We start from the raw sequence: 69,395 nt of genomic DNA, 5'->3' as shown, positions 1-69,395 counted from the left end.
TCAGGGGTGGGGGTGAGGAAGGTGGGGCTGAAATTTCCAATCCTCTAATCCTGAGTTGGTCTTTCTGGTGATGAGCCCCCATAGTGCCCCTCCTCCCCCTCCACTCCCCCCACCCCCGCTCCCCCCCAGCCATCAGTCATCTCCTTAACATACAAAAAGACAGTTTTATCACTCTGGAGATTCCAAAGATCTTGGAAGGTCTGAAGTCTGGAACCGGGACTAAGGTCAAAGATTGTAACAGAAGATATTCCTATCACCCCATCACTCCGTTTTACAAGGATTTAGGGGCTCTATGCCAGAATCCAGGGACGAGGACCAAATATATTTTTCTTACATCATCAAAATCACAGTCACCTCGGGGCACCTGGGTGGCTCAGTCAGTTAAGCGTCCAGCTTCCGCTCAGGTCACGATCTCACCGCTTGTGAGTTCGAGCCCCGCGTCGGGCTCTGTGCTGACAGCTCAGCCTGGAGCCTGCTTCAGATTCTGTGTCTCCCTCTCTCTCTGCTCCTACCCAGCTCGTGCTCTGTCTCTCTCTCTCAAAAATAAATAAACATTAAAAAAAATTTTTTTTAAATCATAGTCACCTCCATTGTGTGGTGGTCTGGTCTGCCCTGCAGCGGTGATCTCCAGTCTCCACTCTGCTCTGTGTCCCGGGGAGTCTTCCTGTCCCTGGTGGTTGCCTGGGGCAGGTGGGGAGACCCTGGGGCAGGTGGGGAGACCACACTGGAGTGGAGGTGGAGGTATTTGCTGCCCTCCCACCTCCTGGCTTGGAGTCACCTGGTTCCGGCCTCTCAGGACAGCCCTTTCCAAAGCACTGAAGGCCATTCCCACCCCTCACGTGTCCAGGTTGCCGACCAGCCCCAGCCCCAGCCCCCACCCAGATACTCCGTCCCTCGGGTTTTTCTACACCTCCCACTTTGGTAAAGAGCCCCTTTACGGAAAGTCTCATCATCTAATTTGAGAATGCCAGCTGGATCCTGCCAAGGTGCCGTAAAAATGAAACAGCACAAAAGAGAGGACTTCATCCCACCTTGTCCTCCAGTCCTTGGGTTCCCCGCCCCCCAGAAACAACCAGTGTTCCCAGGCTCCTTTGTCTCCATCCACCCAGAAACAGAATCACTGGCTTTTGGTTTATTTGTCCTGGATCATCAATGACTCGCAAAGCGTGAGGCCCACCGAGGCATGTGAATGGATGTGACTCCAATGCCAGACCCCGGGACACCTGCTTGAGTTTGATGGAGCGGTTCCTTCATGTCCCTTCTCCTCACAGGGGCTCCATTTTCAGTGGGTGGAGTCCAGAAGCTACGGCTTTCTGGAATTGCCCATGTCCTGTATTGAGGCTGTGACTAATTGACTTTTGTCCGTCAGCGATGCCAGGGCATCGGCACTTCCTGGTCCCCCGAATTCAGGTGCATGGGGGCCAATCTGGGAAAACCTGTAGGGCGAGGACTCTCGCCTGCACCTGCTTCCCACCCCTCAGCTGCTTTTTGGACTTGCTCAGCTGATTGGTCGACTTTTCTCCAAAGCAGCCAAGGGCCAATGTTCGTGACTCCCGAAGGACACGGTAGTTTCATCACCCTGAGGCCATTTCATCCTGGGGCTCAGAGCCAGGCTTCCTGGGCTCCAATTTCAGCTGTCACTTCTAGCTGGGAGACCTTGGGCAAGTTGCTTAACCTCTCTGGGCCTGTCTCCTCATCTGTGAAAGGGGGAGAATAATACAACCTATTTCACAGGGTTATTGTGAGGGTTGAAGGAGCCGATAAAGTAAAGCACTAAACGTGAGGCTTGGCACATGGTACATATTAGCTATTTTTGCTGGGACGAAAACCAACAGGTCAACGCCTGCTTGTCGTATAGATTAGTTCACTGAATTTATCTTATTGAATTATCCCACCCACCCTGGGAGGCCCACATCATGCCTACTTTGCAGGTAAGGAAACTGAGGCTCGACCTGCTTCTGGGACTTGTTCAGCCACACAGCTGGTACATAGAAGAGCTTTGCAACAGTTTACTCTGCAGCCAGGACCTTTGCCTTGCCCTGGGGCGGCCGAGCGAAGTCCTGGCTAATGTATTCATTTGCTTGCTCTGATTCCTGTCTTTGTATTCTAGTAAGTGTCCCTGGGCTTCGGCTTTGCTCCTAAGGGGGGCAGAAGCCACATCTGAGACACCCGGGCGGCTGTGTGAGGCAGTTTCTTCTCCAACTTGCTTGATCCTGAGAAAATGGCCCAAGGTCTCGTTCAGAGAAGAGATTCTCTGTCATTTCTGCCAGAGTCCGATTCAGGAACAGTGCGGGCGGGGCCCTGGAACCCGGACCTCTTTTACTCTGGGACTGGGGAGTTCATAGGAGATTTTTTTTTTTTTTTTGGCAATTTTTGCTGCGTAGAAGTAGAGTACCCTCTGCTGTCAATGAGGAGGATGACATCGAAACAGACGAAGGCGCTCTGAACAGGGCTCCCCCACACCCCCTCTTCCACTGGTGTTTTCCGGCCTCACCTCTTTGTTCTACCCCGAAGGGCCCCTATGTGCCCATATCAGAACCGGGCAGGGGCAAGGGGGGTAAAAAGGTCAGGGTTCTCCTGCTTTCGCAGAGTTTACAATCTAATTTCACTGACAAGGTATCTTCAGAAAATCCTAGGAAACAGGTTCAGAAATCGTACTGGACTCCATCCCACGGGTACTGCCTGGGCATGTGCTGTGTATAGACCCCAGGAGTGTAGAATCAGAATGTATGAGCTCTGGGTGCCCAGTTGTAGACATACCGTGGGCTTTGCCACCAGGTGGGGATCCAGAGCCGAACACCTGAGATGGGGAACAAAACCCTGGGTGCCACCATAGCCTGGGGAGCCTGGCTCTTTGGCAAGGGGGTGGGGGGGTAGGTAGGAGTTACCAATCAAATAAAAATAACTTTATATTAGGGCGTCTGGTTGGCTCAGTTGGTAGAACATGCAACTCTTGATCTCAGGAGGTCCTGAGTTCAAGCCACATGTTGGGTGTAGATAATACTTTTAAAAAATTGTATTATTTTGGGGCACCTGGGTGGCTCAGTCGGTTAAGCGTCTAACTTCAGCTCCGGTCATGATCTCGAGGTCCTTGAGTTCGAGCCCCGCGTCGGGCTCTGTGCTGACAGCTCGGAGCCTGCAGCCTGCTTCGGATTCTGTGTCTCCCTCTCTCTCTGCCCCTCCCCCACTCGCGCTCTGGCTCTCAAAAAAAAATGGATAAACATTAAAAGAAATTTTAAAACATTTATTATTTTAAAAATGTTTATTTGTTTTTGAGAGAGAGAGAGAGACAGAGAGAGAGCAGGGGAGGGGCAGCGAGAGAGGGAGACAGAATCCCAAGCAGGCTCCGTGCTGTCAGTGCAGAGCCTGATGTGGGGCTTGAACTCACGAACCAGGAGATCATGACCTGAGCTGAAACCAAGAGTTGGACGCTTAACCGACGGAGCCACCCAGGCGCCCCCCAACAACATTCTTTTTGATATAAAAAGTAAATATTCATGTTAAACTATTCAAATCATACAGAAAAGAATAAGCAAGAGAGTAAAAATTACCTGAAATCCCACTATCTAGAGATAACTGCAGATATATCTTTGGAGACCATCTTCCCATAACCGCTCACCGTGGTTTATACCGACACACGTCCACACACCAAATCACTTCATTTTACATGTGGTGTCTTTTTTTTTTAAGTTTATTTATTTATTTATTTATTTAAGGGCTTACCTATTTGGGCCACACTCCGGATCTACTAAAAATCAAACCCTTTGAATGTGCAGTCAGGAACCTGTATTTCTAACCCTCAGTCCGGGGTATCCTGGTCCTGCTCCAGGGAGGTAGGGAAGGCTGGCTAGCGAAGGCTTCTGTTGCTAATGGCAATAGGAGGGGTCAGAAGGAGGATCTTCAGGACAGGTTAACAGGTGGAGGTGTCCAGGTAGAGGAAACAGCTTGTGCAAGAGCGTAGATGTGAGAGTTGCAGATGTGCTCCGGAAGTGGCCGATAGTGTGGCTGGAGTTGAGGTAAGGACGGCCTTGAATGCCAGAATCAGGGCTTAGCAGTCAAAGGGGATGGGTGACAGGGCCTCTTATGGGAAGAACTTCTGCAAAAGAAGAGAAAGCCTGGCCAAGGGGAGGGGGGCACTCGTGTTCATAACCATGTGACAACACTCTTTCGGTGGGGGGTGTGCTTACAACGTGCCCGTCACAGTGCCTCCTGTGTATTATCTCATTAATCTTCCTGCTAACTCACAGGGCAGATGGTATTTTCACCTCCACGTCAGCGAAGAGGAAACCGAGGCACAGAGATGTTAAGCAAGTGGCCCAAGGTCACACAGCTGGTAAGTGGCAGAGCCAGGCTCAAACCCAGGCAGCCACGAGTGGAGTCCGTGCTCTTGACCACTGTTTTATTCCTTGGCAACTTAGTCTCTTTATCTGCAAAATCAGCTCGAAAGTGTCAAGGCCGAGAGGCAGAATCGCCCAGAACCACCGCCAAAGTAACAGTAACAGGGGTTTGGTGAGAGCAAACTGCCTCAAAAAAAGGAGGTAGCGGGGCACCTGGGTGGCTCGGTCGGTTGAGTGTCTGACTTCAGCTCAGGTCATGATCTCAGGGTTCGTGAGTTCGAGCCCCTCATTGGGCTCACTGCTGACAGCATGGAGCCTGCTTTGGATCTTCTGTCCCCCTCTCTCTCTGCTCCTCCCCCGGCTCATGCTCTCGTGAGTGCACATGCTCTCTTTTTCTCTCTCTCTCTCAAAAGAAAAAAAAAAAGGTAGCATGGAATAGTGGTTAGAGCTTGGACTCCGGCATTCGGGGGACTTGGATTCAAATCCTGGCTCTGCTATGCACCAGCTGGACAGGTTACATATCTTCCTAGAGCCCTGGTTTCCTCAGCTGTAAAATGGGATAGACGTCCGTACCTCCTGAGGCTGTTGAGGTGTTAAAGGAGAAAGTGGACGAACATTGCATACGCCAGCCACTGTTCAATAAGGGCTAAAGGGTAGAGGGGCTGGGAGGAAGAAGAGTCTGAGTCTGAATAGAGGGGGACCCTGAGATGGGGGTGGTAACTGATTTCCAAGAGAGCGCGGAGATTGGCTGAAAGGGCACCCCTCTTGTGCTGTCTCTGATGGCCAAGGGGGAAGCCTTATGCTTTCTCTGAACTTTGGCCTTGCAAATCGCTGCTCGCCGAGTGGGGCAGAATGGCGATAAAGCTCACAGCTACTGAGCTGAGTGTACTGAGTACCTACCGCGTCCACGTCGCTCGGTTATTAGGTGGGCAGGTCTCAGACTGCGCGCAGGTGCCCCAGGGGACCGCAGACCCTTTCAGAGGCTTTTTGAGAGGTCCACAGCGACACCTGCCGGACACCTTGAAAACTGCTAGCTCTAGGTAGTTCGCATTTTCAATGCCGGAGCTTCATTCCTTCGGATGATGTTGCAACTCGGTAGAGCTGGGTTGATGGCAGTTTCGATAAAAAACAAGTATAATGCGAAAATTACTGTGGAGCAGGAAATTAGGATGGTAATGACCAATCTAATTCCAAGGGTTGAGTTGTTGAGAGTCCAACAAGCTCTCATTCCATTAGGGTGTACTCAGGATTATTCAGGAAGTAACTAAAATATTACTCTTTCTTTCAGCTTTTGTGTATTTTGCAAGTGGCTACTAAGTTGTTAGAACATGCAGATTTAAGAGTTGTTTTGACTTTAGGGGCGCCTGGGTGGCTCAGTCAATCAGGCGTCCTACTTGGGCTCAGGTCACGATCTCACGGTTGGTGGGTTCGAGCCCCACATCAGGCTCTGTGCTGACAGCTCAGAGCCTGCAGCCGCTTCAGATTCGGTGTCTCCCTCTCTCTCTGCCCCTCCCCTGCTTGTGCTCTGCCTCTCTCTCTCCACAATAAATAAACATTAAACAAAATTTTTAAAAAAGGGTCGTTTTGACCTAATACTTACTAAACGTAACGGCTAGGTTTGATTTTGGTTTTGATGTTTTGTTTTGTTTCGCACGGGTGGGAGTAGTAGGTGCCCTGAAAAAATTTCTGAGACCCCGGGGGTGCCTCAAACCAAGAAAGTTTGGGATCTCTGCATTGCGCGCTTTACGAAAAGTCATCTTAAGCAACCCTAGGAGACCCATACCTCGTCTAGAAAGGCTAAGGTGGCCTGAGGCCAGCCAGGGGTGGGGGGTCGGAGTGCGGTCAGTGACAAAGTAGGTCCTGTGTCATTCTCTAGAAGGCGAACAGCTCCTCAATTTAGCTTTATCTCCCGATTGTGGGGAAGGGCAGCCCTTTCTGCTCGTTGTTCCTTCGTCCCTGTGGAAAAGCAGGGTCAGGTTCATGACGTTTCCCTTCTTATTCACACCAGGGAGCCCTACTCAGGGGACCCAGGACAGCAGCCTCTGTGGGTACTGGGACCGGAAGCTCCCTGGAGGCTCTGCTACCCCATCCCCCCCCCCCCCCCCCGCCCCCAACCCACCTTCAGTTCAGAGTCCCAGGCTCAGCCGCCAGGCTGCGCAGCACACAGCAGTTAGAATTCAAAAGTGGTTCGAAGAATCCAGGCCCCGCCCTCCCGGTCCCTCCTGGGTGAAAGGTCACCACGGGGAGCTGCAGGTGGCCTCCCGGCAGGGGATAGCGGCCAGGAAAACCATGAGATCATGAAGGGGCAGCACACAGCATCCTGCCCTTCAGCTTGGACTTGAGAACCCGGCCCCGCCCCCGCAGCGAGCTGCCCGCTCCCCAGAACAACCTGCATCGGAGGAGAAGCCCTGGAGGAAAGGCGGGGTCCCACTTTCCCAAGGGGCAACTGCCAGCCTCATCCTGCGCAGGCGGGCTGTTGGCTCTGGGGGACTCTGAACCAGTCACTTAACCCCTCTGAGCCCGTTCCCCCCCTGCAGATGGGAACAGCAGCACCTACTAGGCGGAGTTGTTCTAAGAACTGAATGCATTATTAAAGCCTCTGCTTAGCGCAGAGCTAAGTATGCATGGTCCTTGCGCAGTGAAATTTAGCTAGCGATTCACTCTCAACAAATATTTATTGAGCACCTACCGTGTGTATGTACATTCTAAGCACTGGGAATACAGCAGGGCACAAGCCAGGCAAAAAACGCCTTGCCCTCAGGGTGCGTACCTCCTAGTAGAGTGAGACGACCATTAATAACAAACAGAATGGGTAAGTCAATTATAGAGCAGCTCCGTCCAATAGAAATATAGCGTGAACCATGTATGAAATCAAAATTTTTCCAGAAGTACCATTACAAACGTAAAAATAAACAGGTGAAATTCATTTTTCTAATGTTTAATTAAAAAAATTTTTAGGGGCGCCTGGGTGGCTCAGTCGGGTAAGCGTCCGACTCCCGCTCAGATCACGATCTCATGGTTCATGGGTTCGAGCCCCTGCGTCGGGTTCTGTGCTGACAGCTCTGAGCCTAGAGCCTGCTCCGGATTCTGTCTCCCTCTCTCGCTGTCCCTCCCCTGCTCATGCTCTCTGTCTCTCAAAAATAAACTAAAAGAAAAATTAAGAAAAAGAAATAAAAAAATATTTAAATTGTGTTTAAAAAAAATTGAAATCTCACCCAATATATCCAAAATAGTATCATTTCCACCAGAGGCATTAGCCACATTTCCAGGACTCAGTAGCCACGGTTACGAAGGGTGTTAAAAGATGACTGGAAAGATGAAGACATAGTTCAGGGCAAGGGGGACAGGAGCCCCAGGCAAGGGGGCAGATGACGGACAGAGAAGGTGAATTCCCGCGGACAGAGAGCTCTGTTTCAGCGGTCAACCAGCTCCCGTTCCTCTGTGCTGTCCCGGCCTGGCCCGCAGGAGGGTTTTCTGGCCAATGACTTGTCCTCCCCTCCTCTGCCCCCAAGCATGACCCTAGTTCTGCAGAGCCCTGAAAGATGCACCACCCTGCTCTTTCCAGGAAATGGCGTGCACCCCTTTTTCTGGGAGCTTGGGGCCACCCCAGGGGGACAAACTGCAGGAATTTTGTCAAGGATCTTGACCTGAACTGGGAAGAGGCTGGGGGTGGTGTGGTGTGTGAGGGACGAGTTCTTGTCCAGGGCTGGGATTAGCGGGAGGCCAGTGAGGACTGCAGCCCGTCTTTATTTAAGATTGTGATATTTTAGGGGAGGCCGAGTGGCTAAGTCAGTTAAGCCTCGGACTCCTGATTTCGGTCAGGTCACGAATCTTGCCTGTTTGCGAGTTCGAGCCCTGCGTTGGGCTCTGCGCTGACAGTGCGGAGCCTGCTTGGAATTCTCTCTCTCCCTCTCTCTGCCCCTCTCCTGCGCTCTCTCTTTCTCTCTCTCTCTCTGTCTCTCAAAATAAATAAATAAACTTAAAAAAACCAAACAAACCAGGGCTCAATTCAGGGGCACCTGGCTGGCTCACTTGGTAGAGCGAGTGACTCTTGATCTCCGAGTTGTGAGCTCGAGCCCCACGTTGGGTGTAGAGATTACTTAAATGAATAAATTTAAAACACTTAAAAAATAAAGTGCTCCATTCCGTGGTTTTTAGTATTTTCACCGTTGTGTGACACTGCCTAATCAATTTTAGAACATTTTCATCATCCCCCAAGAAACCCCGGCACCCATTAAGCAGTCACTCTCCCCCCCCCCCCCCCTCCCCCGCCCAGTCCCCCATCCCCACCCCCTGGCAACCACTAATCTACTTTCCGCGGGCATGGATTTGCCTGTGCTGGACGTTTCCGATCAGTGGAATCCTATGCGACCTCTTGTGACCGGCTTTTTTCATTTAGCGTAATACCTTCAAGTCTCAGCATGTCACTCACTCCTTTTTATGGCCGAATAATATACCATTGCATGGATACACCACATTTTACCTGTCCATTTGTCCATCAATCGATGTTTATGTTTCTTCCCCTTTTTGGTTATTGTGGACCATGAACTATGAACATTCACAGGCAAGTTTTTGTGTGGACACGTTTTGAATTCTTTGGGGGCCTGCATTACTTTTGATTTTTAATACATTGCATATTTTTATGTACTTTAGTACACCGAATATTTTTACATATGATTACTGGAGTTTTTGAAGACCCCTTAAAATTTATACTTGAGTCAAGTGCCTGACTGGCCTCCCCTTGCTCCCACCTTGCAAGTCCTGTCCCTTGCTAGCTGTGTGACTTTGGGCAAGTTGTTTAACCTCTCGGTGCCTTGGTTTCCTCGTCTGTAAAATGGGGATGATCCCTGTACCTACTGACAACGATTAGGGGGATACAATGAGGCAATATACACAGGGGGCCTGGTGTTGGGCCTGCACAGGTGGGTCTCAAAATGGATGTGACCTAGCCTTGACCTTCAGGAGAGCCGGCCCGCCTGCCTAGAACCCCTTGCTGCTTCAGTTCCCAAGGGAAACCCGCTATTTTTCCCTCTCTTGTCTCGGCCTGAACCCCCTACAAAGTCCTCGGGGCGGGACCGAAGCTGTTCGCCAGAAGGCCTCGGTGGCCCCCAGCCCCTTCCGTCCCAGCTGCCCTGCCCCCTGCCACGGCCTCCCCCACCTTCCCCGCTGCCCATTCCCGTTGAAGGCCTCGGCTCCCCCGTCCCTCTGTGCTGCCGTGAGGCCTGCACTTTGCAGGGCTGAAGTCCAAAGTTCAGTCCCTTCGCTAAGCACACGGATAAATATGAACCTTGGAGAACTTCCCCAGCTCCAATGTAAACAGAGCGGGCAGGGGCCCTGATTCACTGGCCGCTGGGGCCAGAGTTGGGGGTTGGGGGTGCCCACAGGGCTTGGTTAGTGGGGTTTGGGGGGGCAGTAGGCGCAAAGGGCCTGGTTCGTGACTGCCTGCCGATCGGCCAGCCAGTAGACAGCCCACTCGGTGGGGGAGGCGGCCGGTGTGGTGGCCCCAGGCCGCGTGGCCCGGTGGTGGTGGTGGAGCCATGGTGTCTAAACTGAGCCAGCTGCAGACGGAGCTTCTGGCGGCCCTGCTCGAGTCAGGCCTGAGCAAAGAGGCGCTGATCCAGGCCTTGGGGGAGCCGGGGCCCTACCTGCTGGCCGGAGATGGCCCCCCCGGACAAGGGGGAGTCCCGCGGCGGTGGCGGTCGGGCGGAGCTGGCCGAGCTGCCCAATGGGCTGGGGGAGGCAAGGGGCTCCGAGGACGAGACGGACGACGATGGGGAAGACTTCACGCCGCCCATCCTCAAAGAGCTGGAGAACCTCAGCCCCGAGGAGGCGGCCCACCAGAAGGCCGTGGTGGAGACCCTGCTGCAGTAAGGACCCCTTGGCCGTCCCCGGCGTTCAAAGAGCCCAGGGAGGCCCACCCTCGGCTCTCAACTAGCCCTTCGTCTGGGAGCTATGGCTCTTAGCCTGGCTGTGAGGAAGGGGGACAGGGCCCCCGAGAGCTCAGGGCGTCCTTGCTCAGAGGCTGGAGCCTCCCAGCCCCTGAGCTGGCCCTCGGCAAGGTCCCCAGTTCCCGTGAGTCAGGGCTTTCCACCCAGTGCTTGAGAAGGAAGGGCATGCTCCAGGGGAGCTCTGAGCCGGGGGGGGGGGGGGGGGGGGCGGGGGGGGGGGGGGGGGGGGTGGAAAGCAGGAAAGCCCATAATTCAAGTGCCTGGAGAACCAGAGGGTGGTGGGAATTTTTAGCCACCAGGGCCATTTCTACTTCCCAAACCCTAACTTCCTGCTACGCACTCAGATCGCAGGCTCCAGGGTCAGGAAGCACAGTTAGCGAGAGGGGGTGCCGAGGTTAGAGGCTCCCTTAGCCACCCAGGGACTCAAGCATTAAGTCAGGAAAGCCCAGGTCTTACCTGAGCGAGATGGAACCTCGGAGCAGGACCTGGTTCCCCTTTCCTGCACAGTGTTAGTTAGGCCCCCACAACTCACCAGCAGGCACCATTAGAGGTCTCCCTGTGTACCCCCATCCACTGGCTGGCTCCCCATCTCCCAGAGAACTGGGTGGGTCTGAGCCCGATGCCTCCCCTCTCCTCAGCAGTGCTGACCTGGTTACTAATTACCCACGAGCTTTATTATTTCTCTTTTGTTTTATAAATTTATAAACGGTAAAAGGCTCTGATAAGGCCTGTGATCATTAACTTGTAAAGATGGCCTGGGGAGACCTGGGCCAACCAACCTCCCACCAAGCAGGGGTGGGGGGAGGGGGCCCAGGGGCTACAGGGACTTCCTCCCCAAAGGCTCCTACGCTCTAATCCTAACAGCCAGGCACTGTGCTGCAGTTTTACACGCAGATGTTCAGATAATGTTGAGATGAACCCTGGAAGGAAGCTAGGCATAACTCTGCTTCACAGATAAGGAAACCGAGGCCCAGAGAGGGAAGGTAGCTTGACTAAGGCCACCCAGCTGAGACTCCACAGCCACTCTGTTTGGTGCTTTCAATTGCCAGGACGAGGCAACCAGAGGGAGAGTCCCAAAGACGCTCTCTAGGGGACCATCTCTTTTTCTGTCCAAGGTCCTGATCCCAGCTTGGGGTGGGGGAGCCCTCAGGGTCTGCCTGGCCTTGTGAGGGCCTGGGCAGGGGGCAGGGAGCAGCTTGGGCCCCCTGACTTGGCAGGAAGAAGAGGGCAAAGGGCCCTGCTGAGCTGCAGGGGAGGGGCAAAGAGTCAGGCATTGCCAGACCCAGGGCGAGGGCCACCGGGACAGGGTGGGGCTGGGCCAGACCTGCTCAGGGCCCCAGATGGGACTGGGGGCTTTGGGGTGGGAGTGGGGGCAGGAGGTGCCAAGGGCCTTTCTTACCTGGCTGGGTGGGGCCTGTTGATCAGCAGCCCCTTTAGTGGAATGGTGGGTGGGGGGGAGGCTCGATCCACAGCACTTGAGGGGGGAGCAGAGGTCAAAGTGCTCCTTGGGACCAACAGAGATCCTGGAAGCTGTGAGAGAGAGAGAGAAGAGCCACTGAGGAAGAGAGAGGGCATGGGGGGGGGGGGCGGGGGTGAGATGCAGAGGCCTGGAGAAGCACAGGATAGCGGAGGAGCCAGGAGGGCAGAGGGGCTCACACCCAGCTGGGAGAAGGGGCTGGGGAGAGAGCGAGATGCCCCAAGCTGAGAGGAGGCTGGAGTGCTTCCCTGCCTGCCCCGATTGGGTTTTCTTTAATGCTAACAGCATGCTATTTACTTTCCATTTAAATTTGAGATGTTGCTATAAATTATCAACCAGCTCCTTGTTCCTGCGGAGTTTATAACTAACTACCTGGGTTACTTATTGTTCAGGTAACAAAAGGGATCTGAAAACGCCCCGAGGGGAAAAAGTGGGGCCTCTACCCTCAGGGCACAGGAGGGAGTGGGGTGGGCACCCGTGAGGAAGGCCTGGACAGTGGGGGTGGGGGAGGTTGAGGCCGGAAGGGATGGTGCACAGGCCAGGTTTCCAGGGGAAGCCATGTCTTTGGAGAAGACAGTGTGTGGAAAGAGGCAGGGCGGGTCCTAGGTGAGCAAGTGGTGATTGGGAACCTGAGCTCTTCCCTCAGACTTCCACCTTAGTTCACCGTGTGACCTTGGGCAAGTCTCTTCTCCTGCCTCAGTTTCCCTAGCTGGCCAATGAATAAAATTCAAATTCTCTGTCCTGGTTCCCTGACCTCTTCTTGAGGGACCTTCTCTCCCTCCCTCCCTTTCCTCCAGTTATGTTGAATGTGCTGATTCCTACCTCAGGGCCTTTGCATGTACAGTTCCTTCTGCGGACACTTCTTTCTAGATCTTCCCATGACCGATTCCCTCTTCTCCTTTTGTTCAAATGTCACCTCCTCAGGGAGGCCCTCCTTGACTCCCTATCTAAAGGCAGGACCCACTACAATCATGCTGTCTTCCACCACCTTCTGTTACTAGCCTTTGTCCCTTAACTTTATTTATGATGATCTATTTTTGTGTGTTCTCTATCTCCTGTCATGAAAATAGAAACTTTTCAAAGCTTCTGTGTGGCCTGGTTTACCACCCTGATATCTAGCCCAGTGGCTAACACAGAGCAAGAATGAATGGGTGGCTAGGGTTCCCTGAAGCCCTGGGGACATCTGTTAAGGTAAAGGGAGGAACCTGTACCCAGGGCTCCTTCCCGGGTCCCCTCCTGGCTCCTCCCTGTTCCTGAGCAGCTCAAACCACAACCTGAGGGTCTCTGATCCTCTCCATCAGGCAGCACCAGGGCATCGAGACCCAGGAAGACAGTGGTTAGGGTGGGACAGTCTGACATCTCTGACTGAGGCCAACCTGCGTGGGTTCAAATCCCAAATCAACCCCACCCTAACCTGGGCAGGTGATTTCATGCCTCTGAGCCCTAGTTTCGTCCGCAAGGCAGAGATGACAATAACACTTACCCACGGGGCAGTAAACGGCTATTATGAGTAATAGTCCCATTTTACAGACGAGCAAACTTAAGGCTCAGAGCGGCAAAACGACTTGCCCAAGGTAATTTACAAAGTACTAAGGCTGGGACTGGGACCCCAGGTCCTCCTAATCCCTGTGCTCTGCACAGCACCCTTGAGGTTGTATGCCCTTCCTTGATAAGCTTATTTCCTTTTTATCCTCCCGAGTTCTTCTTGCTCTCAACCTCCCGTCCACTCACTTCCACGCAGGGCTCTAGAGGTCACGGTGGCTTACAAATCGTGGAACTCATTTTCTCCTCCTGGCAACCTATGAAATACTATTAACCCAGTATCACAGCTGGGGAAATTGAGGCACACTGAGGTTAAGCCATTTCCTAAGGCCACGTGGATAGCGAGTGGCAGAGCTGAGATTCAACCTGAGATGGGAACACTCCCCCCTCCACCAGCCGCATGCACTGAGAACTCAGCTCCGCCTTGGACCCTCTGAAACCCCCGGGGCCAGCGAGCCAAAGGCCCAAAGTCTTGAACCTCTGATTGAGCCCATAATGTGTAGCAGGTGGGAGGAGGAGACGTGCGCAGATCTTCACCTCTCCTGGGTCCTCTGCCCTCTGCTCTGGGGCTGGGGGTCCCAGGGCCACATCATCATGATGACGATGATGATGATGATGATGGTGACAAATTGTACTTACTGAGCATCACGTGCCAGGCCCCGCTCTACGCGGTTCACTCCTGTTTGAAACTCACTCATTTGTCCCAAGGGCACTGGGAGGCAGACGTGGACTTCCTGCCATGGTACAGATGAGGCGTGGGGCACGCTCACATCGTGCTAGGACGCCGTGGTGGGATGTGAGCCCGGGTTGGCTTGACCCTTAAACCCATTAGAATAAGAGCAGGAGATATCTGGAGATGTGGCCTCTTTGTGCTGGGTTGGGAGAACTGCCCTGAAAAGGGTCGGGTCCTCTGAGACTGATGTGAGCAAGAGACAGAGCAAACAACAGAGACACAGACAGGAGAGACAGAGAGAAAGAGAGAGAGGCAGAGAGAAGCTAAGACAGATACAGAGAGAGACACGGTGAATCAAATGGACAGTGACAGATAGTAAATCTTTAGTGTGAGCCAGGGAGGCCCCCCTGAGAGAAAGACTTAGCTCATTCTCTCCTGAGAAGAGAGAAGGGAGGGAGGGAGGGTTGCTCAGGAGGGTGATGCCTACAGCGGGGGGAGGAGGGAGGCCAACAGGCAGCCTGGCTCCAGAATCAGATAAACATGTTTGCCTCGAAGCACAACACCGGACTTTGTACCTCGTTTCCCTCCTGGCTCTGACTGGCATCCAGGGAGCCGGGGAAGGGTTGACAAGGAGGATCCTAAATGCAGGGAGGAGGAAAAGCTCCAGGAGAGCTCTGGTTGGGGTGGGGGGAGGTGTCTGGAAAAAAGAGAAATATTCTGGAGTCCCAGCTAGGTCGCTTTGCACAAGCACTCCCTTTCCGAGGTTCTGTTTTCCCACCTGTGAAATGGGCACATAAGTAGCACCTGGTTCCCAGGGTTACATGGTAAAATGTAAATGACCGGCCTTTAGCGCAGTGCCTGGTTCACGGCAAGTAAGAAACACGAATTCTCACGTCGGTCATTCTTGTACAACTGGGACTTTGCCGTACCGACTGCCGGCCAACTTAAATCGAATGGCCCCGGCCTCCCTTCCCTCCCTACGCGTACGGGAACTGCTGATAAAAAGGAGAAAGTCACGGGACCCAAGCTGCTGAAAGGCTCTGTGCCTATCACACCTGAGAAGGGCATCATCAAGGGGGCAAGGCCAGGCTGGTTCTTTGGGAAGGAGGGAAGGGGAGAGGGCAGTATGAGGTGGGCCTCAAAGTGCTGGGGGGTTTATTTGCTTTTTGTTCTTTTACAATTTAGTTTTAAGTGTTATACATGCATGTATAACATATTGTACAACGATATATTACATTATTTTTAAAGTGCGGAAAAGCAACAGAGGACACCGTCCTCTCCCCCTGTCCCCGGCACTCCATTTCTATCTCAAGACCACTGGTGTCAAAAGTGTCTTCTGTGTTCTTCCGGTATCTCATGCAAACACAAGCAAATATGTGGAAATCTGTCACGCCATTTCACATTTTACACAAATCGCACAGCAGACCTACCAGAGGGGCTCTGCTCCATCAGGGCGCAGGGAGAGCTTTCTCACTGGGTTTTTACGGCCGCATCTGCTGGAGGTAGTGGTTTCCCGTATTTTGCTGTGCCAGACATGGCGAGGAACTGCCTCCCACATCTGCTATTTGTCACACGTGCGAATACCGGGAGGCTCAAATTCTAGAAGCGAACGGCTCAGCTGAGGAGGCGAGAGCCTCAGGCTCTGGAGCCACACAGAGCTGGGTTCAAACCCCGCCCCCCGCCCTTGCTCTCCTGTGTCAGCACTGTTGTGCGGAGCTGTTTTCATCCGACATATTTGTCCCACAAGCTCAGGGGAGGACAAGGCAAAGAGAGGAGGGTTGAGACAGAACAGGTGAGGGAGAGAGGGCATCTGTGTAGTACAGGCAGTCAGAGCCCCCCATTCTCCACAGTGAGCAGGGGATAAGAACATGAATCGTGGATGGCTGTCTCTCCAGTGAGAGAGTCTCAGCCCACAGAGTGGGATTCAGGTGCGCGCACACACACACACACACACACACACACACACACACACATTTTTGTATGGGGCCTCTGCACACCAGCTGGCAACCTTTTCACCTGGACCTGTCTGCCCCTGTGCTCTGGGAAACCGGCCAGGCCACAGCCTAGGGGTTAGTACAGATTTTCAGGGGGTGTTTCGACCCTATGTGATTTGTACCTGATAGGTTGACTTAGAACTGAACCCCTTCATATGGGATGGGACTCTGCTGGGCTGTCCCTGTGACCTTGGCCAAAAGATGTTATGCCAGCACTCTTAGCATCAGTGACCCTGACCGTAAAATGAGAGAATTGCTTTTCTCTCCTTGTTTTCAGAACCACCTCCCGCCAAGTAGGTCTCCCTCATCCATCCATCCATCCATCTGCTTACACCCCTATTCACTTACCCATCTATCCTCTTATCCATTCATCAAACTACCCATCCATCCATCCATCCACCATTCACCATCCCATTTACCCAGCCATCTACCTGTCCACCCATCTACATATTCCCCTATCTACCTATCCATCTACCTTCCTATCCATTCATCCAACCATCCAGTCACTATCTATCATATATTTATCATCCATCCATCCATCCTCCACTCATCCATCCACCCATCCATCCATCCACTCACCCATTTCTCCGTCCCTCTACCCACCTACCCTCCCATCCATTCATTCATCCACCCATCCACCATCCCATGCATCCACCCACTCACCCATCCATTCATTCATTCATGCACTCACCATGGGCATGCAGGCCTATTCTGGGTGCTGAGAACCAGAGAGTTCCTGCCCTCCAAGTGTTTACGGTCTCTCACAGTGGATAAGACACAGCCACAAACAACATTTTGAGGTAGGATGAGGTGGGGGGGGGGTCTTCAAAGGAGGCACAAAGGTGAGGATCTTCCCCAAGTGGCTTGTATAGCTTCTGGTGGGAGTCAGTTCATGTCTTCATGTCAGTCCATATGTCTGTGCATTCATGTTTCTAAACTTTTAACTGTGCCCACGTCTGTGTGGCACTGTTTGAGGCCCGTGTCCACACGTGTGTGTCTATAAGTCTCTGTTCCCATGTTCGTGTGTCTGCGTTCCTGTGTCCTGGCACGAGTGCCCCTCCCTTGCTGTCCCTGAGTCTAAGTGTAGGTCCCAGGCTCCACGCCTGCCTTCACCCCCAACCCCCATTCTCAGGGCTGACGGGACCCCCGACCCTGCCTGCACCCCCACGCCCAGCAGGCTCTGTCCTGGCCCCTCCTCCTAGGGAGGACCCGTGGCGCGTGGCCAAGATGGTCAAGTCCTACCTGCAGCAGCACAACATCCCACAGAGGGAGGTAGTCGACACCACCGGCCTCAACCAGTCGCACCTGTCCCAGCACCTCAACAAGGGCACCCCCATGAAGACACAGAAGCGAGCGGCCCTGTACACCTGGTACGTCCGCAAGCAGCGAGAGGTGGCCCAGCGTAAGTAAAGACCACAGCCCGTCCTCCCTGGCAGCTCTGGGGTGGGGGCAGGAAGCTCCTCCACCGCACGACGGGGATGGGCCGTCTGAGCGGAAGTCCATGCCAGTCAATGGGCGCTTAGTACCTGTTCCGCGCAAGGCACTCTGGGGGAGGGGAGTAGGTTGGTCCTGGGCATCCGCGGATGGGTGAATGGAGTCCTTGCCTTCTAAGTGTCCTGTGTAGATGGGAAGCAGAAAAGATCATCATGATACAGCGAGACATGTATTATAATGTGATAAAAACGACAGTAACGGCTAGTGTTTATGGAGCATTCACCGCGTGCCAGGCCCAGGGCAGAGTAGGACTGCGTGAAGTATTTCAAAGTGTTGAGCTGGCAGAGGACCAGAGAGTAATCTATTGTCAGCGGGGAGGCAGGGGCATCAGGAGGGACCACACCAGAGGCAGGACTTTTCAGACTAGGTCTTAAAGTCAGAACGGAATTTTGGCCCATGGAGGCGGCAGGGAATGGTGTTTGGGCCAAAGGAGCAGCCTGAGTAAAGGCTCAGAGGCAAGGTGTAGGCTCAGGGAATCCTCCACTGCAAACTCCAGGAGGTGTGGCCACGCCCTCTTCAGAGAATTGTGGGTTTCCTTACTCAGACCTCACACCCCACAAAATCCCAAGTGCACTTTCACACTACTGAGCCTATGTGTAGACATTAAAAAAACCCGTTTCTTTTATGATTTATCCAAGTTTTTTTAAAAAGGCAATACATACTTAATTTAAAAAAATAGGAGGGGGCACCCGGGTGGCTCAGTCGGTTAAGAGGCCGACTTCAGCACCGGTCATGGATCTCAGTCTGTGGGTTCGAGCCCCGCGTCGGTCTCTGTGCTGACAGCTCAGAGCTTGGAAGCCTGCTTCTGACTCTGTGTCTCCCTCTCTCCGCCCCCCCCCCCAACTCACGCTCTGTCTCTCTCTCAGAAATAAACATTAAAAATTTTTTTTAATTAAAAAAATAGGAGAAAATAGAGTTTACAATAAAAATTAGGTGTTTTTCTCCTAAAGGACACCCTCAGTTTGATGTATACTTCCAGAGATATTTAATGCATATACTAGCAATATATATGTATTTTCCTCTGCTTTTTTCTTTTTAATTTTAAGCGAGATTTTTTTTTTAATTTTAAGTGCACATGGGTGGGGGAGGGACAGAGACAGAGAGGGTGAGAGAAAGAATCCCAAGCAGACTCTGTGCTGTCAGCACAGTACCCAGTGAGGGGCTCGAACCCGCAAACCGTGAGATCATGACCTGAGCTGAAATCAAGAGTCAGATGCTTAGCTGACTGAGCCACCCAGATGCCCCTCCTCTGCTTTGCTGCTAGCTATTCTGTTATTTGGATGTACCGTTATTTGTTTAATTGGCTCCCTACCAAAGGACTTTTATTAGGGTTTTTCCAGTGTGCTGTTAGAACCAATTGCTTCCTTTTTTGTATCTATTTGTGCTTACACGAGGGTGTCTATAGAATAATTTCTAGAAATGAAATTCTAGGTCAGAGTGTAGGTACTTGAAAATTTTTGATAGATACTCCCGTAGTTCCTTATGAAGACATAGCGACAATCTGCATGTTTGGTAATTAAAAAAATAAACTTTCCTCGCCATGCTTCCTAAACGTTTATTAAAACGTTAAAGTCCTAGGGGCGCCTGGGTGGCGCGGTCGGTTAAGCGTCCGACTTCAGCCAGGTCACGATCTCGCGGTCCGAGAGTTCGAGCCCCGCGTCAGGCTCTGGGCTGATGGCTCGGAGCCTGGAGCCTGTTTCCGATTCTGTGTCTCCCTCTCTCTCTGCCCCTTCCCCGTTCATGCTCTGTCTCTCTCTGTCCCAAAAATAAATAAAAAAACGTTGAAAAAAAAAAATTAAAAAAAAAAAAAAAACGTTAAAGTCCTAAATTTCACATATCGATTTGCTGTTTATTTACTTATACAAGCTGGAAATTTTTTAGAATGTTTATTTATTTAAAAAATTTTTTAATGTTTATTTATTTTTGAAGGAGAGAGACAGAACATGAGCAGGGGAGGGGCAGAGAGAGAGGGAGACACAGAAGCAGAAGCAGGCTCCAGGCTCTGAGCTGTCAGCACAGAACCTGACATGGGGCTCGAACTCACAATTTGTGAGATCATGACCTGAGTGAAGTCGCTCGCCCAACCGACTGAGCCACCCAGGCGCCCCTGTTTACATATGAGAGAGAGAGAGAGAGAGAGAGAGAGAGAGAGAATGTGAGCGGGGGAGAGGCAGAGAGAAAGGGAGACAGAGAACCCCAAGCAGGCTCTGAGCTGTCAGCACAGAGCCCGATGCGGGGCTTGATTCACAAACTGTGAGATCATGACCTGAGCTGAAATCGAGAGTTAGACGCTTCACCGACTGAGCCACCCAGGTGCCCTTAAAAAAACAACTTTTAAAAGCTGCGAAAAACTATGATATTGGCATTATCAACAGGCTGATTAAAACATTAAGTGAACTAACATTTACCGAGCAAGCACTATGGGAAAGCATTAATATTTTCTTACAAAGATGATCACTGATTGCTTATTCGTGCAGAAATAGCAACACCTCCTGATGCCCGAGGGGCCGGTGAGTGTCTCCACCACGTGTATCTGCCAGGAGCATACTCTCGGGTCTCAAGGGGCTGGGACTGTAGATGACGTACTTTGAAGGCACCAAGTGCTTTTAGAAAATTAGCATGGCTTTAATTTACGCCTCCTTAGCAGATAAAACTGAAATAACACATAATAGGCTCTTAATTTTAGAATAAGTGTTGATTTTCAGAACTTCTGGGCAGATGGTAGAAAGACTTCCAGTTTACCCCAGACCCAGCTTTCCCTATTATTAACACTAGTATGGGACTTTGTTAAAAAAGATTTATCTATCTATCTATCTATCTATCTATCTATCTATTTATAGAGAACACAAGCTGGGGAGGGGCAGAGAGAGAGAGAGAGAGAGAGAGGAAGAGAGAATCTCAAGCAGGCTCAGCACTGTCAGCGCGGAGCCTGATGCGGGGGCTCCAAACCACGAACCATGAGATCATGACCTGAGCCTCAATCAAGAGTTGACGTTTAACTGCTCAACCGACCGAGCCACCCAGCCACCCCTAGTATGGGACATTTGTCGTGATTAACAAACCAACACTGACACAGGATTATTAAGTCCATACTTCATTATTCAGATTTCTTCGGTTTTTCCCTAACATTAATGTCCCTTTTCTGGTCCAGGATTGTAGCCGGTTGTGGAGACGCTGTATATAGTTGCCATGTTGCCTTAGGTTGCTCTGGCTTGTGACGGTTTCTCAGATTTTCCTTGTTTTTGATGGACTTGCCAGGATAGTTTTTAATGTTTATTTATTTTGAGAGAGAGACACAGTGTGAGCAGGGGAGGGGCAGAGAGAGAGCAGACACAGAATCAGAAGCAGGCTCTAGGCTCTGAGCTGTCAACACAGAGCCCAACGTGGGGCTCGAACTCATGAACTGCTAGATCATGAGCTGAACTGAAATCAGATGTTTAACAGATTGAGCTACCCAGGCGCCCCGACAGAATAGGTTTTTTTAAAGCTGAAATATCTTAGTTTTCTGGGCCAAGTCATGTCTGGTACTCCAGATCTTGGTCCAGCCCGCTGCCAGGAGAGATGGCCAGCGAAGTCAGTTGGAATCTGAGTCAAGCGGGCTTCTGGTGGCTTCTAGGTGGGTCTGATCCCACCTGTCCCCAGAGCACTGGTGCTGGCTTCTGCCTCTTGAAACTCAGATGATGAAGGCACTCCTGCGCTATCCCCAACTCGATCTTCCTGCCTCCCCTCTCATAAAAATGGCTTGGCATTTATCTGTTCTATTCTCTTGGAGGCTTGCTCAGGGATAATCCAACAGTTTCTATTAATGTAGAACCAGCTGACAAGGGCTGGCTGGGTCTCTCCTCTCTTGGCCAACACTTGCATTTTAAGTGTGCTTTACAGGTCTGAAAAGTTTGAAATAGCTCTGAACCTACTCAAGAAATGTGGTTCAAGTTTCTGTTCTACTGTGCATCCCTGGAAAGATATTTAGCCTCTCTGAGCCTCAGCTTCTTCATCTGTAAAATGAGATAGCAAATGTGTTAGTTAGATCTGAACAAATGCCAATGCTTACCTGGAGCCCTGTATTGGGAAAAATTGCGAGCTTATGTCTTGGCTCAGTAGAAAACTGTGCAGGTTTTTTTTTTAAATTTTTTTCTTAGGAAATTTAAGATTTATTTTTTATGGGTTTTTTAATGTGTTTTATTGTCAAGTTGGCTAACATACAGTGTATACAGTGTGCTCTTGGTTTCGGGGGTAGCCTCCCATGATTGTTTACATACGACACCCAGTGCTCATCCCAACAAGTGCCCCCTCAATGCCCATACCCATTTTCTCCTCTCTCCATGCCCCATCAATCCTCAGTTTTTTCTCTGTATTTAAGAGTCCCTTATGAGGTTGCCTCCCTGCCTCTTGGTTTGAAACTATTTTTCCCCTTCCCTTCCCCCACGGTCTTCTGTTAAGTTTCTCAAGTTCCACATGTGAGTGAAAACACGGTATCTGTCTTTCTCCGACTGACTTATTTCACTTAGCATAACATGCTACAGTTCCATCCATGTTGTTGCAAATGGCAGGACTTCATTCTTTCTCATTGCCAAGTAGTATTCCATTGTATGTATAAACCACATGTTCTTCATCCATTCATCAGTGGATGGACATTTGGGTGCAGGGGTTGATTAGTAATGTCTGCCTTGGACACAGGTTAAGACAATGGTGGTGTGTGTGCTGTGTGACTGTCATCACTGGATTAGATGATTTCTAAAAACATTTTTTTCTAATGTTTATTTATTTTTGAGAGAGAGAGAGAGAGAGAGAGAGAGAGCACGAGTGGGGGAGGGGCAGAGAAAGAGGGAGACACAGAATCTAAAGCAGGCTCCAGGCTCCGAGCTTGTCAGCACAGAGCCCGACGCGGGGCTCTAACCCACAAACCATGAGCTCATGACCTAAGCTGAAGTTAGACGTCTAAATGACTGAGCCACCCAGGCACCCCTAAAAAAATTTTTTTTAATGTTTATTTTTGAGAGACTGAAAGAGACAGAGCATGAGCAGGGGGGACAGAGAGAGAAGGAGACACAGAATCCAAAGCAGGCTCCAGGCTCTGAGCTGTCAGCACAGAGCCCGACGTGGGGCTCGAACCCATGAACCGCGAGATCGTGACCTGAGCTGAAGTGGGATGCTTAAGCGACTGAGCCACCCGGGCGTCCCCGGGTTAGATGATTTCTAAGTTCTAGCTGTAAACTCATTTGGCTCAGCACCCTGGGAATGAGAAAGAACCGGGAGCGTGGTCAGGAGCGGGAAGGCGGGAGTGGCCAGGGCCCTGCTGATGGCTCTCTGTGCCTACAGAGTTCACCCACGCAGGGCAGGGTGGGCTGATTGAAGAGCCCACAGGGGATGAGTTGCCGACCAAGAAGGGGCGGAGGAACCGTTTCAAGTGGGGCCCAGCCTCCCAGCAGATCCTGTTCCAGGCCTACGAGAGGCAGAAGAACCCCAGCAAGGAGGAGCGAGAGGCACTAGTGGAGGAGTGCAATAGGTAGAATGGCCGGTGGGTTAGCGGGGCTGGTTTGGTCTGGGCTGGGGCAAGGTTGGGTGGCTCTGGGTTCCGAGGAAGGCTCGCCAGTCCTTGAGAGCTCCTCCTGCTGGCCCTGGGGCACTCAACTTCCACTCAGTGTCTGCAACCTAGCTCCACTCCTAGCACCCACTCCCCACCCACCCGAGCAACCCTTGCGTGGCCGCTCATCTCATTCACCCTCATCTAGCCTCATGGCTATTTTGCTCACTTTATAAATGGAGAGACTAAGAGAGGCTAAGTCACTTGCTCAAGGCCACACAGCAGAACTGGGATTAGAACCCAGATCTGCCAGTTTTAAACACTAAGGTAGAACCCTACCGCTCAGAACTCTCTTCGCCACCTCCAGCCCCAGGAGAGGGTTCCTCTGAGCCTGGCCTGGAGGCTCATGAGCGGCCATTTCTGCAGGGCGGAGTGCATCCAGAGGGGGGTGTCACCGTCGCAGGCACAGGGGCTGGGCTCCAACCTCGTCACGGAGGTGCGCGTCTACAATTGGTTTGCCAATCGGCGCAAGGAAGAAGCTTTTCGGCACAAGCTGGCCATGGACACATACAGCGGGCCGCCACCGGGGCCAGGCCCGGGCCCTGCGCTGCCAGCCCACGGCTCCCCGGGATTGCCCCCGCCCGCCCTCTCCCCCAGTAAAGTCCACGGTGAGTGATATGTGGGCAGGGGGGTTGAAATGTAGAGGGTAGAGGGGACACGAGTGTCGGCTGGGGAGCTGGGGAGCACCACCTCAGTGGCGGTAGCCACCCAAACCGCTCAGCACTTCAGCTTGGATCCTTATCACTCCACTCCACTCATTACAGTCTCTATCCAGTCCTCTCCTGTCCATCCCACTGACCACGCCCCTCCATTCTCCAGTCCAGCCTAACCTGACTTGGGTTACTTCCATTCAGTTCATTCATTCAAGATCAATTGAATTCAGTTCAATTCAATTCACTTCAATTCAATTCTGTTCAACTCCATACGGTCCAATTTAGTTCCTTTAAATTACACTCCGTCTAATTAAATATAATTGGAGGAAATGAAATTAATTCTGTACAGCTCAGTTCAATTCAATCCAATTCTCTTTGATCCGATTCAGTTCAACTCCACGCGCTCAATCTAGCTCAGTTCATTTCAGGCTCAATTCAGCTGGATTCCATTTCATTGAGCTAATTCCAGTTCCTTCTATTCAACTTGGCTCACTGCAATTTCATCAGCATCAGCTCATGTTGATTCAAATGCCTTTCACTGCACACCTACTGCCTATCACATGTAGTGCGAGGCAGTGGGGGCCATGGGGCTAATAAAACTCAGGTCTTGCCTTCAAGGAGTTGGAGGCAGCCAGCCCAGGAGCTGGCGGGAGGATGTTCAGGTGAAGTTTGCCGCTGGCACACAGAAACACGGGGCAAGTGGCCTAAGCACGCCAGTGCGGTTTGGGGTGACGAGGGCCAAGGAGGGCAGGGAAGTGAGGTGCTGAGGCTGGACGCTGCTCCCACTCCAGGCGTGCGCTATGGACAGCCGACAACCAGCGAGGCGGCAGAAGTGCCCTCAAGCAGCGGTGGTCCCTTGGTGACGGTGTCTGCACCCCTACACCAAGTGTCCCCCACGGGCCTGGAGCCCAGTCACAGCCTGCTGAGCACCGAAGCCAAGCTGGTGAGTGTCCTCATACCCCCCGGGTGGAGGAGCGCCTTCCAACCCCATCTTCCATCCTCCCTTGGCTGGGAGATTCTGGAGTCATCCCCAGGGAGACAGTGTGGGGCTCCACCCTCACTCAGCTTGGTTTCCCCTCCAAGGTCTCAGCAACCGGAGGCCCTCTCCCCCCTGTCAGCACCCTGACAGCTCTGCACAGCTTGGAGCAGACATCCCCAGGCCTCAACCAACAGCCCCAGAATCTCATCATGGCCTCACTTCCTGGGGTCATGGCCATTGGGCCCGGTGAGCCTGCCTCCCTGGGGCCCACCTTCACCAACACAGGTGCCTCCACCCTGGTCATTGGTAAGTAGGTGGGCATGGTGGGGGGGCACCCGGGTGGGAGGGTTCGTGGGGCTGCCACAGGATCCAGAACCTGGAAGAGCCACTGGGACTCATTCATTCATTCATTCATTCACATACTTATTCAGAGCCTGCGCTGTGCCAGGTACTATGCTACATCGGTGATACACAGGTGAACCAAACAGACTGAAATCTCAATGACTCCAGTGGGGAGGCAGACAGCAAACATAATGCAGACATCACACAGTGTCTTGGAAGGCAAAATGTCTATGGGTAAAGTAAGCAGGGAAAGGGGGATCAAAGTTTTGTAGGTTTTGGGTTGCGTGTTTTTTTTAAGATGTCTTATTTATTTTTGAGAGAGAGAGAGAAAGAGAGAGAGAGAGAGAGAGAGAGAGAGAGCAAGGGAGGCGCAGAGAGAGGGAGGCAGAGGATCCAAAGCGGGCTCTGTGCTGACAGCACAGAGCCTGATGTAGGGCTCAAACTTAGGAACCGTGAGATCGTGACCTGAGCTGAAGTCGGACACTTAACCAACTGAGCCACCCGGCGCCCCTGTTTTTTTTAAGCCCAGAAAGACTTTATTTGTAGGAACCAGGATGCAGAGGCTCAATATAGAAGACAGAGAGACAGCTGCCGGGAGAGGGGAACAGAGCTAAGCTGTAGGGCCTTTGCACTGCTGTGGAACCAACCTAGTTGGACAAAGCCCCTGCCCCTATAATGAATTAAAGGCTCAGAGAGGGGGAGCGCCTTGCCTAGATCAAGTAAGTCAGTGACAGCTCCTAGGGCAAAGGTGTTTCCTGGTCGCCTCTTCCCTTCCCCCACCCTTTGGCTCTGGGAGGGAGGGACAGTGCCCCCAGGGGTCAGTGCGGGGCCAGGGGAGGCAGTGAAGGGGGTAGGAAGCCTGGCTGACTCCCGTTCCTCCCGCTCCAGGCCTGGCCTCCACTCAGGCACAGAGCGTGCCGGTCATCAACAGCATGGGCAGCAGCCTGACCACCCTGCAGCCAGTCCAGTTCTCCCAGCCACTGCACCCTTCCTACCAGCAGCCACTCATGCCCCCCATGCAGAGCCACGTGGCCCAGAGTCCCTTCATGGCCACCATGGCCCAGCTGCAGAGCCCCCACGGTGAGTACCCCTAGCCCCACGCTGTCCACGAGCACGGGGTGGGCGGGTGGAGGTATAGGGTGGCTTAGCAGCTGTTGTGGTCTGTGTGTGTGAGCGCTTCTGTGATGAGGAGGTCTGCAGGCCAGAATATGATTCAGTGTGTAAGTGTGCATGGTGTTTCTGTGCGTGGAAAGGCACGTGGGCGTTCACGGGTGTTTGCAGGGGCACACCCACGTGAGAGGACACCACACGTCCTTTCTCTGCAACCCACGGGGCCACGTGTATTTCAGAATTCGCTACTTCTCAGACTTCACATATGGTGGATCCGCCGTATGTTTTATCACACTCCCAGCGGGGCTCGGGCCGTATCTCGTCGTCAAAGCCCTGGGATGTCTGCAGCAGGAGGTGGAAGGCCACGAAGGAGGTTAATAGAGACGGGGCACAACCTCACATCGGGCTCGGGTGGGAGTTTGCCACCAAAAGCGCTCTAGTGCCGACCTTATGAAAATCCGTGGGTTTTTCAGACCTTTTTGGAGTTCGGAACCGGGCCTGAGGGACTGTGCACTTGTGTATCTGTGTGGATTTGGTTCAGTGCACGTATTTATGTGCGTGTATGGTTTCATCTGCGTCGATGTGAGAATGTGTGCTTGTGTGCTTTTCTGCTGGTGTCTGTGTGCGTTCTTGTGGGGCCGGGCTGTAGGTGAAACTTTGGGTGACATTTTGGAGAGGTGTCCTGGAGGCGGAGCTACACGGCCCTCTGTCCCGCTCAACCCCCTAACGGGAGCTGCCAGCCTTTCCCTCCGTGGCCCGTACTTAGCACAGTAGCACCTGTGCCTCCCACTGCCAGTCACACCTGTCGTCCTCAGGCGGTGGGTGTGGGTTCCTGTCCTCCCCCAGCCTTCCCCCCATGGAGCCAGCCCGAGCAGGGTCCTGTAGTTGGGGAGAGGGTCTAACCCCTCTATCTGGAGCTCCCAGCTTGGGATATCTGTCCTGAGTCCCCAACCACCGCTCCATCGGGCCACTTACCAGGCCCCGTGCCTCACCTCCCCCACAGCGCCCAGCTTTGAGGCCCTCTTGGCAGGGGCCCAGCCTGGCCCAGGGTGTCTGGTCTTGACCCCCCTCTCTCCTCCCTCCCGGCCAGCCCTCTACAGCCACAAGCCTGAGGTGGCCCAGTACACCCACACGGGCCTGCTTCCGCAGACCATGCTCATCACCGACACCACCAACCTGAGTGCTCTGGCCAGCCTCACGCCCACCAAGCAGGTAAGGCCCAGACCTGCCTGGCCCCTCGCTCGGGCCCCACCCCACAGTGCACCCATGGGGGGCTCAGGAGGCCGCTCTGTTCCCCCAGGTCTTCACCTCAGACACGGAGGCCTCCAGTGAATCCGGGCTGCATACGCCGGCATCTCAGACCACCACCATCCACATCCCCAGCCAGGACCCCGCCGGCATCCAGCCCCTGCAGCCCACCCACCGGCTCAGCGCCAGCCCCACCGGTGAGCCGCCTTTCCCTGCTCCCTCAGGCGGGGAGGAAGGTGTGTGCGGCAAACGGGAGGGTGCCCTGTGCTCCCCCGACGGGAGCCAAGAGGGGCGTGAAACCACAGGGAAGTGGGCCTGTCTTACAGGAATATCTCACTGACTAGGACGAGGAAAAGATTAATTGTGAGAGACAGGGGAGGGTGACGGTGAGGAGCGATCTGATCTGGCCTTGCTTTGGGCCAGAGGTGGCTCGCAGGCGTGTTGGGTGGCTCAGGGTTTAGCATGGAGTTCGTTGCCCACGTTTAAAGATGAGCTTTCACAAAGAAATCGTGATTTCTGGCTTTTCCTGGAGAATCGGAGACCCGTGTTCCCACGCAGCAACAACAGCGTGCCGGCTCTCTAGGTCAGCTATATCGCACTTGACCCATTCATTTCCATCCCCCGGTGCCCCGAGCCCGCAACCTACGATGTCGATGAAGGGCGGGCACCGGGGAGTCAGGCTGCTGGGCTCTGAGGCCGGGGGTGGCCACTCGCTAAGTGCGGGACTTGGGCAGCCGCTTCATCCCGTGAGCCTCAGGTTTCTCCGTCCAGCCCTGGTGGCTGCAGCGACAGGAACTGAGGGCTCCCTGCTCTACCCACGGGGCACGCGTCATCATCCCCGTTTTACAAATGGGAAAGCAGACGCCAAGGAGGTGAGGGACTTGGTCTTGCCTCCGACAGCTACTAGCAGGTGGCAGGGCCAGGACTTGAACCCAGGTCCAAACTCAAAGCCCATTCTCTTAGCTGTCGGAATCAGTCAGGGTTCTCGTAAGACACAGAACCAACAGGAATACAGTAGATGCCTGAACAACATGGTGTTTGAACTGCACGGGTCCACTTACATGTGGATTTATTTCATTGTTTTTTTAAGTTACTTTTTTTTTAAGTTTATTTATTTTGAGAGAGAGAGAGAGAGAGAGAGAGAGAGGGAGAGAGAACGAGTGGGATTGGGGCAGAGATTGGGGGACAGAGGATCCAAAGTAGGCTCCTCACGGACAGCAGAAAGCCCGATGTGGGGCTTGAACTCACAAGTTGTGAGATCGTGACCTGAGCAAAAGTTGGAAGCTTAACCGACTGAGCTACCCAGGTGCGCCCACGTGGATTTTTTCCAACACAGCACAGGACTCAGGACTGTAAATGTATTTTCTTTTCCTTAGGATGTTCTTCTTTTTTTAATATTTATTTATTTTTGAGAGAGGGACGGGGGAGAGAGAGAGAGAGAGAGAGAGAAAGGAGGGAGAGAGACAGGGAAAGAGAGAGAGAGAGAGAGACGGGTTAAGAGAGAAGAGGGAGAGAATCCCAACCAGGTTCCCAGCTGTGTGCGCAGAGCCCGACACGTGGCTTGAACTCACGAACCACAAGATCGTGACCTGAGCTGAAATCAAGAGTCGGATACTTAACCGACTGAGCCACCCAGGCTCCCCTTCCTTATGACATTCATGATACTTTTCTCCCTCTAGTTTACCTTTTGTAAGAATACAGTGCCTAATACCTCTAACATACAAGATATGTGTCAATTGACTTGTTTATATTATTGGGCGACAGTAGCTATTAGTAGCTAAGTTTTGGGGGAGTCAAAAGTTACTTACCTGCAGATTTGTGACTACGCAGGGGGTCAGCGCCCCTGACCCTCGCACTGTTTAAGGGTCAACGGTATAGATATATATTCAAGGAACTGGCTCACACGCCTGTGGGGCCGACCAGTCTGGCAGCAAAGGCAGGATGTGATCCTGAAATCTTGAGGTAGGATTCCTTCTTCTCTAGGAAGCCTCAGCTTTTGCTCTTAAGGCCTTTGACTGATTAGAGGAGACCCACCCGTGTCAGCCAGAGAAATCTCCTTTACTTGAAGTCAACTCAATACCCCCACTGCAACACTTCAGTGTTTGGTTTCATGACTGGGCCGCAGCCTAGCAACGCCAAAGCCTGAAAGTAACCACACCGCCCCACCAGGGCTTCTCCGACGTTCCTACTAAAACGTCCTGAGGTGGCCACCCCCTGGGTGGCCCCGGAGCCTGGCTGGGGGTTAATAAGACCCAAGGGTAGAGGCGTGGCTTTGGGGGTCTGGTGATCTGCTGTAATTCAGGAGGTGGCGAGGCCCCGTGTGGCCTGTCCCAAGTGCCCCCAGGGATGGGTGGGCGAGGTGGGGTTGGGATGGGCTTGGCAGACAGCCAGCTGTCTCACTTGCCCCTGCAGTGTCCTCCAGCAGCCTGGTGTTGTACCAGAGCCCCGACTCCAACGACGGCCACAGCCACCTGCTGCCATCCAACCACAGTGTCATCGAGACCTTCATTTCCACACAGATGGCTTCATCTTCCCAGTAACCACGGCAACCGCCCCCCAGGGGCCGGGCCCTGCCTGGAGCGCGCCTGGCGTACTTGGGGGGTGACTGGGACATGTGAGCCTGGGAAACTTCCACTGCCACAAGAGAGCGGCCTTCCCTGGAAAACTGCCACCCTGCTCTGTCAGCAACGGAAAGGAGGGTTTCAAGGCGCCCCGACCTCAGGAGGGCTGTTTCAGTGCACGAGAGGGGACTGTGGAGAGCTGGAAAGCAGAGCAAGACGCGGACGAGAGGGACTGTCCCTGCTGCTCAGGGTGAATCTTGCCACTTGGAACAGAAGGGGACGGCCTTTGGACTTTGTACCTCCAGCCTGTGCCTGTGGAGACCCCCGGGAACCCCCAAGGGAACCCTTGTAGCCGCACTCCTCGGGACACAAGCCTGCGTAGCTGTGACTCACGGAGCTCAGTGAGAGGCCCAAGATCAACATGGCCCCGTCCTGTCACCTGTGCCCTGACCAGGCCCCTCCGCCCTGCCCCAGTCCCAGCTATTGACCCCTGCGCCCCACTCACATTAGCATTCTCCGAGTGGCTACCCAGTGCCCGGGCTGGGGCTCAGATGCCCACGCCCCAGGAGGGCTCAGGCTAGCAGCCAAGGCATGCAGGGCTCTCCAGCTTCTCTCGTCCTCAGCCACCCCTCCCCTGGCTTCCAAGATGGCTGGTCCTCTCGGCCATTCATCCCCCCCACCCCACACAGAAGGTGTGGTAAGAAGGGCACCACACCTTCTCACGCCAGCCCGGCATCTCGCCTCAATGGGAAAGCCCGCCTCAGGACTAGGAAGTCCGTCTTGCCCCACGGGAGCCTTGTGACTCTGCGCCCGGTGCCGCTGTTGAGATTCTGATAACAGCTCCTCTGGCCCGTGGGGCCCTGCAGCCCCTCCCTGGTCTGGGGGACAAGCTGCTGGGGTCAGAAGGCAGCAAGGCCTGAGCAGATGACAGAGCTGAGGTGCCCAGAGGGTGAGGGGAGAGATGAGACCGGCGGAGAGGAGCTCCCCGTGGGGACGGGGCTGATGCCTGGAAGCTTGGGAGCTCGGCCGGCTGAGGGATGTGGAGGCCAGGGGGTCACAGCCACACCCAGAAGCCTGAGGTCCTGAGTGCCACCAGGAGGAACACTGTCAGCCCGGGGCTCTACGACCTCCTCTCCAGGAAGGGGCTGCTGCAGATAACTTGGCCTTGAGGGCTGCTCCCACCCTGGACGGAGGAAAGGGCCGGGGCAGAACCAGCACCCCCGAGGCTTGCAGCCAGCCAAGAGCCAACCTGTACTTTTATTTAACTTGTAGTAAAGGAAATGAGGAATGGAGTAGTGGAAATGCATACTGGAAACTTCTTGCTTGTCCACACGTTGCCCAGATGGGGCTGGGCAGGCAGAGGGAGGTGGTGGTGGGTCACACTCTCACATCCCGCCTCTGTCTTTCTCGCTCTGCCAAACCTCAGAGTCAAGGCCACAAAGCCAGAATTCCACTTTAACCTTGAGCTTCTGCTCTTCCCCTGCAAAATGCTGCAGGTGTCTGAAAACCGGTCCACAAGTGCTGTGGTGCTTCTCGAAGTCTTGAGGCTGGGGTGCAGGAACACAGCTTGGGGTGTAGACAGGACTCCACCTACGTGAGGTTTATTTAGCATGTCTCATCAAGATTCGGCACGGACAGGGAAGGAGCACCCAGATCACTTTGTTATGTCTGGGGTCATTTATTTTCAACAATCTGGTTGGCTCAGAGACACGATCATGTGTGGCACATTCACAAATGTGGAGAAAGAAAATTCTGGCAGCCTAGGGGGGAAAAAAATCTCTCTCCTTCTTTTTATCAAGTCTGTGCAACCTGGAGGGAGAAGTACAAAACTCTTTCTTGGCCTTGTCATCTCAGGGCCCCTTCCCTCATTAAGGTGGTCTCCCACACCAGGTTGGGAAGGTGGAGGGGAAGGAAAAACTCTCCTGTCACTTACTCTCCTCAGACAGTGCTGGGAAGATGGAAGCTTTACCATGTGGCCTTCGGTCTTGAGTAACTGGAAGGCTCCTTTTTCCTGAGGCCATGGAATGTTCTGGCATCACAGGTCTGCCCCAGTTCCCAACGGGAGCACAGATGGGCAGGCCTTGATTAGGCTTCTCACCCCACAACCGTGTCTCTGTCCCAACCCTTGGGCAAGCCCCAATCATGGGCAGAGTCTGGACCTCTGTCCAGCCAAGTCCTTGAACTTGGAGGGAGGTGGGGCTTGGAAATGCCTCGTCCTCGGGCTAGTTGGGCCCCGTGCCTGTGGGGCTCCGATCAGTTGGCAGGCACGGCCACTGCCCTCTTTATCGGCGGGGATGGGGAAGCCTCGCCGGCCTTTGCTTTTTTCCTCCTTCTCTTCTTTTTGGTCCCAAGTGATGTCTGGTCTCCATTGAGCCTGGGTGAATGCTTTTCCTGCTTCCCTATGGTGGCCCCGCTTGTGGTGGTGGTGGCGGCCGGGGCGACCGAGTCGGCACCGGCCTCCTTCTTGGCTTTCTTTTTCAACTTCTTTTTCTTCTTCTTTGCCTCTTTCTCCACTTTGACAGGGCCGTGGATGGCAGATTCCTGGAGGATGTCGGAGGCTGACACGGCCGCCTCCCGGCACCGCTGCCACTCCTCGTCGCTGTCCTCGCTGCTACAAGGGGAGGGCACAGAGTGGGGACAGGGCCCCAGAGCCAGCAGGAAGAGGTCACGGCGGGGGCGGGGGGGGGGGGGGCGGCGGTGCTAGAAAGCTCCAGCTTGGGAATGAGGCCGGCCTGGGTTCCAACATTGGCTTCTCCGCTTCCCAGCTGTGTGATCTCATTAAGTGACTTAACCTCTCTGACCCTCAGTGTCTCCATCTATGAAATGGGTGCGTGGGTCTCACAGGGATGCCCCAGGAGTGAGGTGTCTGGCACAAGATGACGCTCAAAAAGCAGTAAAGATCCAAAGCCAACTCCCAACAGAACCCTCTTCCCTCTCCCACTGAGGGTACTACTTCTCGAGCTCCCTGACACGGCTCCTTCTTGGCCTAGATCTGACCAGATTCTGCATGGCTATTCTGGGGGGCTGGCAAACGCAGACGACGGGCAAAAAGGAGGGAACGTGAGGAGGGGGTGTGATACCTCACCTGGAGCCGGAAGGGAAGCGCTTTCGGCTGGGCTGGGGAGCAGCTTTCTTGCCGGAGTCTCCGGGGATGGATGTGAAGAAAAGGCGGAAGCCTAAAATCCAAAGGGGTCGATCGAGTCAGCACTGCCAGGGGCCAGCCCCTCCTCCCAGGTGCCAAGGCTGCCCCGCCTCTGCCCTCGAGGAGATCCCACAGATGTATGTTGAGAGGCACCGCGTGCCTCCTGGAGCCAGGGCCCGAGGTGCCAGAGGGGACGCGAGCTGCGCATTCAGAGCAGCAAGCCCTCAGAGGCTTCTGGAAGCCAGCGGTTGAGCCTTCTGCCTCAGGCAGCTTCCAAAGTGGCAGGTGGGTTGGGCGCGGGACAGACACTCAGCAGGGAGAGGCTGTGAAGTGCCGTGGTTAAGATGCCCCTGCTTGGGGTTAGACAGACAAAGGTGCTTCAGACAAGTGACTTCGTTTCTCAGAGCCTCAGCTCCCATGACACCCTGCCCTGCAAATAGGGGTATCAGCATCATACCCGCCTCAGAGATCCCAGAACGTACCAAAATGTATTTCCCGGCTCCAGATACACATGAGGTGGGAGACAAGAGCTGGCCTTAAGAGTATAACCACTCACCATCATCCTCCGGGGGGACTTTCTGTATTTCAGTCTTTTTCGGCTCCTTCACTACTTCTGAGATGGTAATTGAGCTTCGGAAGGAGGAAATGGTTGATTAAGGATGAGATTTTGGGTAACAAAAAAATTTTTTTAAGTGGAGGGGACGGGGGGCATGTGATGTTAAATGCAATGGCAGCAAGCACGCCGGCCTGATTAGAACGGTTAACGCCTACAGCCATAACATGCTGATCAGCCCCCGACAGCTGAAACTGCAGCGCCTCATTTGTTTGAACCCCACTTTATTCCAGGAAGTACTGAAGAAGTTTTAAAGATACACACAGTACCACAGAATGAATGCAATTTTGAATAGAGCAAAGAAAATAGGCCAGGAGGGACAGAAAGTGCTGGAGAGCAGGCACATGTTTTGCTTTGAGCATCCCGGCAGCAAGCATGAAAAGGGAAATAGGACCGACCGATCTAGAGAACTGGTTCAAGGTCAGCTGTCACCTGGGACACAGTGTTTTTTTTGTTTTGTTTTGTTTTTTGTTTTGTTTTGTTAAGACAGATTTATTTTTTATTTTTTTTCATGTTTATTTATTTTTGAGAGAGAGACAAAGCACGAACAGGAGAGGGGCAGAGAGAGAGGGAGACACAGAATCTGAAGCAGGCTCCAGGCTCCTAGCTGTCAGCACAGAGCCCGACACGGGGCTTGAACCCATGAACCATGAGATCATGACCTGAGCCGAAGTCGGACACTCAACCGACTGAGCCACCCAGGTGCCCCTCTAACACAGTGGTTTAATGTAGGTCTGCAGGGCATATTAAGCAATGTCTGGACACATTTTTGGTCGTCACAACTGGTGGTGGTGGCGGGGGGTGGGGGTGGGGAATGCTATTAGGATCTGGTAGGTAGAGGCCAGGGATGCTGCTCCCCGTTCTATAGTGAAACAGGAAGAACCAGTCTAAAAGGTTAGTGGTGCCAAGGCCAAGAAGCCCTGATCTAACACAAGAGACCAACTAGAGCACCATTTAAGTCTCCTTGCAGAGAAACACAAAAACGCCGCAGGGAATGTGCTGACTGCGGTTGACACGCATCCGGCTGGATTTCCACCTGCGGAAAAGTCTGATGTGGATCATCGCAGTGCTGGGTGGGCCTTGTTCACCCTGAAGCCGAAGAGTCATGAAGAAAAACTGCACCCGTGTGTTGAAATGCCAACAGACCCTCCTACATGTTTACCACATTCTCGAGCTGGGGCACTGGTACTGAGACTGCGGTGGTTCAGGCTGCTAAGGTCTGGCCCACCACTCTATCTCAGAGCAGCTGGTTTACACTGTGATAGGACATGTTTGTCTTTTTCATGTTTCGGGACTAAGGCCTGAACATCCTCATTTCCCTTGCAAAATCTGGTAGGGCTCAGTCAATCAGGGATGGATCTAGGCCAGTTTCTCTTGAAATGTGGTCCATGCTCCACCGATCGGCCTTCCATGGAGCAAAGCCACTGTGGCCAGATGAGTTTGGAAACTGCTGGGCCAAGCAAAGTCACGCATGTCCCTTTACCGCAGATTCTCAGAGCCTTGACTACACTATTAGGAATCTAAATCTCCGGGGGGCACCTGGGTGGCTCAGCTGGTTAAGTGTCTGACACTTGATCTCGGCTCAGGTCATGATCTCATGGTTTGTGAGTTCGAGCCCTGCGGAGGGCTCTGTGCTAACAGAGTGGAGCCTGCCTAGGATTCTCTCTCTCCCCTTCTTTCTGCCCCTCCCCAACTTGTGCTCTCTCTCAAAATAAATAAATAAAGGTAAAAAAATATCAGCTCTGCTCTCTCCTCCCTATGGCTTCGAGCAAACGCTCCTTCTCCCAGAGAGCCTGTTTCCTCACCGGCAGACGAGGACAACGACAGGACCTACGTGGCAGATTGTGCGTGAGGTGACACAGCATGTGCTCCCCACAGCGCCTGCTTGCACACCCCAAGCTCCCCACCGACGTGGGCCGCTACTGTTCGTATTAATGGAAGCAGGGGAAGAGAAGGAACATTTTTGGTTACCTGTCCAGCAGGGCTCCCAGTTTCTTGGCTACGTGGGCTCGGAATTCAGGGGTGGTCTGAAGCTCATTGCCATCTTGTTCATGTTCGTCCGCTTTCCGCCTGCAACGCACACGAAAGGACCTCACTTCCCGCCAGCTCAGAGGCTGCTCCCCACCCCCCACCCACGAGGGCAGGGACGACATGTGTCTCATTCACCCCGATAGGCCAGGGTCTATCCTTGCATCTGGCACACAGTAGGGGATAAATATTTGTTTAGAGAATGGATTAAACTTGGACCCAAAGCACACAGTACCTGAGGCTTGGCTGGCTGGCTGGCAACTGATTATTTGCGGCATCTGTGGAAATAACGAAAATTGAGGCATTTATAGAGGAAATGACAGGAACAGTATCTGCTGTGCGTCAGAGGTGATTTTAAGTGATTTACACGTATAACTCATTGAATGTTGCCAACAACCCTGTTAAGGGAGTTATTATTCCCATTTTGCAGAAGAGGAAACTGAGACGAGGAGATAAGATAACTCGGCCAGAGTCACACGGCTAATAACCGAGAGGGTTGGGGCCAGACCCAAGTCATCTGGCTCCAGAGCCCCCTCTTAACCACCATGCTGAACAAGAAAGTGTATTTGATTCCGGTATTTATTGAGCATCTACTATGTGCCTGGCTCTGTGCTAAGTGCTGTGGGGGACAGAGAATCCATTATGTAGATCACATTTTTTCAAGCCGAGACTGGAAATGGCTGGCCTGGTGATCATTCACTCAACTGAATACTGAAGCTCTAACATTACCCAGGTGGTGTTCTAGGTGCTGAACAATTTAGACATAGACGCCAGTCCTCACGGAGCTTACATGCTGGTTGGTGGATATGGAGGACTAAAACACACAATTAAAATATAAAATTAGATCATGATAAATACAGAGGGGAAATAAACACAGCAGGAGAGAGAAGTGGTGAGGGCAGGCGGGGGATCATTTTATAAAGGCAGGTAGGGAGGACTTCACGTATAGGTGACAGGTGAATGGATTTCAGAGAGGCAAGGGAGTGAGTCAAGTGGGGAAGTCATCTGGGGAAGAGTCTTCCAGGAAGAGGGAAGAGCACCTACAGAGGCCCCAAGGCAGAAGCCTGCCTGGTGCACCTGAGAACCAGCAAGGAAGCCGGGGTGGCTGCGGCCCAGTGAGTTAGGGGAGCAGCAGAAATGGGGACCTTATGGGGGGCCAGATCATGAAGGGACTGGTGGGCCAGTGTGACGACCTGGGCCCTGAGGGAGGTGAGGAGCCACCGGAGTCTGCACAGAAGAGGGACACGAATGGACTTGGGATTTTACAGCACATCTCTGGCTGCAGTGTGGACATAGACCCTGGTGGGGCAAGGGCAGAAGGAGGGGGACCATGGCAATCGTGGAGGCGATGAGAAGGGGCAGGACTCTGGATGTATTCTGAAGGAATCAACAGGGTTTTGCTGACAGATTCGATGGATGGTGTGAGAGACGTATGAAAGACGGTTCTGAGGTTCTTGACTTGAGTAATGGGACAAAATGTTCTTGTGAGTTTAAGGAGCCAACTGGTCAAAATGATCGCTTGGCAACTCTGGGCCCACAACAGGGCCATGTGGTGTTAAAACAAGTGCGGGGCACACAGTCCACATTGTGGTCTATGTCAAAAGCGCTGTGGAGCATAACACGGAATGCAAAGTGCCCGATGCCCCTGGAGTCGGAGAATGCAGGTGGCCGGGATAGACCCAGAGTCCCTCCTTCTGGGCATGCCATCACAAGGAGGAGAAGGATTTCCTCTGTCGTGACTACGGAGCGAGGGCTGTGATACAATGTCACGGAACAGAAACAGCATTAGACCCCAGGCCTCAGAAGACAGGTTTCAGTTCAGTTCTGGTTCTTCCACTGTGACTCCAGACCAGTCCCTTTACCTCCCCGAGCCTTTGTTTTTAGATCTAGAAAGTGGGGATAAGACCTCCAACTTCCCAGAGTCACTGTGAGGATACAGCGAAATTTTACATGGGTTTGGACACTTTGTTTGCACGTCTGTCTCCCCCTGGATTTGAAAGCTGCTGGAGCACATGGTCTGCGTCTTGCTTTCTGTACGGCTCCAGCTCTTGGCATAGTGCCTTGGTGTGAAAGAAACATTGCATAAAGTAATCACAGTGTACGCTGCCTTAAAATGTAAGTGGTTTGAGGTGTGGGTGACCAGTGCTTCATTACTGGATTAAAGAGCTGTATCAGGGGTTACAGTAATAATATAGTAACCTACAGGGGCGCCTCGGTGGCTCAGTCAGCTAAGAGTCTGACTCTTGATTTCGGCTCACGGCATGATCCCAGGGTCGCTGGAATTGAGCCTCAAGTGGGGCTCTGTGCTGGGCATGGAGCCTGCTTAGGATTCTCTCTCTGCCCCACCTCCACACTTGCGTTCTCATGCTTTCTCTCTCAAAAAAATATGAAAAAAAAAAAAAAAATAAAAAAAAATATATATATATATATATATATATATATATATATATATATATATATAGTGACCTACATTTCCACATGGTTATGGACCAAAGGGTCAGAGTTTTGCCCACAATGGGCAACTGTCCGTGGCAGGGAGGGGCAGAGGGCAGTTAATAGCATGGGCTTGGAGGCATAAAGACCTAGATGGATGCCTGGCTCTGCTACTTACAAGCTGGAGGACCTTTCTGAGCATCAGCTCTCGCATCTGTATAATGGGGCTAATAGTTGCTGGATTGGTATTGTTGGAAAAATTAAACCAGACACCAAATGCGAAGTGTTTAGAGCAGGGCACACAGTAACAGCTCCACCCGTGGCGGCAATTTTTATTATCCCACGGCCCAAGAATGCGTGTCACGTGTTCAGGATCTTGCCTGGCACACAGTAGGTGCTCAATAGGTAACAAGACTTATCATCGGCAGTCACATCTACTTTGGTCGGCAGAAGCTTCATGAATGCACCAAAGGGTAGGCTGTAAAAGTGGTATCTTGGATGCCACTCCTCACATGTGCATTGCTTCACATGTTGGCCAAAGCTGTTCACGTATGAGACTCACCACAACCCTAAGACCCAGGCGTTTTACGGATGAGAAAACTGTGGCTTTCAGAAATGATTTTCCTTGTCTAGGACCAGCTTCAGAGCTGGCACTTCCTATCAAGTGCTCCCTCCGCTGCCACAGAGAAATCCATCCTGTCAAGGCGGAAGCAACTGGCCCGGAAATCTAGTTGGAGTCTTGGCCCGCCCCCCCGCCTCATCAGAGAAGTGCCTTTCTGGCCAGGTCATTCATTCAATAACTATTTTCCTGAACGCTGATCATGACCTGTGCCAGGCCCCGGGGGAGGGGATACCACGGTGAAGGGACAGGCCAGATCCCAGCCTTCATTAAGTTCCCGTCACGTAACCTCTCCCTTGCCATATTTGTGGAGCAAGTCAGGCCAGGTGCGGCTCAGGTCATGATTTCGCGGTTCTTGAGTTCGAGCCCCGAGTCGGGCTCTGTGCTGACAGCTCGGAGCCTGGAGCCTGCTTCGGATTCTGCGTCTCCCTCTCTCTCTCTGCGCCTCTCCTGCTCGTGCTCTGTTTCTGTCTCTCAGAAGTAAATAAACCTTAAAAATTTTTTAATATGTGCCAAGCATTGCAGATGTATCATCTGGGTTACTTCTCAACCTTGGGGGCAGGGGTACCCACCATTATCCCTACTTGACGGATACCTTGCCCCAATTCTCATTGCTAGTGAGCGATGGAGATGGAGAGGCAGATCTGTAGACAGAGCTTGAATGAGAAAACTCCCGAGTTTTGGTGTCCAGAGATGGGAGGATATAATACTGTTTGGCGTCTACCTATGGGACATACAATGTGGCAGGACAGCAAGAAGGGAGAGGCAGGGGGGAATGAATTACCAAAAGACTTGTAAGTCCTTTTATTTATTTTCTTTTTGTTTATTATTATTTTTTAACATTTATTTATTTTTGAGAGACAGAGAGAGACAGAGCATGAACAGGGGAGGGGCAGAGAGAGAGGGAGACACAGAATCTGAAACAGGCTCCAGGCTCTGAGTGGTCAGCACAGAGCCCGACGCGGGGCTCGAACTCACAGACCGTGAGATCATGACCTGACCCAAAGTCGGACGCTTAACCGTCGGAGCCACCCAGGCGCCCCGACTTGTAAGTCCTTTTAAACAAAAGCAGGGGTTCTTAACCTTGCTTTGCTATGGCCTGCTCCGGCAATGTGGGAAAGCTTGGATCCTTTTTCAGAATAATGTTTTAAATGCATAAAACACAACACATTACAAAGAAAGCCAATGATACAGAAATTCAGTTATCATTAATAGTTAAAAACAAACAAACAAACAAACCCAGATTTGGCACATTAATAATATATGTGCTTCTTTATTAATGCATTAAATCTTTATGAATGCATTACGATCTACTAGTGGGCCCAAAAATGCCTGTAATTTTTTAAATGGATTAATTGATTTTTGAGAGACAGAGAGGGAGAGAGGGCACAAGCAGGGGAGGGACAGAGAGAGAGGGGGACAGAGGATCCGAAGCGGGCTCTGCGCTGACAGCAGCAAGCCCGATGTGGGGCTCGAACTCAGGAACTCGAGATCATGACCTGGGTGGAAGTCCCATACTCAACGGACCGAGCCACCCGAGCGCCCCCCAAAACGACTGTGCTTTTAAAGCAGGGATGAGTGTCAATTATTTTTTCCCAACATTTTACCGTGACTAAAATGATATTTTGATACACATGCAGACGGTAACGGGATATGGAAATCTGTGATTTTGTTAGGACCAAGTGACAGGTACTGCCCAAACTGCTGTAGCACTAGATTGTCACCGTCAGACACGTGGAGGACCCAGCTCGCTGACAGCCCCAGGGTCTGAGAAGGTGCTGGAGGCGGGGAAAGGCTGGATGCCAGCATCCGGGAAGGGGGGCTGTCCCAGCTATCTCGGAGAGGTGGCGGGCTGCCAGCGTATGGCAGTGAGGAAGGACCGAAGGAAGCAGAGTCAAGAGGCATTCAGGTGCCTCAGTTTCCCCGACCGGGGTAATGGAAGTACCCTCCCTGCTGCACCGGCCCGCTCTCTTGAATCTGAGTCCCACGCAGTCCCCGGAGCTTTCTCAGGGCAAGAAGTCGCGTGCCGGTCACCCCCTCCTCACCACCCATCCTCTCAGACCCCAGGGGAAGACCCCACGCCTTTCGGCCAGACTCCCTGCACATGGCCTCCTACCGGCTCTTGGCTTCTCCGGCCCTCTCGAGGGATGCTCCAAGCCCCAGGCCGGCATCGCTGCCTCGCGGCACCGTGCCAGCTCCTCCTCATCGCTGCTGCTGCTGCTGCTGCTCTCCAAAGCGCTCAGGGGGCCACTGGGCGCGACCATCTTGGGCCACCGCGAAGGATTGTGGGGAGCGTTCCACTAGCAACCCTTCACCACGGCACTGAGGGCGGAGACGCGCAGGGCGTTGTGGGGATTGTAGTTCTCAGGCTCAGTCCGCCCTCGGTCCCCCGGACTGCCCTGAGGGTTTCCTCAAATATGAGAGCTGGAAGGGCCTAAGAGGTGAGCTCCATCCTTTTCTTGATGAGGAAAATGAGACCTACAGAGGAAAAGGAATTGCCTAGGTCATACCAGAACCTTGACTCCAGCCCAGACCTACTGAATCGGAACTTGCATTTAACCGTGATTGCCTGGTGATTGGTGTGCACATTAAAATTCAAGAGGCACAGTCCCGGGTGATTCTGATGCACAGTTTGGTTTTGAAAACATTCTCCAATTTTTTACCTCAGGACTTCTCCACTCAGCCTAAACATTGGAAACACTTGGGGAGCTTTTACATCCTGACTCCTAGGACCCACCCAGGACCGACACATTAGAATCTCTGCAGTTAAGATACTCTGCTATGTAGGATGAACAAAGTGACTTTTGTCTTTGGGATGCTTCTCTTCATGTTTTACCTTTGAGGCTGCGTGTCAGAAATTGTATTAAAATAAACTCTCGGGGTGGTGGGGGGGCCTGGCTGGTTCCGTGGGTAGAGCATGTGACTTGATCTCAGGATTCTAAGTTCAAGCCCCACCCTGGGGCAGAAATTACTTAAAGGAAAAATAAAATCTTAAAAACAAAAACAAAACCTCTTTGGCCTTGGGCTTTTCTATTATGAAAGAGAGGAAGGTGACTTATTCATTCCTTTTTTCTTTTTTAAACAAGAATTTTCCCGTTACAACGTGGGTACTGGGGGCACTATCAAGAGTAAAAGCCGGGGGTGGACTAGCCTGTCTACCCTATGGAAAGGAGGCAGTTGTTCTGTCCCTTAAGGCAAAAGAAGGCAGGGAATAGGTTACTATTGGTAAATTGCCCAGAGGCTGCTGAGAACCAATCATAAAGTACATTTTATATTCTATAGTAAGGGAGTAGTTAATCAGAAACCAGGGCAAAGGGGAGGAGTAAAAAGGAAACTTTTTACTGGTTGATGGGAGTAAACCTGATCACATGATCTCCTCTGATGATAAAGATACTGTTCTTTTCCTCAAGTCCTTGGACCATTATGTACTGTTTGTGTGTGTGCATCAGGAGTTGAAGGGATCGTTTTACACTTCATCGTCCTCGCTGTCCTGGGCTTTGTCTCTGTCTGTCTCAGTTTCCCTGCAGTCCTCGCCTCCCAGAGTTAGGAGGCTCAAATGAGTAAGCAAGAACCACCAGGACGGCATCAGCACCCGTAGAAAGAGATGACGACCACCCAAAGGAGAATAAACAAAGGTGATTTATTTCCAACTTGCTACTGCAAGGGAGTCAGCCACCATCCCTCGTAAACTGGCAGAGATTCCAAGACAGGGAAAACTTTATAGTGGAAAAAAAGGGAAGGCTTCAGGTATACTCTGATTGAAGCTGTTGGCATGGGGAAGCAGTAGGCAGCTAATTAGAAGCAGGGCCTCCTCTGTGATTGGTTAGGGAGCCTATCTGGATTTTTCTGGTTGGTTCTAAGTTGGAAGTGAGGTCGAATTAGGGAAGCTGGCAGTGATCAAGTCCTGATGATTTGGGGGTGCTTGCTGCAGAGGTGATAGTTTGGCTTCCTGGGCTAGGGGACTGCAGAGGCTGTGGGTCAGAATTCTATTGTCATGTATGGTCTGGCCATTGTCCATCGTATAGCAAGTGTCCCACATCCCTCCTGGCGGGGCTACGCTCACTATTTACAAAGCTGGTGAAGACATGGGACCTCCCCCAGGCGAGAGCTGGAGGAAGTGGTTGATATGCTGAGTCGCAGATTAGTTGGGCAGAAAAGGAAACTTTCCAGCTTTCTTCTTGGAGAGGATGAGGGTATCACTATCCCGGATACCATAGCTCCACAAAGACACCCAATCCTGCAGGACTTGGCCTTGGAACTCCAGCTGCTGCTGACTTGTGGGCAGCCCCTGCTTGTCTTCAATCTGCTGCTTCAGGCCCAGGATGAAGCTTTTGGGGTCAATGGCGTAGGCGTGGCTCCCACCATTGGGATGATTCACAAAGACCTGGATCTCGGGGGAGATGGTCTCCACCAGACAGATGCGGATGTTGGAGAAGACTCCGTAATAGGCCAAGGAGCACTGGCTATTGAGGGGCTGTCGCTTGCCACCAGGCTCCTGGAAGGACAGATGCTGTAGGCCCACACAGCCCCGGCTCTGCCAGATCTTCTCTTTAACCTTCTTTATGGGTTCATAAGGGTTCACCCTGAGGATCAGATCTGAGTAACCCCACTGTTCCACGGTCACTTGGATGTCTCGTGCCCGCTGGAAGGGAGAGAAGAGGGAGGGAGAGGGGTTAATTCCACCCTCCTCTGACATGCAAAATTTCCCTTTACCCATCCTCGTGTTTCCAACAGCAGTAAACATTTGGGTTGTGCCAACCACCTTCCAGGCCCTGGGCTGGGCACCTGTCACACTCTTCTGAATGCATTTTATTGTCACAGCAGCCCTACGACCTTGGTTCCTATTATCCCATTGTACAGATGAGGAAATTGTGGTCGAACGTGGTTAAATAACCTTACTGACCATCACAAAGGTGGTGAGGAGCACCGTGGGTATTTGACCCAAGGTCAGTCAGATTTCAAAGTCTGTTCTGAACCACCATCAGCGGCCACGCTCGAGGGCCTGAGAGTCCCTGGTGGCTGAAGAACACCACCTGGAAGGTGCTGGGGAGGGTTGGACACCAGCTGATTTTTCAAGAAGGAACATAAGCCTGGAATCCCCAAGTCTTCTGATTTTACAAGATAAAAGTCTTTGCACAATGGTTTTTAGATTCAGGAAAAACCCAGAGGCACATACTTTTCAGTCTATCTGTGGGCCTCAGTTGGCTGGTAGGCCCCACAAAGACCTGGGTGCAAATTCTGGCTCTGCTGCCCCTTTGCAGTGTGATCTTGGTTAATTAACTGAACCTGCCTGAGCTTCAGTTTCTTCATCCCTTGAGGGTAGGGGTTAAGTCTTATTTCTGCACTACTGTTGTTCCATTGCCCCTCCCCACAGCAACCCCAAATGCCGGCACAAGAGAGCTGTTGAATTGACTCGCCTGGGCTCAGCTCATGCAAAGAATGCTCGCGAGCATGACTGATTCTCCAGGGGGTTGCGGGAAAGAGAAAGACAAGGAGAACACGAGTTTGTAAGAAAGGCTGAGGCTCAGAGGGTTGAAAAAATGTCCCCGAGTTCACAGAGCTGGTGGGTGCCCCAGCCAGGCTTCCAACTTCCTGACTCCATCGACACAGAAGTAAGTATATGCTATGCAGTTACCCGCTTCCGAGCTTCAAGCCCTTGACAACCCCGAGAGGAGCCATTACCTTCACGGTCCAGCTGGGGACTGGATTCTCCTTGTCGTCATAGCAACAGTTCTGTTTCAGGCACTGGGAGGCCCTCTGAGCGACGATGTCCCATCTGTACCCTTCTGCCACATTGTGGGTGGGGTCAGCTGGATCCAGGATGACAGGCCTGCAACACAGGGAGAGGGTTCCCAGACTCTCTCCCGTCTGGAGGCCAGCAAGCCAGAAAGAATCCTGCTCAAGCGATCATCTGTTCCAACCACTGAGCACGTGCTGTGTCTGGAGCCCTGGGCGGGCTGTCAGGCCGAGAGGACCCAAGAACATTGGTGGAGAAGAAGCGAGAGGGGATGATTATATTTCCAAGAATTCCTTTTGGGGAAAGGTGCGTGCAAGGTGTTTGGGGGGGGGTGTGGAGTGTTGAGATGCCCCAAGGGCATGGGTAGCGATAACAGGTACCTGCTTAGGCAGGTGGGCAGAGCTTTTGTTTTGCTGAGGCTCCATAAGTAAGTTGAAGGCTAGGGCTGCTGAAGTGCTTTGGATGATAGAAACACCACCACCACCACCAACGACTGATATTTATTGAGGCGCTGGGCCACACCCTGTGTGAATTCACCTATTTTAATCCTTCTAACAATTCTGAAAGGCAGCGACTATTGTTGCTGTTGTTGCTGTTGTCCCCATTTCACACATGAGGGAACTGAGGCACAGACTTCTTTCTATGAGTTCTCACAGCCAGCAAATGGGTGTTCTCACCCATGGGCTCTGCCTCAGTAGAGCAGGGGTTAGGCTGCCACCAAATGTCTCTCTTCTGTATAAATGGTGAATGAATTTTTAAAGAATATTGGCTCGAAGGAGGTCTAATCGCTTCCTTAAGTGGTGTGGCGTGGCCATATGTGTTGGATGCCAAGCCCATGATTAAGACCTGGCCCTTATACTCCAGGAGCTTTGGGCATAGGAGGGAGCTGTGACTTTATCCGTGACAGAATGCAACATCCCTGCATCCCTGAAATAATCCTGCCTGAAAAAGGGGGAGGTGCCAGGCTGTCCTAGAGGGTGAGATCACCTGACCCAAAGTGACCCACCAGGTGACATGACACATAGCGCCTGTGCCCAATGGGTAGACTAGTTCCCTCTGGGGATTGGACCAGGGATGATGCAGGTTCTTCATCAAACGGAAGTAAGAGAGGAACAGGGCAGGTGTAGGGAGAGCAGCAGAGGTCATGGGAAGAAAGAGGGCGTGGGGACCACGAGAGAGACAGAGAAAGAGGGTGTCTGCAGGTTTGCCTCGGGTCCCAGTGGCTTTCTAACCTCACATTCCTGGACATCCTTATAATAAAAATCCCCTTCTCATCAGGAGATTGGGGTTTTCTTCCTTGGAAAGAAATAAAAAGACCCAATACTCATATAAGGGAACAATAAATATTGCTTGCAGCTACCTAGAGCTAATGTAAAGACTTGTTTCAGCTGGATGTCCCCAGAAGTAGGTGCCAAGAGCAGGATCTGAGTGCTAGGGGTTTATTTGGAAGGATATGTGGGGAAGCACCACCTGTGGGGAAGGATATGTGGGCCACTGGCGGTCAGTTCCACTGCAGGGCCTCTGGGAAACAGTGTAGCACACGTGATCCAGATCCATCTGAGACAGGAGGGAGCTGGGGTATTTATCCCCCAGCTTCCACCTGTCATTAGGGGAGGCTGAAAACCCTCAGGCAAAGGGACCCAAGTGCTGACGGTTCAGGTTGAGCCAGCCTTCTCTGAAATGGTTGATGGCCCAGGGCTTGGGGGCGGGCGCTGGTGCTTTTCCTAGAGCTACATGTGCTCCAACGGCGTGAGCTACAATAATGAACATTTCCCCGGCATCTACCATAGACTGCACCCCGTAGGCCCTTCACGTAGTTGTGCTCTGACCCTTACAACAGCCTGCACAGTGGGTGACAGTTTCTCCTGTTTTCCAGATGAGGAGCTGAGGCTCACAGAGGTGAGACAAAAAGGCAGGACTGGGATGACACCTGGCTCTCCATGATTCTTTCCATTTTTCCATGCTGTCACTAAAACGCACCGAAATGGGCTTTTGGAAGCCAGAGAGGAAAGCAGGGCGAGGTTCCTTGAGGGACAGGGAAACGCCCCTCAACCCCTCTGGGCCCCTGCGAGTTTGAAAGGTGGCCAAATTTTTTTTTTTTTTTTTTTTTTAGTTTGGATACCATTAATTTATTATAAAAGAGAGACAGGAAAATTATTTACATGATGAAAGATTTCGCAACTTCACTGGAACAGGCAGCTTCACTTCATGCCATTTCAATAATGATTTGTTTCAGTCTACATACTTTCCGTCTCTAAATAAGAGATAATCCATCTCTAAATAAGAGATGCCACCATCTCTAAATAAGAGATAATCCTTGATGAGGCACCTAGGTGGCTCAGTGGGTTGAGCATCCCACTTTGGCTCAGGTCATGATCTCATGGTTCATGAGTTCAAGCCCCACATCCGGCTCTGTGCAGACAGCTCAGAGCCTGGAGCCAGCTTCGGATTCTGTGTCTCCCTCCCTCTCTGCCCCTCTCTCGCTCATGCTCTGTCTCTCTCTCGCTCTCTCCAAAATAAATGAACATTAAAAAAATTTTTTAGGGGCGCCTGGGTGGCTCAGCTGGTTAAGCATCCGACTTCGCTCAGGTCATGATCTCACAGTTCATGAGTTCGAGCCCCACGTTGGGCTCTGTGCTGACAGCTTGGAGCCTGGAGCCTGCTTCAGATTCTGTGTCTCCCTCTCTCTGCCCCTCACCTGCTCACACTCTGTCTCTCTCTGTCTCTCAAACATAAACATTAAAAAAATTTTTTAATGTTTTTTTTTTTTTAAAGAAATAATCCTTGTCATCTAAAACTACTTTGGTGCCTCCATATTCTGGAAGAAGAACTTTATCTCCAACTTTCACATTGACTGGTTGAATCTCTCCATCCTTTCCTTTAGATCCCCATCCACCGTTCACCACTGTTGCTTGCAATCCTTCTCCTTGAGATTTTTCTGGAAGCACAATGCCTCCGTGGATTACAATTTCGGCGGGACCCCTTTCAACTAAAACTCGGTCAAAGAGGGGAAGAAACTTTCTAAACGCCTGTTCTGCCATCACTCCAGCCGCCCCAGTTGGTAGTCCGAAAGACGGCCACCTGGAGGTGTGCCCCGAGTCACTGTGAAATTCTGGTTCAGTTTTACTACTTGATAAAGCCCAGCCATTCAGTGAGACACCGCTTTTGCCTCCCTTCTCTCTCCAGTCTCCGTGGGATGTGGCGAGCAAGCAGGGGCCCAGTACCTGTCTCTTTTGAACTTTTTTCTGACAAAGCCCTTGATGAGTGGGTTCTGGAATGTGTAGTACTTGGTCCAGTAGATGCAGAGGAACTTATACTCCTGGAGCAGCTCCATCACAGTGGCAAAGCCCTCGTCCAGCCTGAAGCTCTCGTCCTCCTGGGCACCTACTTCCCAGGCGTAGATAGTCAGCAGCTCAAGGGCATAGACAGGGGGCAGCGCCGCCCTTGGGCACTTGGCTTTCACGTGCTGTAGAAAGAGACCCGGGAGAGAGAGACCCCAAGATTGTGTGTCAGGATCCGCTCTGGACGGACCACAAACTGGAAAACCCAACTTCCTGTGTCAGCTCTGCCACCTACTGGCTGTGTGATCCTGGCCAGTCACTTTCCCTTTCGGGCCCTACATGATTTTCCTGGTTTTAGACTTAAGGGGCTCGCTCAGTTGGCCCAGTGGGTTTCAAAGTATGCTTTTTTTTTAAGGTTTTATTTAAAGAATTTTTAAAATATTTATTTTCAAAGACAGAGACAGAGAGAGCAGGGGGAGGGGCAGAGAGAGAGAGAGAAAGAGAAAGACACATACACACACACACACACACACACACACACACACACAGAATCCCAAGCAGGCTTTGTGCTGTCAGCCCTGAGCCTGATGTGGGGCTCGCGAACCCTGAGATCATGACCTGAGACTAAATCAAGTCACTTTAACGAACTGAGCCACCCAGGCACCCCTTAAATATTTTATTTTTAAGCAATCTCTACACCCTACACGTGGGGCTTGAACCCATAACCCCGAGATCAAGAGTTGCATCCCTCAAACTAGGCTTGACATAACCCCTGGTGTGGACTTACAGAGAGATGTCCCATGGAGTGAGGGGTGGGACTCTGCTACTAGATCCCAGCCTAAGCAGCTCCATTTCTATCTCTCTTAGTGTACTGGGCTTCTGAAAGTTTTCCTTCAAAGAAAAGTCTTCTTAGCTGATAGAAAAAAAAAAGGGAGGGGTGGGAGGTATCTATAGAATTTGTCAATAGCTGAGATTCTGCGGGGAACGCAGAATGCTCTAGCAGGCATCTCTTTCTTCTCCATTGTATAGTGGCAATGCTGGTTGGAGGATGGGATTAGCATCCCCCTCAACTCCAGGGTGGATCCTGACTGGACAGGGTCATCAGCATAAACCTATTCCCCTTGCTGAGTGATTGGTTCAAGAGAAGCTTGTGATGTGAGCTGGCAATGTGAGTGAAGCCCAGGGGGGCTGAAAGGACAGAAATCTTCTCCCATTTGTGGATATGAGGGCAGAAATAGCTGTGGCCATTTTGCCATCCTGAGGTTAAATCAGCCTGAAATCTGAGTTGGGAGAGAGAGACAGAGACAGAGACAGAAAGAGAGAACTTGAGGCAATTCTAGAGAAAACAGACCTGGAGACCCCCCCCCCTCAAAACAGTGCCTGAAACCCCATCCCCGCTGTTACAGGTTTTCACACATGAGCTGATAATTCTCCTTGGTGTTTAAGTCAGTCTGAGTTGGTTTTTCTCTTACTTGCAAAAGAAAGCATCTTAACTTAAGCATCTTAAAGAAAAGCATCTTTTCTTAAAAAGAAAGCATACCAGTCACTTCTTGTCTAAACAATTTTTCTAGTATTCAGTTAGAAAATGAAAATTTCTGTCAAACATCCAGCTATTTGGTTCGTGGATGTGACATTGACATCTTGCCCTGTGGCCACTAACACCCCATAGTCAAAGGGGGAAAAAAAACCCTACTTCGACTTTGAAACAAACAAAAACAGGTCATCTAAAGAATAACAACTTTATTCTCAACTTTTAGAAGCATTTTTCATTGAATTAAAATTTATTTACAAATTAATGAATTTGTTTTCATAACATTTTTTGAATTCACACTTAAAACTCAAGACTAATGTAATTTTGTTAAGAATTCAAACTCATAGCAGTACAATTTATTTTCTCCAGTATTAGGGAGATTTTACTAGTGGGATTCTTTTTTTAAAAGTTTATTTATTTATTTATTTTGAGAGAGAGAGAGCTGGGGAGGGGCAGAGAAAGAGGGAGAGGGAGAATCCCAAGCAGGCTCCACATTGACAGAGCAGAGCCGGACGTGGGGCTCAAGCCCATGGACCGAGAGATCATGACCTGAGCTGAAGTCTGATGCTTAATCACCTGATCCATCCAGGTGCCCCTACTAGTGGGATTCTTAAAATTTAGATGATAAATATAATGCAGAATGCCTGTAATCGTAAGATGTAAGCCTTAGGGAACATGAGCCCTTTCATTCTCTTAGGAGCTTCAACAGACTATTTAATGGTACAAAGAAAAACAAAAAAACAAAACAAAACAAAACAAAAAAACCCAGAAGAAAACATCTGTGTTCCCTTCCAGGACTGATCTTCAGAGATACTTTGCTTTCTCCATGTTCAGAATGTTTCTGACTCTTGCAATGGCGCCGTCTGAGATATGTCATGACCTTTCTAGATATGATAAATGTGAGAAAATTGCCATTTTTCCATGACCAGACAAACTCTAAACCTAGTCTTGATAATTGTTGTTTCTTTAAACACCTATTATATTTTCCACTGGCTTAAGCCTTTTCTTCTGCAGTCTGATTCCCTGGCAAACTAGCCTGCAGGTTCTTATTTAATAAGTGACTTTTGTCTGTTAGTTTCTTTTTGCAGCAGGAGGTCTGTCTCACTGAGATTGTCCAGGAGGATTTATTTCCCAAACGACCTGAACTGTGTTGCCTGAGAAATGTACCCCATGGGCTTTGACATTTGGACACGCCCCTTTTCCAGCTCCCAGGGTGGACCTTGTGTGGCAACAGCTTTACCCTTGCTGATGTTTCTTTCCACCTTCCCCAATCTGACTGTTTGTACGTCTGATCCTAATTAAGTCTGATTCTTGGCCAAATCCGATTCTGGTTCGTGTTCTTACTTATTTGTACAGGGCCGTTTATGTCCCTTTTGGTGACAATGACCTGTGCATCTGGTTTTATGGTTTGACCATTTGGTCTCTATGGGGAGACAGATGATAGGACTTTATTCTCTGCTGGGTGGCAGTTGATGGGACTTTGCTTGTATTTTGCATCTTTCTCTGTTTCTCTTTTGGTCTGTTTTTTTTTTTTTTCTTGAGGATTCTGGTATCTCCCAGGAGGCTCACTGTTGTTGTCTTACGGGTTTTTACATTACTCAAAAAGTTGTCTGCATGTGTGAATATGTGTGCATGTGTGTGCACATGTATATGTGACAACAGCCCTAGGAGATGAGGAGCTGACTGATGGCTGGATTTATTTTTGACCATAATTAAAGTAGTAAAACCAAAAGTTGTAGTTCTTTTTGTTTTTGTATATAAAAGAAGAAAACATTTTACAAAAGAATGATCTGATTACAATATAATCTATTGGTAGGTAGATTTCTTTCTTCCCACTCAGAGATTGGAAATTTATGGAGCATAATTGGGAATAAATTCATATTCCCAAAGGGGGACTGAGACAGAAGTTCACCAGATTCTTTTATTCCAGAAGCAGATGACTTCATAAAAGCAGATTGCTTAACCAAAGATCAACAAAATGAGAATTAATTACCCAGATTAATGTTCTATTTTTGATGGATATGTGACAAAAAAAAAAAAGACCCATTCTTTCTTCTTAATCTAATTTCTATCCTCAATCTATGGCTATACTTGGGCAAGCTAAGTTTAAACGTTCTTTAAATGACATATTATTCCAACACCTCAGGATAAAAAATGCCTATAAAAATTCCTACCATCGATTATAATCTAACAAACCCTCAGAAAAACAAAGATAATGATGCTGTAAAAGCATAGCATATATAAATTGGCCCTGTTTACAAAACTATTCAGAATGATGGTTAAACATTTACAGAGTGATTTTATTAACTTCTTTTTCATGAATACGTAGCATTTACATAAGTTCAATACAAATTTATCCTTCTTCCTACGAGGATAGGTTTAGATAAGGCAATGTGTCAATTAACCGATAACCAATAATAAATCAAGTTTATAAATAAAATTGTTTTCATGCAAGAAATCTCATTTCATTAGGTGTGAAAATTCCACTATTAAGAATCAAAGACAGGGGTGCGTGGGTGGCTCAGGTAGTTGAGCGCCCAACTCTTGATTTTGGCTCAGGTCATGATCCCAGGGTCATGGGATCGAGCCCCACATCAGGCTCTGTGCTGGGCATGGAGCCTGCTTAAGATTCTCTCCTCTCTCTCTCTCTCTCTCTCTCTCTCAGCCCCCTCCCCAGCTCTCTCTCTCTCTCACAAATAAATAAAATTAAATTAAAATTAAGAAAAAGAATCAAGGACAGGGGCACCTGGGTGGCTTGGTCAGTTAAGTGTTTGACTCTTGATTTTCAGCTCAGGTCATGATCTCATGGTGGTGAGATCCAGCCCACGTTGGGCTCTGTGCTGGGCATGCAGCCTGCTTAAGATGCTCTCTCTCTCCCCTGTCTCTCTCTGCCCCCTCTCCCTCAAAAGAATCAAGGACAAAATAAAACAGACCAGAAAGACAGATGATGTATAATTCCATTTAAATGAGGGACCCAGAGAATAGGCCAATTCACAGAGACAGAAAGTCAAATGATGGTTGCCAATGCCTGGGGAGGGGGAGGATGGGGAGTTACTGTTTACTGGGTGCAGAGTTTCTGCCTGTGAGGATGAAAATGATCTGGGAACAGACAGTGGTGAGGTTTACACAGCACTGTCAATGTAATTAATGCTGCTGAACTGTATACTTAAAATGGCAAAAAAAAAAACAAAAACAAAAAAACCCAAAAAAACCCCAAATGAACAAAAAACCTTGTGTGAAAAGCACAACTAAAACACTGGGAAAAGTCCCATCTTGTTCCCAGAACTGTACTGAATTAAATACTTCCAAATATAAGAAACAAACATCATTTTGTCCGTAAAAGAAAAACAAACAAAAAAAAAACAACAACAACAAAAAAGCAAGAATAACCCCCTCCTCTTCACACATGGAAATGATGCTTATAAAATCCCTGCCAGAAACTGATCTGATACTGTTGCAAGGCTGATAGAAGCCCAGCATTATATAGATGGCAAAAATAACACTTTGGGGACAGGCTACGAGCATGAACACACTTAGACGTCTCTAAGATCGGTGATAACCTTACAGTCAATTTGAAAGATGAAACACCTGAGGAGCTAAGTTGCGTGCTCCCTGGTCTCCGACCCCCTAGTTGATGGACTGAAAAGAAGAATGAAATACTTCTGAGCCATGAAAGCACATGACAACTCCTGGGACTTTACAAAGCCTCCAAACAAACAAACAAACAAACTTCAATCTTTTAACCACAATGAGACTCTAGTTGTGTTTACCAAATAGCATGAGCTCTTTATGTCCTTCTATATTGACCAACACATCTTGCAACACTCAGCTAAACAAAACTAGTTGAACCAAAGATATCATCAAATCAGTAACACTGAACCAAAAAACTGTTTTAAGAAACCACACGTGATCAAATCCCTGTTTTAAGGGAGAAGGCTTGAATAAAAACAGAAGGGAGGATTGTAGAAGTAAAGCTGATATGTTGTCCCGTGGATATTACAAAAAAAAATGTGTATATCATATGCAGGAAGAAAACATTCAGCACTCAAGCAAACAGACAAAGCAAGCAAATGAATCATTCTTTTGGGTTCAAATTCTTCAAGTCCACAAAACCTTGCATCATTTCCTGTAAGTAATTGACTCACCAACAAAACCAATTTTATTCTTGGCTTTGGCGATGCTGGTGTGTGAAGATACATCACAACCTTGGTTGACGTGATAATCATGTAAGAAAATGGCTATTTTTCCACCAAGTAACTGCAAACTTACTAACCTTGGAAAGTTTTTAAGTTCTTAATGTTTATTTATTTTTGAGAGAGACAGACACACACACACACACACACACACACACACACACACACACAGTGTGAGCGGGCGAGAGACAGAGAGAGAGAGGGAGATACAGAATTTGAAACAGGCTCCAGACTCTGAGCTGTCAGTACAGAGCCCAACCCGGGCCTCGAACCCACAAACTGTGAGATCATGTCCTGAGCCAAACTCGGATGCTCAACCAACTGAGCCACCCAGGAGCCCCTTGATTTTTTTTAAAAAAATACTTTTTTCTTAAAAAAAAAAACTTCCTTTTTAAAAATGAACAAATCTTTCTAAAATATGACTTTCTGAACATTTATTTATTAAAATTTTTTTTCCTTACCATTTTTTTTAAATAAGAAAGCAGCTCCCCCCCACCCTGCCCTTTTTCATTTTTGAGTTTGTTTCTGAATTTTCCTTTTGTAATTTTAGAAGACTTGTTCATGTGGATATTTTGGAATATCCTTGGTACCTTGCAAACTATCACGTGTGAAATCTAAAAAGTAGCTATTAGTGGATATATTTAGTCAATAGTGGTTGTGATAGGAACCCAACCATTTGTGGGGGGAAATTGGTGTGGGTGCAATTAAACAAAACTTTCCTCTGGTTAGTCCTTAACCAGCTGAGATTAATTAATGTCTAGAGAACTCAGTGAAGTTGACATTAGCCAACATAGACCATAACTGGGGTGTTACAAACATTTGTTTACTGAAATACTGTGTGTTCCTTATTTTCCTCCTTCCTTCTCTGTTCCTCTTTCTCCTCCTCCTTTCCCACCTTTCTCCACTGTTTCACTTTACAGTTTAAAAGATTAGCAGTTTCTTCCCCCTCCCCCCGTTTCCTGGAATGACAAATCACCCCCCCCCCCCCCCCCCCCCCCTCCCCCCTCCCCCCCCCTGCTGCTTCTGCCAGCGACCCCTTCTGCCCCCATCCTGGCAGCCCCCTCACCTGCAGGTACCAGTGTTTTACCAGCCGCAGGAGGCTTTTCAGCTTGGTTGGCCGATGTTTCACAAAGTTCCTCTGCAGCTCGCTGAAGGATGGGGAGAAATTTCCAGGGTAACCGTGGGCCTCAATCAGACTCACATAGACCTCAGGATGTGGCTGAGAGTTGGAAACAGAAGGCCCTGAGTGGGAGGAGGCAGAGGTAGAGAGTGGGGATTTAGGAAGCCCCAGGTTGATAAGAGGTCTATGGAGCTAGCCTGCTCATGCATTGGAGTGTCTCTCCAGGGAAACCTGAGACCTCACAGTCTAAGGGAATCAAGGTTTGCCTTGCTTGATTGTACTTCTGGAGAACCAAAAGTGGGCTTTCCATTCCTCGGGTCTCAGAAGACTGTGGTCTTCTCTCCACGTCCCAATACCCCAGGTTTCCTTAATGTCTGCTTTGAATTTCTTTCTCGGGGATTTATTCCAAACTCCTGACCCCAGAAGCAGAGAACCAGTTCCAGGTAAGAAAGCTGGGCTCCTCAAGCAGTGTGCTGCTGAATGCTGTGCTTTCGTGGCATGCATCACTAATGCATCTGGGCACTCTCTTTCTTGCTCACGTAGGATCCCACTTCTGACACCTTCTCTACAAAGCAACTCCTGGCAACCACTCTAGTTAACAGGAGCTGGCACAAGAGGAAACATGATCATCTGAGGTTGTAGCTGATACTGTTTACTTCAAACATCGAGGACTCTTTGCCTGAGGACAAACCAGAAGTGCTGGGGAGTTAATGGTCCTGGGAAGCAGCCGTCAGCCAAGGGTGACTGCGAAGTTGGGGCATAAACTCCAACATCCCACTTGGGATTCAGTTGAGGGGTACTGTACACAGTGACTTAGAGTTCTCCAGGAGCACAAAGCCCTGTGGTTCATAATGGTGACCTTACGATGCTTCTTTCCTCCCCTGTCCCTCTCCCGTACTTCCCTATCAGCATCTCCTGGGACTGCTTGTCCTCAAACCCTTGTCTCAGGGTCTGCTTCTGGAAAAGCACAAACACTACACCTGTGATAAATGCTACAGAAGCATCCCAGATTATGCTTCTAACACATTCCCCTCTGTGGGTCTCGTCTCCTCTTGCAATCATATATTTATCCACATGATTATTTGGTAAACGTTTCCCGAGTTGGGTGACACAGTGGCACAAGTTGGGCCAGTCCTGGGCCCTGTGGTCACTGAGCCCCCAGCTCAGAACATGGGTTGAATGGATGAATGCAGGTGTCTGCATGTGGTCATGAACGGGAGGTGAGGGAATTCGGGTCTCCCGGGGAGGGCAAGTGTGTGAATCAGATCGGCTTCCCCTCCCCTTACCCAGGGCCCTGTAGGCAGGCACGACGGTGACAGTGACGAGCTCTGCGGTCTTCCTGGTCTGGATGGTAAAGACGAGGGCATCGGGGACTCCTTGGACTATTTCCACGTTCTCGAGCCCAAGGGCCAGTAGGTCCCGGCAACACCACAGCTTTTTCCACATCAGACTCAGAACGGCTTGGTGGTACCTGGCCTCCTCCCGGAAGCTGTGGAAACAGCTCAGGAACACCACAAGTTCCACCTCCGAGGTTCTCCTGAGCACCGTGCCGTTCCCAAAGGAGCCTACCTGCGGAACACAGAGCCCCGTCACCCTGGGCCACTGCCCCTGCCAGGCAGTCCCTGAGGCTCTTTATAGGAATTATCCCACGTAATGTCCACCGCAGCCCAGAGGTACGGGTGGGGGTACCGCCATCCCCCTCTTTCTGGGTGGGAAAACTGGACTTTCAAGAGACTAAGTCACTCACCCAGGGTCACACAGTGCACAGAAGGGTCTGGGTCTGAACCCAGGCAGCCGGACCCCAGAGCCCACACTTCTTATTAATGACAACGCATTGCTTCTGAGACAGGGTATTCTCAACCTGTGGAGTGACGCCTCCTCCAAGAAACCTAGTGGCGCCTTCTGTACAGCGCATTCTGAGCTTTCTGGGTGTCTGAGTAATTTCATGACAGTAAAAAGCGGGGCGCAGGATTGCCTGGTGGATAAGAACCGTAGGGCAGCCTGCGGGATGGGGCAGCCTGACTTTGACCCCGATTCTTGCCCTTGTTTCTCAGCTGTGTGATCATCGTGAACCCTCATTTCTCATCTGTGAAATGAGAAGAGTAATGGCACTTGAGTCACTGGGAGGAGTGGATGACACATAAGGCATGGCAAGGGCTTACCGCGTGCCCGGAATGCAGGAGGTCAGCAATATATTTCTCATGCTCTTCTTTGTCTAGTGGACTGAGATCATCCATTCTCTGCCTGGGATTCTGTTTCCCCATCTGGATGGAAGGGGCCTGAGCTGGACAAGTTGGAAGTGGTCTATTTGATGTTCTGAGAGTCTAGACCTGCTCTCCCGCCCCTCCTGCCTCTGTTCTACAAAGCCCCACAACTCTCCAGCCTCAGGTTGGGCGGTAGAATTGCTAGTGATGCCCCAGACCTCAAGTTGGCTACCGCTTCTGGGGGGTGGAGTCACCAAGGGTTGATTATAATCCAGCTGTCACGGGGGGTGGAGTCACCAAGGGTTGATTATAATCCAGCTGTCAGGGGGTGAACACTCACTGTATCACTGAAGGCCCTTTGCACATACAGTATCTTTTAATCCTAACACCCGCCGATTGAGGTGGGTACAGGTATGATTGTCCCCAGTGCACAGATAAGAAAACTGAGGCCTTGAGGATTAATCAACTTGCCTTGGACTCAGAGCCAGGAGTCATAGTCAGTCAGATAAAGGGGCAGAAGACAAGGGTGGTTCTTCTCCCTTTCTTTCCTGTGACCCAAGTCTCTGAGGCAGGCCCTGGTTCTGAGGAGAAGACTGCCATCTTTTCTTCCCCCGCCCTTTTGCATTCTCTTCCTTCACTGAGACCCAGCATTTCTGCCCCATTTGGCAGGGCTGGGGATGGAACCCTGTGTGTGAATGAAGGGCTCATCCCCTTGAAAGCTATAGGCTTCCTGCCGTTTTCAGTGGTAAGACCCAGGCAGAGAAGAAAGAACATTCTAGAATAATCTTCATGACTTGCTTCAGCCTGAATCTGTTTAAACCCAACTCGTTCAAGGACAAGCCCAGTAAATCAGGTTTTTGGGGGTGGGTGAGGGGGGGGAGAGGGTTTAGGGTCTGAATAAAGCAATATTTCTCATTGACCATTGCTTTTGGGCTATCTCTTTTATTTTGTGGTTTCAGGGAGGAGGCAAGGGCTATAGTCTTCAGGCAGAGTTTGAGGGCTGGGTAAATACCACTTCCTGCCATCAAAACTCGTCCTCTTTGTAGCATCCTATAGTCTCTGGACCTGCCCCATTTCATCTACCCCATTCTCTGGATTGTTAGGGGTGGGGTAGGCTGGGAGGCTCTGCCTGATTCAGAGCAAGAATTTATAACAACGCTTTTGTTTTTGAGCATGTACCAGGTGCTAATTTTTTTTTAATGTTTGTTTATTTTTGAGAGACAGGGCATGAGTGGGGGAGGGGCAGAGAGAGGGGGAAACACAGAATCCGAAGCAGGCTCCAGGCTCTGAGCTGTCAGCACGGAACCCAACGCGGGGCTCGAACCCATGAACCGTAAGATCATGGCCTGAGCTGAAGTCGGATGCTTAACCGACTGAGCCACCCAGGCGCCCCCAGGTGCTAATCTTTTAGCTTTTAGCTTTTGCTGGACAAGGAGGAAATGGTGATGAGGAGACAGAAGCTTGAGAGAGAAGAGGAGTTAAGATCACGCAGCTGGTAAAGAAAACATGCCAAGAGTCAAACCCTTGTCTGTGGAAATCATACGGCCTCAGGCTCTAGGCGCTAGGGGTGGGTGTAAGGAAGGGCTAGGGACCTGAGATTTCTAAATCCTTCCCTGGGGTGGCTGCCCCTGGAGACAGGACTAGAGCACTGGGCTGGAAGTCAGGTGCCCTAATTCTAGTCTTGCTTTTGCCACTAGCTCTCTGTGTGAACTTGGGACACCTATCACCCTCTCTGTGCTTCAGTTTCCTTCATTTTTAAACAAAGGTGTGGCTGAGACTGTCTGATTCTCCAGGGCCTTTCTCGCTTTGACCTTCTTGAATTTTGACTCTAGCCAGGTCAAGAAGCAGCTGAAGGAAGGGCTTGGGGGGACATCTCAGTGAGGGCAGCCTGGAGCCCCGGCTGTGGAATCAGATAGATCCTGGTTCAAATCCCGGCCCCACCCACTAGCTGTGTGACCTTGGGTAAGTCACCTCGCCTCTCTGAGTTTCCGTTAAAGAAAACTTTTTTTTTTTTTTTAAGGTTATTTTCTTTCTTTTGAAGGCTTCATTTAAATTTTTTTTTAATTTACATCCAAATTAGTTAGCATATAGTGCAACAACGATTTTAGGAGTAGATTCCTTAGTGCCCTTTACCCATTTAGCCCATCCCCCCCTCCCACAACCCCCCCATAACCCTCAGTTTGTTCTCCATATTTATGAGTCTTTTCTGTTTTGTCCCCCTCACTGGTTTTACATTATTTTTGTTTCCCTTCCTTTATGTTCATCTAAGAAAACTTTTTTCATCTAAAACTTAAAACGTAGAAAAATAGAAAGAGAACACAACGAGCACTCATAGATCCAGCCAGTGAGATTCAACAGGTGTACACTTCTCGCCACATTTGCATCATCAAAAACACTTTAAAGCAGATTACAGATACTTTTTCCCTGAATACTTTAGGGAGCACATTTCCCCCCATAACCGCCAAACTGTTACACCTAATAAAGTCAACAATGGCTGTCTTAGATGACCTAATCTCCAGGCTGTATTAAAATGTCCTTAATTGTCCCCACACTGTTATTTTCCAGATGGTCTATTTCACACCTGGATCCAATCGGAGACCTCGCATTGCATTTGGTCACTAGGAACCTTAAGCCTCCATTGTGCTCATCTGTAAAACGGGCAAAGGACAGTGCATACCTCACAGGGTGCGTGGATTAGAGACAGGGTATGTTAAGGGTTTGGGCTATCACTAGTTTCCTTATCAGGCTTGTTCGGCTCAAGGCAGACAGTACGTACGTACTACAGGGTGCACGCGGCTAGCTGGGGTGTCCTGACGTGTCAGCAGCGCGGGCTGAGGATAACGAGGCGAGACGTCCCCAAGCATCCTCTGACGCGAGGACCCCCATGCTGCCTTTGCCGGGCCCTGGCCTGTGGATGGGAGGGACTAATCTCACCTTGACCACCTTCAGCACCCGCGCTTCCTGGTCCAGACCATGCTCCCCCTCAAAGTGCTCTTCCCTCAGGAATTTTTGCACCGTCCGCACGGCCTCCAGGACCTCTTCTTTCCAGTCCCGGCTGGGCTGCAGCCACTGAGTCACGAAGGAGTCCAGCCGGGAGGCAGGGGTGTCATAGAGCTCTGGGGTCAGCGCCATCTCTGAATGAGGAGAGTACCACTGGGGCACAGATTTATAGCCAGGCACCTACCCAGCTCCCTGCACACACCCACTTCTTTAAGGGGGCTCCCCCGCGGCTGACTGCCAGCGTCCTGTGGGATAAAGGGACCAGAGAGGAGACGGAACCAGGGGTGTCTGGGCTGACCTGGGTTCCTCTTCTTGGAGACCCCTTGCCGCGGCGAGGACACTGAGGGACAGCGAGCCAAGCTGGGAGATCTGGGGCCACCTTAAAATGCTTGGCTTCCAGTCCACCTTTTTGCTGTTGGTTTCGATTCTCAGCTTTTAGAGTTTCTAGAGTTTCCCTTTCATGACGTTTGGAAACTGAAATTGGCTTGGGTTTGGCCCCAGAGGAGGCAACTCTCCCAGTAGGTCAGAGGGATGGCATCCATCGGCCCGGCCACCCCCTCTTGTCACACAAAAATGAGGCTCAGAAAGACAAGGGACTTGCTCACGGTCGGTTGGTGGTCGGTCAGGGTGAGCCAGGGGAACCCCAGAGTCCGGCAGAATAGACTGCCCGCCACACTCTTAACTTCTGTGACCCTCGCATAATTCATCTCTAAAAAATAATGCTAACCCACCCCCTAGGAGGTTGTGCAGATGAAGCACTGAGCATTGAGCACAGAAAGCACCCGGTAAATGCAAATATTATGATTCAGTCACTAAACACCTATTGAATGCCTGCTAGGTGCCAGATGCTGTGTTAAAAAGACAATGAGATGTAGTTCCTGTCCCAGGGGCTCCCAGAGCAGTAGGGGAGCCGGACAAGAGACTCTGAGAGTCCAGTGTGAGCCTTCAAAGACCGGGGATGCGGCCAGAAGGGAGAGGGCGTTCCAAACGATCCCGGTGTGTGCCAGGGACTCAGCTGTCAACTATGTGTTGGCACAGAAGGTAAAGTGGGGGGAGAGGAGAGGGATGGGCCTGGACAGTTGGGCAGGAGTCGAATCTTGGCCATTCATTCATTTATTCAACAAATATTGATTAGCTACTACGTGCCAGGCAGGTGCTGGGGATACAGCAGTGAAGAGACAAAAATCCCTGCCTGCAGAAGGCTTGCATTCTGATGATGGAGACAGACAATAAACAGGATAACTATGTCAAATTTTATAGTAAATAAGATGGTGAGAAATGCTAAGGAGAAAAACAGAGCAAAGCAAGAGGTTAAGAGGTACCCGGTGTGTGTGTGTGTGTGTGTGTGTGTGTGACTGTTTAGATGTTCGGTCTTAAATGACGTGGTTGGAAAGGCCTGAAAAGGAGATATTTGAGCAAAGACATGAAGGAGGCGAAGGGTGAGCCACATATATGCTAGAGGGAAGAGGCTCATTCGTGGCAGAAGGAGCAGCAGGTGCAAAGGTCCTGTGGTATCAATGTGCCTGGTGGGTTTGAGGAATAACAGGATGACTGGAAGGGAATGACCAAAGGGGGAGAGTGGGAGGGGATGAGGTTTAAGTGGCAAAGGGTGGGGAGTAAATGCTATGGGATCTTCAAGACCAGTGAGCCTGACTTTTACTCTGAATGAAATGGGGAGCCACTGGAGAGTTTCAAGCAGAGGAGTGACATGGTCTGACTTTTTTTTTTTTTTTTTAAGTTTATTTATTCTGAGAGAGGCAGAGACAGCGCGAATGGGGTTGGGACACAGAGAGAGGGAGAGAGAGAGAATCCCATGCAGGCTCCACGCTGTGGTCACAGAGTCGGATGCGGGGCTCCAACTCACGAAACCGCGAGATTCTGACCTGAGCCAAAGTCGGACGCTTAACTGTCTGAGCTGCCCAGGCGCCCCTCTCCTGTGTTATTTAAATGTGAATCCTAGACATGACATCATTTCCCTGCGTATATTTTGAATATAAACAAGTCTTGCTAATGGATAGAATATGATGTGAGACAAAGACTAGACTCAAGGACCACTTGGAAGCTTTGGGTTTAACAACTGGAAGGATGGACTTGTCCTTAACTGAGTCGGGAAAGGCTGGGAAGGGCGTGTTGTGGAATGCCTCTAACCCTCAGGATTCTCACCTGTAAAACGGGAGAGAAGGTGTTAATCCTACTCCTTCATCTAACTTCCGGGGTTGGGGGGGGAGGGATAGGGATCCAATGACATCATGGTGGTAGAGAATCTTGGTGTCAATGCCATGTCGACGCATGGAACTATGAACTTAGTGAAGAACAGAGAAAAAGAATTTTACTGAGCTGCAGAAGCAGACCTTAGTCAAGGCTTTGGGGCACACCTGATCCGCTGTGATCTGCTCAATTTAGACTGATGAAAGGTTGGGGGGGGGATTTGATTTTTTTTTTTTTAATGTTTATTTATTTTTGAGACAGAGAGAGACAGACTGCAAGTGGGGGAGGGGCAGAGAGAGAGGGAGACACAGAATCTGAAACAGGCTCCAGGCTCTGAGCTGTCAGCACAGAGCCCGACGCGGGGCTCGAACCCACGAACCGTGAGATCATGACCTGAGCCGAAGTCAGACGTTCAACCGACTGAGCCACCCAGGCGCCCGATTTTTTTAAAAGGGCAGGTCTAACAGCACCCCCCGCAGTGTCTCTCCCTGGGCCTGTGTAAGGGCTTTGGATTCTCTCTTGCTATGCGTGGCTCCAGTGCTCCATTGTCTGCGTGGAGGGGTGTCTTTTTACTCACCTGTAGACTTGAGCTGAGGCTGATCTGTTCTGACTGCATTTCTGCTTAGATGTCCACCCTTATTTAACTATACTGGGAACTGGTCCCACCCACCAGGACTCAAAATCTGATAGGCGAAGTAGAGCCAATAGATGGATTCTATGCTGGGTCAGCTGATTCCTTTGCGTGGTTGGGTTTGGACAGATGAGTGAAGCTATTGGGTAGGAGCATGGAATGGTCTATGACTCCAGCACCGGGCTTGTATGGGGGAGAATGGGCAATCTCAAAGAATGAGACGTAGCTGGGGGACGGGTGGGGGAGCATTCCAAACCACGTGGTCTCCAAAACAGAACTGGCTTGAGACCGTCAGGAAGATAATAGGGAAGAATTCAAAGTCATTCTTTGGTTCGTCTGTTTGTTCAGCAAGTACGTGCTGAACACGTACATCAGGCCAGCAAGCATTCTAGACCACGGGGACACAGGAATAAAGCTCTTGTCAAGTCTCTTTAAATCAGGGAGACTTATGATCCCCACATGGGAACACAATGAGGGTCCCAAGTGCTTTCACGGAAGGTCTGACCTGGGTGTAGGGGCAGAAAATGACTTGGAAGGCTTGTTAAGACACAGGTGGCTGAGTCCCACCACCAAGAACTGGCTCGGGTGAATCTGACATAGTTGTTGAGAAATCTCATTTCTAAGATGTTCCCAGGGGATATGCCAATTCTGCTGGTCTGGGGTCCACACTTGGAGATTGACTTAGAGATGTGCGTGTTGAAAGACGAAAGCATGGGGAAAGGAATAGTTGATTCACAGTCATGGAGGTATGATCCGGCATTCAGTGCTCTGGAGATGCAAGGGTTTGGGCACATCTGGTGTGTTTTGAGAGTGGTGAGGCGAGATTAAGAGGTAAGCAAGGGCTAAATTGTCAAGGACCTTGAATGCCAAGCAAAAGAACTTGAACTTTATTACATAGGTAATAGGGCCATTGGAGGACTTCATGCAGGGGAAGGGTCTATTCATATTTATGCTTCAGAAAATCGCAGTGGCCTGGGTAGAAGGGGGTGGGTGGGGGAAGAGGGCCATAGAAGTCTAAATCATGTACAACCCGACCGTGGGCACTCCTAGGGGCCTGTGGCTTCTCCTAATGAGCATGATGGTGTCACAGTCTTTGATCTGCAGGTCTGAGAGGCTGCAGTGATTCCTCAGTTTCCGATTCTGGAACTTTAGTATCTGATCCTCCACGTAAGGTCCTTCAGCCTCCTCAATCTTCTCTTTCAAGGCATAGATAGAGTCGTCAGGGTGGATGGCATAAGGCTTGCTCTGGCCGCTAGAGTTCTTCACGAAGACCTGGATCTCGGGAGGGAAGGTCTCCAGCACCCGGATGCTAACCTTAGAGAAGATCCCGTAACGGGCTAACGTCCGCTGGCTACTGAGCAGCTGCCGTTCCCCTCCCGGCTCCTGGAAGGAGAGACGCTGTTCCCCTCTGAGGCCAAACGTCCTCTTGATCTCCGTTTTCATCTTCCAGATGGGACTGTAGGGGTCCACCGACAATATCCAGGCCTCCTCTCCTGTCTTTTTCACCATCACCTGGACCTCTCTTGCTGGCTGGAAGGGAAGGAGGAGCAGACAAGGATATGTGATGGTCGTGGCTGTTGCCTCCAAATCCTCCTCTTCTTGTCTACCGATGATATGATGTATCGCCTACCAAGACACTTGGAGTAGAAAAAGGGGCTATCGATGATTATCGCAGCCAACGGGTATAAACCAGGACTGTCCCAGGCAAAACAGAACATTCGGTCGCCCTAGGCTTACAGGACCACTGGGTCACCCTCTGTCCTGTGACTCACCCTGATCAGAGTAACAAGTGGCAACCGTTCTCCAAAGAGCCACTCTTCCTGTGTGGCATTATTGAGAGTCCCCACCTGTCACACGGGGATAACATTTGCGCCTACCCCACAGGTGCATCATAGGGTTGTTCTAGGTTAAATAACCTAACAGATGTCAGGCACCGGGCCATATGTTCAAGGATATTCACTGTTATGGCAAAAGTCTGGGAGCAGCCTAAAGAATCTTTCAGTAGGGTGGGTAGTGGTCATAAAAACTACGGTACTTTCATTCACTGCATCATGCATGACACAGCTGTTAATCCAGGGTGACCCGATGTTCCTGTTGGTCTAGGGCAGTCCAGGTGTATGTGCCTTGTCCTGGCATAATTAGCCTCACCCCATCTCATCCTCAAAAATATCCTGGTTTGGAGTTTATGTTAGATGGTTACGCAGATCTGCCTTTGAGGCCAGCCTCAGAATTTTCCCGCGAGATGTGACAGGTGGGAGGGGCAACAAGATTTCTCTGGGAGTGGCAGGTTGGGGAGATTAGCTCTCAGATGAGCTAATAGTCCGGGTCTTTGAAGCCTGGATTCCTATGTAGTGTTCAGACCCAAGACTGCTATGATGGTGCAGGAAAAGCTGTGCCCAGGGGCCTTCACCACTGGTACCGTTGTCTGTGGTCAAATCCTATGTTCCTCACTGACTGTTTTGGTTGCGTCTATTAAGTCTCTTTCTCTTTCTTTTTTTTTTTTTTTTTACATTTTTTTCTTTTTTATTAATGTTAAAAAAAGTTTTAAACGTATTAACTTATTTGGAGAGAGATAGAGACAGTGAGTGGGGGAGGGACAGAGAGAGGGAGAGAGAGAATCCTTAGCAGGCTCTGCACTGTCAGCACGGAGCCCGATGTGGGGCTTGAACTCATGAACGGTGACATCGTGACTTGAGCTGAAACCAAGAGTTGGACGCTTAACCGACCAAGCCACCCAGGTGCCCTGATCCCTCTCTCTCTCTCTCTCTCTCTCTCTCTCTCTCTCTTAAGTGCTTTTTTTTTTGAGAGAGAGAGAGAGAGAGAGAGAGAAAGAGAGACAGAGACAGAGTTTAAGCAGGGGAGGGGCAGACAGAGAAGGAGACACAGAATCAGAAGCAGGCTGCAGGCTCTGTGCTGACAGCTCAGAGGGGCTCAAACTCATGAACCGCAAGATCATGCATGACCTGAGCCACCCAGGTGCCCCTTGAGGGGATTCTTGGGGAGTTGACATGCGGTCATCATTGAATCATGACTGGGGGTTGGGGACAGGGACTGTACCTGTACATGCCAGCCCTGGCTGGGGTCTTCATTCCTACAGCAGGCCTGCCTCAGGCAGTGAGCAGCCTCTCTGGCCACCAGGTCCCATCTCTTTTCCTTTCCCAGGTTGTTGGTAGGGTCAGCTGGGTCCAGGATCACTGGCCTGGGAGAGAGAAAGGGAGTGGATCTCCATCACACTTAGGATCCTGGCCTCTGTCACTCAAGTCTATGGGATCGTACATGCTTGTGTGAAGGGAAGCCTTCCTGCAAGCTCAAGTTCTCGGTTCCTGATTGGATTAGGTTACAAACTGTAACCCAATCAGAGTGAGCCTCGGGGGTTTTGCTTAGAATCCTAGCACAAAGGCGTACTCCCTCTTGCAGTGGAAGGAAGGAGTTCAGATGAGAAGACTAGAAAAGATGGAAGTCATGAAGAGATGAGCCTGAATTCCAAGGTAAACCTCCCCGGGAAGGGCAGATTTCACAGGATGGGACCCTGAGGACATAGTGAACATCTGGATCACATCACACCTGAAGCTCCATTCATCTCTGGACTTCTCAGTTACAAAAGCCAGTAAGTTCCCCTTATTTTGAAACTCGCATGAGTTGGGCTTTCTATTCCTTGCAGCCGAAAGTAACACTCACCTGCATTCCTTCAACTGTTGTTTGATGTAGATTCTGACAGTCTCATTTTGGAAATCATAGTACTTGGTCCAATAGACGCAGATGTCTTCATAATCTATGAGGAGTTCCATCACGGCTCTAAACCCTTCATCCAGGTTGAAGTTCTCACTTTCATCTGTACCTATTTCCCAGGCGTAGATGGTCAGTAGCTCCAGCGCGTACTTTGCGGGCAATGCTTTGTTTCGATATTTAGGTTTCAAGTACTGCAGGGTTGAGGGGTGGGGAGAGGGAAAGAGAGAGGGAAGGAGGGAGAGAGACAGAGAGAATGGATATGAGATTGCTACCCTGGCAACTGGGAGTTTCCAGTTCTGCTTCCAGGTCCCAGTAACATTCTGTCAACTTCAGGGGTGCCTGGCTGGGTCAGCCAGTGGAGCACTGACTCTTGATCTTAGGGTTGTGAGTTCAAGCCCCATGTTGGGTATAGAGCTTGCATAAAAATAAAGAAATGAAATAACTATTTTGTCAACTCCATTTTACATCTGGATTATGTAGCACATCCATGAAACCTGAAATGAGCCCAGCAGCTTGGGCTCTAGATGGATTATGTCCTGGGGCCATCAAAATTTCAACGAAAGAGGAAACCGAGGCCTCTCATGGACCTTCTGGGCCAGTGAGTTGGAATGGGGGAGGCCATATAATATAGTGTATATGGGAGCCAAATAAAAACAAAAACACATCGACACACTGAAAACATACAACAAAATCGGAACAAACTGAAAGATAGAGAAGGTGTAATCATGGGAAATTTTCAGTTCCTCAAAAATTAATTTAGAAATGTATTGTAATTACAATTAGCATCCCACTGGTGTTTTCTAGTGGGAGAAAAAGGATCTTAAGATTCAAATACAGGAATAAATGCTTAGGAGACCCAAGAAAATTATGAAAAAGAAAAACAGAGAGGTTGGTATTTGTTTTCTCAGATATGACTTAGAAAGCAGTTGTCCCCCAAATGGTGTGTTTTTGGTGTCAGTATAAACCGTAGCCAAGTGTAACAGAACAGAGTGCCCAGTGGATACAGAAATTTAACAACCGGTAAGGGTGATGAACAATGGGAAAAAAACGCATAATCCAACAAATGATGCTGGCGTAACTTGTCAGCCAATTTGGAAGAAAATAAAGATGGTCCCACTGTCACACCAAATACCAAAATAGATTGCAAATGGAGTAAAAAATATATATGAGACATATGAGAAGAAAATTAAAAGACCACCTACACACTGCCAGCAAGATAGAAAAACGACAACCCAGAAAAGTCAGCCCTGCTTGTGTAGTGTAAAAATTAGAAATAATTGTATTGCCAAAGATACGATAACTAAGGTCCACAGAGGAGCGGTCGATTGGTAAAAATATTTGCAACACATGAGAAATAATGGTAAATATTTACAAGAAGGTCTTTCAATTGATAAGAAAATGTCCCAGTGGGAGAAGATGCAAAATACATGAACAGGTTAAGTCCCCAAAGTTCAACTCCAAAGGTCCGTAAGCAAATGCGTTTTTGTAAAGAGTGCACCATAGAAAGAGTACACGTGATAGGATTCCACTTAAGTAAGCTCCAGGCATGAGCTGTGTGAACACAGATACAAAGAGGGGCGTAAGGCATAGTCTCCAAAAATGTTATTAGTATCATCTCACACATCTCATGTAAATTTAACAGATTTTTTTTTAATGTTTATATATTTTTGAGAGAGAGACAGAGCATGAGTGGGGGAGGGGCAAAGAGAAACACACAGAATCTGAAGCAGGCTCAAGGCTTTGAGCTGACAGCACAGAGCCCGATGTGGGGCTCGAACCCAGGAACTGTGAGACCATGACCTGAGCCGAGGTCGGACACTCAACCATCTGAGCCACCCAAGCACCCCGCATTTCATGTAAATTTTGCCTTCTCTCTTATGCTTTTTTTTTCATCACTTGAATTTTTCATGAGCCCAATGTAACATACAAATAATCAGAAAAAATAATTGTTATTATGAAAATTATGATTATGAAAAAAATTATTATTATTTTAAATGTTTTTAATTTATTTTGAAAGAGAGAGAGAGTGAGAGAGCGGGGGAAGAGCAGAGAGAGAGGGAGAGAGAATCCTAAGCACCCCCTACACTGCCAGTGCAGAGCCTGATGCGAGGCTCAAACCCATGAACCATGAGATCACGACCTGAGCAGAGATCAAGAGTTGGACACTTAACCGACTGAGCCACCCAGGAGCCCCATGAAATAAATTATTATTGTAAAAAGCCAGGTGGCATTGTTGATTAAGAGCACACAGGCAGGCACCTTTGTGTTCAAATCTCAGCCCAACTTTAGCCCTTGAGCCTTGGCTTTTTCATCCCCGAAATGGGGCTAATGAAAAATACATACATTACAGTGCTGTTGGAAAGACTGAGAAAAAAATATGCAGAGCACTCAGCATAGACCACGGCAGACAATTAATGGTTGATACATAGCGGGGCGCCTGGGTGGCTCAGTCGGTGAAGCGTCTGACTTTGGCTTAGGTCATGATCTCACGGTTTGTGGGTTTGAGCCCCGCGTCGGACTCTGTGCTGACAGCTCAGAGCCTGGAGCCTGCTTCGGATTCTGTGTCTCCCTCTCTCTCCGCCCCTCCCCTGCGCACACTCTGTCTCTCTCTCTCAAAAAATGAATAAACGTTAAAAAAATTAAAAAAAAAAAAAGGTTGATACGTGGTAGCTTTCTTCTTACTGTTGTATGAAATGCCTGAGGTCTGAAGCCTGTGGAAAATCACATGTGTGCATGTCAGGAACCATTTAATTGTCCTTTAGAAACCAAGAGGCTGTGACCAAGGCACGGTGCGTTAGAAGTTAAGAGAATATCTGCACAGAGAAGGCAACAATCAGCAAAACTAAAAGGCAACTGACGGAATGGGAGAAGATAATTGCAAACGACATATCAGATAAAGGGTTAGTATCCAAAATCTATAAAGAACTTATCAAACTCAAAACCCAAAAAACAAATAACCCAGGGAAGAAATGGGCAAAAGACTT

At 50.4% G+C, this 69,395-nt stretch overlaps 4 protein-coding genes across 5 annotated transcripts in view; 1 reads left to right on the top strand and 3 right to left on the bottom strand.

Moving 5' to 3' along the window:
• Window positions 1–9,646: 9,646 nt before the first annotated feature.
• HNF1A (HNF1 homeobox A) lies at window positions 9,647–30,775 on the top strand. Its single transcript, XM_049619235.1, is given in 11 exon segments — window positions 9,647–10,000; window positions 10,002–10,204; window positions 17,174–17,373; window positions 22,785–22,971; window positions 23,416–23,657; window positions 24,494–24,645; window positions 24,786–24,987; window positions 25,912–26,103; window positions 27,224–27,345; window positions 27,413–27,578; window positions 29,794–30,775. Coding segments are annotated over 11 exon segments (1,920 nt in total). The 5' UTR covers window positions 9,647–9,874; the 3' UTR covers window positions 29,922–30,775.
• A 434-nt stretch (window positions 30,776–31,209) lies between these two features.
• Window positions 31,210–41,070, bottom strand: CD3H12orf43 (chromosome D3 C12orf43 homolog). Of its 2 annotated transcripts, none has more exons than XM_049619230.1 (6): window positions 40,894–41,070; window positions 35,961–36,003; window positions 35,669–35,767; window positions 33,641–33,714; window positions 33,028–33,118; window positions 31,210–32,553 (listed from the first exon to the last, which is right to left on the bottom strand). In XM_049619230.1, exons 1-6 carry the CDS (start codon window positions 41,039–41,041, stop codon window positions 32,196–32,198), a joined length of 813 nt encoding a protein of 270 aa, XP_049475187.1. In that variant the 5' UTR covers window positions 41,042–41,070; the 3' UTR covers window positions 31,210–32,195. The 2 variants fall into 2 exon arrangements, with proteins under 2 accessions (XP_049475187.1, XP_049475188.1); XM_049619231.1 differs by having other exon boundaries at window positions 31,210–32,550.
• Window positions 41,071–42,398: 1,328 nt separating this feature from the next.
• On the bottom strand, window positions 42,399–60,006 carry OASL (2'-5'-oligoadenylate synthetase like). Its single transcript, XM_049619223.1, has 6 exons — window positions 59,778–60,006; window positions 55,926–56,208; window positions 54,586–54,761; window positions 47,739–47,980; window positions 44,460–44,607; window positions 42,399–43,419 (listed from the first exon to the last, which is right to left on the bottom strand). Exons 1-6 carry the CDS (start codon window positions 59,973–59,975, stop codon window positions 42,919–42,921), a joined length of 1,548 nt encoding a protein of 515 aa, XP_049475180.1. The 5' UTR covers window positions 59,976–60,006; the 3' UTR covers window positions 42,399–42,918.
• A 2,305-nt stretch (window positions 60,007–62,311) lies between these two features.
• LOC125914077 (2'-5'-oligoadenylate synthase-like protein 2) overlaps window positions 62,312–69,395 on the bottom strand; it is a 16,300-nt gene continuing 9,216 nt past the window's right edge. The window contains exons 4-6 of the mRNA XM_049619221.1: window positions 66,361–66,602; window positions 65,740–65,881; window positions 62,312–64,212 (exon numbers count right to left, since the gene is read on the bottom strand). Of these exons, the coding sequence (XP_049475178.1) occupies window positions 63,697–64,212; window positions 65,740–65,881; window positions 66,361–66,602 (900 nt within the window). The 3' untranslated portion in view covers window positions 62,312–63,696. The remainder of the gene's footprint in view (window positions 64,213–65,739; window positions 65,882–66,360; window positions 66,603–69,395) is intronic.

Source organism: Panthera uncia, assembly GCF_023721935.1.
Source record: "Panthera uncia isolate 11264 chromosome D3 unlocalized genomic scaffold, Puncia_PCG_1.0 HiC_scaffold_8, whole genome shotgun sequence".
Taxonomy (NCBI): domain Eukaryota; kingdom Metazoa; phylum Chordata; class Mammalia; order Carnivora; family Felidae; genus Panthera; species Panthera uncia.
This window is presented reverse-complemented; position numbering and strand designations above follow the sequence as displayed.

Excerpts from the sequence above, each read along its gene's own strand:
- CD3H12orf43 (XM_049619230.1), bottom strand. The coding sequence starts at position 41,041 with ATGGTCGCGCCCAGTGGCCCCCTGAGCGCTTTGGAGAGCAGCAGCAGC. Across the intron at positions 36,004-40,893 it reads GCCGGAGAAGCCAAGAGCCG|ATGCCGCAAATAATCAGTTG; the intron begins GTAGGAGGCCAT and ends TTATTTCCACAG. Across the intron at positions 33,715-35,668 it reads CTGGGAGCCCTGCTGGACAG|CTCAATTACCATCTCAGAAG; the intron begins GTAACCAAAAAT and ends CTCCTTCCGAAG.
- OASL (XM_049619223.1), bottom strand. The coding sequence starts at position 59,975 with ATGGCGCTGACCCCAGAGCTCTATGACACCCCTGCCTCCCGGCTGGAC. Across the intron at positions 54,762-55,925 it reads GCCTGCCTACAGGGCCCTGG|GGCCTTCTGTTTCCAACTCT; the intron begins GTAAGGGGAGGG and ends CCTCCCACTCAG. Across the intron at positions 43,420-44,459 it reads TCCCCAGCTGGACCGTGAAG|CGGGCACGAGACATCCAAGT; the intron begins GTAATGGCTCCT and ends TCTCCCTTCCAG.